Source organism: Mytilus trossulus, chromosome 12 (genome assembly GCF_036588685.1).
Source record: "Mytilus trossulus isolate FHL-02 chromosome 12, PNRI_Mtr1.1.1.hap1, whole genome shotgun sequence".
In the NCBI taxonomy this organism is placed as follows: Eukaryota; Metazoa; Mollusca; class Bivalvia; order Mytilida; family Mytilidae; genus Mytilus; species Mytilus trossulus.
In genome coordinates, this window is record NC_086384.1 from 24,076,232 (window position 1) to 24,148,320 (window position 72,089).

The 72,089-nt window shown below is 31.2% G+C and overlaps 1 protein-coding gene across 1 annotated transcript; it reads right to left on the reverse strand.

Annotated features, from left to right (window-relative positions):
• Window positions 1-5,943: 5,943 nt before the first annotated feature.
• On the reverse strand, window positions 5,944-20,525 carry LOC134692321 (ankyrin repeat domain-containing protein 34B-like). Its single transcript, XM_063552773.1, has 3 exons — window positions 20,279-20,525; window positions 10,238-10,384; window positions 5,944-6,170 (listed from the first exon to the last, which is right to left on the reverse strand). The coding sequence occupies exons 1-3, from the start codon at window positions 20,523-20,525 to the stop codon at window positions 5,944-5,946; spliced, it is 621 nt and encodes a 206-aa protein (XP_063408843.1).
• Window positions 20,526-72,089: the final 51,564 nt, after the last annotated feature.

Consider the following 72,089-nt stretch of genomic DNA (forward strand, 5'->3'; position numbering starts at 1 on the left):
TATAGAAGATTTTGGTTTACAGTTATTACAAATATATTATTTTGTTTTAGCATAGATGACTTATTAGACAAATGTATAAAATAAGTATTGCGTTTCGTGTGGAGCTAAAACTCATTTATAAAGAGTACCATTGTAGTCACAACAAACTTATTTTTGTCAGAAAGCTGATATTTGAATTGAGGTTGAAAATGAAAAAAAAGCGTTAATACAGCGGGACAAAAACAAATCAACAGGACAAGAATAAGTTATGAAAACAAGTCTGATACTCTCTTGCAATGCTTTATCAAATTGTAAAATTTGATTGTTTTGTTTCAAATGCGCTTGATTACATAAAAGTGTCCATTATTTATTTCTTGCAACTAAAGCTTATGCAAATATTGCCATTCTATTTTAAAATACATCTTTATAAAGCAGTGTTAATTTAAACACATATGACTGAAATAACATTGTTTTGTTAATATCTTCAAAATGTCAGATAGAATGTCGTATATGTGTTAATTGTCAAACCTTTCAGCCTTTCCTTGTTTTAGTTAAGCTTTTTCATTGTCTTTTTAGTGTATGAAAATCAATCGATTCTCCTCAGCAAGATGCATTGATCCTGCTTTTGGTCATGTTTGTCTGTGTATTCTGTAAATTATGGAATTTAAAATCCTTTTTGTATAATTTGTTTTTTTGTAATGAAAGACACTGTACCACCTAACACTATTGGGCCCTTTAACTATGTAAGTGTTCTTCCTATTTCACTGTTTTGTTTCAATCATTATTGTAACGCGCTTTTAGAATCTGTATAAATGTCATAAATGTTTGAAGTTTTGGAGTCATGATACTCTTTAATATTATAATTTAGTATGTCTAACAACTTTTTCTTTAGTTTGAGTTCCATTGATTAGCCTTGCGTAGACGAAAACAATTTAAAGTCAAACATCTTTTTTATCCTTTAAAAATCACTTGATCAGTATCACTGGTAGCAAGGAATACAACAAACATTTGATGATATGGAATATTATGCGGTCATTTTCTCCTTGGTTCATAAAATGTAAAAACCAACACAAAAAACTATCCCAATCGAACTAACATAACAATGAAATCTGTCATACATTAGGATTTAAATTGATTTTTTTCAAGCGCCCGTAAGAAGTTATTATTTGCATGCAACACGCCTCTTTTCTTAATTAAAAGATCTAAAGTGTTAGGAATCATAATTTATGGATGAGTCGTAATGTCAATGATATAGAGTCATAAAACATACAAAACAAAATAAGATTTTGGTTCCGAAACACATCACAGATAACAAACGTGAATATCCACAATTGATTGTATGCAAACAGCTTTGAATTCAAAACTAGTGATAAAAATGGAATTATTTGGTAAATTTATGTTGAAATCATTTTTACATCAAAATTAAACATAAACCAGCTTGTAAAAATATATTTTAAATATTTATTTATTTATAAAAATAAGTGCATTTTAAATCAGATACAAAATCAAAAGCAGTGGTACATACATTATAACAAAACTGAATCAACAATCAAACGATGTAAATGTTTATAACCTATTTACACACAACTGAAAGTTATGAGAGGATGACAGTACTAAATAGTGTGTTTAGCTCTACAGCAATATATTTTCATCCTTGCAGGAGAAAAAAACATTTCAATGTGTTCAGCATGTAACATAACTTGGTTTAAATGATTGCAATGCATTAGTGTCGATGAAACGATATGTGTAAAGAGATATATAAAATTGGTATGATTATGATTATTATGAGTGAAAAACAATGTCCAGGTAGAAGTCCAGTTGGATGCACACGATTTAATTCGGAATTTGCCTGAGGTCATTTAGACTTTCCATTCCATCAAAGTCATTTTTTGTCGAATGGATTATAAATAGTTGTTCTTTGGTTGTATAGGTTGATAATGGTTATGAGATTCATGAGTTTCTACAAGCTAGGAACCAACATATTTGTCTAAAAAATTAATCACTTCTGTAGACTTGGAATGAACAGCGTACACCATAGCATTCCTACCCGAACCGTCAGTTTCATACACATTGACATTGTTTTTCAGCAGACATTTTATAATTTGGATCTTTTTGTTAACATCCACGTTCATCAGGCAGGCAATCATAAGTGGTGTCTGTCCAGCTGGGTTTCTAATGTTGAGATCCACTCCACCTTCAATTAAAATTTTTGCAAGTTTTATATCACACGAAGTTAAAGCTTTAAGTAGCATTGCATTTTGTTCCATGATTATCATCTACACGAAGTAGATCCAAAATGTCTTTCTTTATCAATTTCTTAAAATTTTATCACTACTTATAGTGGTAGATTGGTAGTAACGCCCACTTTTCACACTCTTAAGCCAATGAAAATCACCAAAAGATCTTGCTAATCTCGAGATAGATTTTATCTTGACATTTGAATTTCTGCGAAGTGTGTGATTGATTGTATGTCGAACGGATTTTTAGTGCGGTTGTGTACAACTTTAATGTCAAAAAAGGACAGGTCAACTTTCAAAAAACATTTTTGGTCTGCCACTGCCCTTTCTCCAAAAAACAATGACTGCTTAGTAGAAAACCTGCAAATAGAAGTTTGGGTTTAACGTGTTATTAAGAGTTATAAACTTATTAAAAGGAAAAGAATGTCAACATTGAAAGTGAATCATGGGAAACCATATGATTGACTCATTCGATATGCAAAAACGTATTCGTATTCACAATGATAAAGACAATGATTAACGTATGTTTTTAACCTATATGATTAAATTGAACATCCCTAAAAGAGTCCAATTGTAAGAGTTTTCTTTCTTTTTCTATTTCTATTTATTTTTCTATTGAGTTATATAATGATCTACAGTCTTCGGAGGTCATTTTGATAGTTAATTAGACTAAAATACACAGGAAGTGTGAACAAAATTATCAAGCACATGCACTGTTAATTTTCATTTTAGAATTTTTAAATATTGATATACGTTTTAGTATATTAAAAATCAAACATAAGAAGTTTAGTCAAATACGTTAACATTTGACAGCTTGTGTCCCTTTAAGAAGGATCTTCCATCTATGATTGAAGTACATTATTTATTGGTAGGTAATATTAGTAAGCATACAAAATAAAAAAAAACGTATGAACTTTAATGGTCTCAATACACAAGAATTGTCCTATTCAATAAAAGAAAGCCGAACGATACCAAAAACGGAAATACAATCTATCAATGCCGTGGCAAAAAATTAAAAACTATCAAAAGCCAAACACAAGTTTACAAAACAGATCTTAAAAAAACAAAAAACAAAGAGAACCCCACCAATCAAAGGGTAAGCAGATCCTATGCCAAATGTAACACATTGAAAATAAATGATTGTAAACAGCAATTTTCAATAACACAATCTTCCAGAATCTTTGATTATGTTGTCCAGTATTATAAAAAAATCTTTTTTAATTATATCTGTCTGTATATACTTTTGCCTTTATTGATACAATTTCGTTACTGATTTTATATTAATAAAAATAGGACCTTTCAAACTGTCTTTTTCAAATAAATAAGAATGTAAATAGAAATTTTTTGAGAAAAGTTATGAAACACGAAACATCTTGCTTTCGAACATATCATTCAAAAATGAGATCACCGTAGTCGTATTGCGTTATTCGAAAAATAATGTAATAGAAAAACAAGTTTTGATACATTTACATCCTTCGAAGATAAACATGTCACGAATATGTCAGTTAAGAGAGATGCCTATAGGAAATTATTAACTGGTAAAGGTCAAATGAAAGACATACAAAGAAAGACTACTAATGATTATTTATTGCAATCAAAAGCATTTTGGAACGTCATTTGGTTAACGTGATGTCATGAAAGCAACGTATCTAGTCTCTAGTGATTATGTAAGCGAACGGTGTATGCGTACGATAATGCATAAAAGAGGATTTTATTCAGAATTGACAATTTTAAATAAACTTTTAATCTCAATTTTGAACCACGGAGAACTAAAAGTGACCTTTCAGAACGTTTATTTTTAAATATTGTTGTTACAAATATATATTATTTTGTTTTAGCATAGATGACTTATTAGACAAATGTATAAAATAAGTATTGCGTTTCGTGTGGAGCTAAAACTCATTTATAAAGAGTACCATTGTAGTCACAGCAAACTTATTTTTGTCAGAAAGCTGATATTTTAATTGAGGTTGAAAATGAAAAAAAGCGTTATTACAGCGGGACAAAAACAAATCAACAGGAAAAGGTTAAGTTATGAGAACAAGTCTGATACTCTCTTGCAATGCTTTATCAAATTGTAAAATTTGATTGTTTTGTTTCAAATGCACTTGATTATATAAAAGTCTCCATTATTTATTTCTTGCAACTAAAGCTTATGCAAATATTGCCATTCTATTTTAAAATACATCTTTATAAAGCAGTGTTAATTTAAACACATATGACTGAAATAACATTGTTTTGTTAATATCTTCAAAATGTCAGATAGAATGTCGTATATGTGTTAATTGTCAAACCTTTCAGCCTTTCCTTGTTTTAGTTAAGCTTTTTCATTGTCTTTTTAGTGTACGAAAATCAATCGATTCTCCTCAGCAAGATGCATTGATCCTGCTTTTGGTCATGTTTGTCTGTGTATTCTGTAAATTATGGAATTTAAAGTCCTTTTTGTATAATTCTTTCTTTTGTAATGAAAGACACTGTACACCTAACACCATTGGACCCTTTAACTATGTAAGTCTTCTCCCTATTTCACTGTTTTTTTTTCAATCATTATTGTAACGCGCTTTTAGAATCTGTATAAATGTCATAAATGTTTGAAGTTTTGGAGTCATGATACTCTTTAATGTTATAATTTAGTATGTCTAACAACTTTTTCTTTAGTTTGAGTTCCATTGATTAGCCTTGCGTAGACGAAAAACCAATTTAAAGCCAAACATCTTTTTATCCTTTAAAAATCTTGATCAGTATCACTGGTAGCAATGAATACAACAAACATTTGATGATATGGAATATTATTCGGTCATTTTCTCCTTGGTTCATAAAATGTTAAAAACCAACACAAAAAACTATCCCAATCGAACTAACATAACACAATCCCGCGAAATCTGTCATACAGGATTTAAAATTGTTTTTTTCAAGCGCCCGTAAGAAGTTATTATTTGCATGCAACACGCCTCTTTTCTTAATTAAAAGATCTAAAGTGTTAGGAATCATAATTTATGGATGAGTCGCAATGTCAATGATATAGAGACATAAAACATACAAAACAAAATAAGATTTTGGTTCCGAAACACAATACAGATAACAAACGTGAATATCCCCAATTGATTGTATGCAAACAGCTTTGAATTCAAAACTAGTGAAAAAAATGGAATTATTTGGAAAAGAATCATTTTTACATCAATATTAAACACAAACCAACTTGTAAAAATATATTTTAAATATATATTTATTTATAAAAATAAGTGCATTTTAAATCAGATACAAAATCAAAAGCAGTGGTACATACATATAACAAAACTGAATCAACAATCAAACGATGTCAATGTTTATAACCTATTTACACACAACTGAAAGTTATGAGAGGATGACAGTACTAAATAGTATGTTTAACTCTACAGCAATATATTTTCATCCTTGCAGGAGAAAAAAACCATTTCAACGTGTTCAGCATGTAACATAACTTGGTTTAAATGCTTGCAATGCATTAGTGTCGATGATACGATATGTGTAAAGAGATATATAAAATTGATATGATTATGATTATTATGAGTGAAAAACAATGTCCAGGTAAGGTCCAGTTGGAAGCACACGATTTAATCCGGAATTTGCCTGAGGTCATTTACACTTTCCATTGCATCAAAGTCATTTTTTGTCGGATGGATTATAAATAGTTGTTCTTTGGTTGTATAAGTTGATAATGGTTATGAGATTCATGAGTTTCTACAAGCTAGGAACCAACATATTTGTCTAAAAAATTAATCACTTCTTTAGACTTGGAATGAACAGCGTACACCATAGCATTCCTACCCGAACCATCAGTCTCATACACATTGACATTGTTTTCCAGCAGACATTTTATAATTCGGATCTTTTTATTTACATCCACATTCATCAGGCAGGCAATCATAAGTGGTGTCTGTCCAGCTGGGTTTCTAATGTTGAGATCTACTCCACCTTCAATTAGAATTTTAGCAAGTTTTATATCACACGAAGTTAAAGCTTTTAGAAGCATTGTATTTTGTTCCATGACTATCATATAGACAAAGTCGACTCCAAATGTATTACTGTCTTAATAACGTTTACATGTTGTCCGTTTTTATAGTGCTGGATTGTTAGGTAACGCCTTCTTTTGACATTTTCACAGAATGGCTATCATTAAAAGAACTTGCGTATCTCAATATAGTTTTTCCCTGACATTTAATTTTGCTAAATGTGTGTTCGCACCTTCAGCGGATTTTGTAATTTGTTTGTTAACAATGTGAAATTATCCAGAAAAGCATGTCATCCTCTAAGACATGTTCTATTTTATGTTTTCCAACAAATTTGTCATTTCTCGAGACTTTCATTAATTTTTTTAATGTTCAATACATTGCTATAACAAATATTTTAGACTGTGAAAAAAATTGGTTCTCTTTTGAGCTTGTAGGATGCGTACCATTTTAATCCCCTCTTAAAACCTGTCTGTGAAACAGCACTTTGGTTCTTTGAAATTAATTCTCTTTCCTACAATAATAAAAAGTTTTTGTTCTAGCAAATGGTCTTAAAAGATTATCAATAGTGTGTTTTAGTAATTTTGTTTCTCAATGCTCTTCAACTTCGTACTTTATTTGTCATTTTTAACTGTTTTGGATTCGAGCGTCACTGTTGAGTCTTTTGCAGACGAAACGCGCGTCTGGCGTGTATACATAATTTAGTCTGGTATCTATGATGAGTTTATTCGAATATTTGGTTGTCACTTCGCTTCAATATCGTAATCAATTATGCATATCAACTGTTCTATTTCAAATCTATAATGAATTGGCACATTTTAGTTTTAAATGATTTTCTACTATGCATTAAATCAAAGCCAACATGTTGATTTTGTCCTAGTCTACCCGGAAATTCTTGCGAAGACACACATATTGGCGCATTCATTATAATAAGCCTGTATCTTCGATTAATTGTTTTTGATTCTAAAGGATTTAATATTACACGTACTCGCTGTAAACGTATTTTGTGATAATAATATTTGATACGTTTATAATAATTTTATATTTTTTTGAATCAATAAATTCGTGAATAATCTGTACTGATTTACGACTAATGAAATTTATTCCGATATGGAAAAGAATCAATATTGCATCTAATTCGAAATCTGACGAAATTTGGCATAATTAAGAAAACAAAGTTATATATAAACATAATAGTATATTAGTTTTCGCTATGGAAAGTAAGTCCATTTTTCGAAGAAAGACATTACGCAAATATGACAGTTTCCGTTTAATACTGAAAACCGGTTAATTTTTGCAAATTTCGTGAGTAAATCGATAATGCAATTAAAATCGTCGTGAAAATGTTAAATTTGGTCTTTTGTTGTAACATCAAGTACATTTGAAAATCGCGACAGGACTAGAAAGACCAAAATAAGATATGAAGTAAACACGAAAATAACTTGTTTTAGAGTATGTATCGGTATCTCGTGTTAAGTTTTAATGATATAATTTGCGATTCCTTTTTCTTCAAATATGGGTAACACTATACCATATTTAAAGACATTGATTCGTTTGATGTTCTTTGTTATGATATTTAAGTTTCAAAGTCGCGTTTACTTTACATAACTTTGTCACACTTTTCAATTATTATTCAGGTTATTAAGCCATACTACTTTTGCAATGTCATAAATAATATAGACACGATTATAGAATCGTTGAGTCGAAGGTTCACTTGTAACACCATGTTTAGCACGTTTTAAGTGTTATTTATAAATGCCAGAAGTTTAAATAGTCTCTGCCTTCCAATTTCGAATACAAAGTCTATAATAAAAATGTCATTCTATTTATACCAAAATTTATATGTTATATATGGCTTGGGCCTTGGTGTCACTTTTAACACCAATGAAACAATTAACGTCTTTGTTGGTAATTTGTGTCATATTTCAAAAAGGCATTCAACGTCTGGGTTGTACATGTAACTGTGAAACTCTAAACTTTCAGCATTTTGTTAATGTTTAGTAGTACATTTCTACTATGATAAACGTAAATCGGTGCTTCTAGGCTGAAAGTCGCATTTTTTTCTCTAGTTTGTTTGTGTATTTTTCAAATATTAGAATTTTGAATTTGGTACACTATTTTCACATTCAAATGATAAATGTTTTTTTCGTTTTGCAAGACCTAATGAAGCCAAGCAGTCCTATGACATGCTTAATTATTGGCCTTGTATATTTATTGTCATTTATTTATAAACATTGGATCAATACTAATGCTTATGGACGTGTCCTCGTGTTGGGTATCAACATCCATGTAGTATCAACTCGAGTGTTGGCTCTACATATCCTTGACTGTTCGTAAAACACTAAAACTTTCCCATAAAAATATTATAAGTGTCAAACTCCAAGCATATTGAATTCCATTGATGAGTCTTGTGGAGACGAAATACATGCCTTACTTACAAAATTGAAATCCAAACATTATTCTTTATCCATTTAAACCACTTGATTTACTCCACTGCGAGGGAACGTTCTGTTTCTTAGGTCAATTAGCAATGTAGACAAAACAACATTTGATGATATGGAATATTATGCGGTCATCTTCTTTTCCTGTTCCATAAAAGTTAGACGAAAGACACAAGAGGGACAGTCAAACTGACAAATTGAAAACAAACTGACAACGCCATTGCCAAAAATAAAAAGACAAACAGACAAACAATAGTACAGAAGACACAACATAGAAAACCAAAGATTAAGGAACACGAGATCACCAAAAACTTGGGGTGATCCGGAATGGTAAGCACATCTGGCACCCTTACTGTTGCTTATGTTATTCCAAATTCGATAAATAGCCTCATTCGGTAGGTAACATTCGTGAAAAAGGTAAGGATTTTGTAGTTACGACATAATGAACATATCCGATATCATATGTGAAACACGGTTATTCCATAACGATCAACCAGCCGTACAAAAACAATCGAACTGACAACATTTTGTATTATTTGTGATTTATTCTCTTCAAATATGTTTGATTTGGCTTTTAAATTGTTTTGCTCAAGCGCCTGTGGCGCCTGTGATGAAAGACTATATACATGAAACGCACCTGTATTTATCTAAGGTATCTAAAAAATTAGGAATCATATGCCTGTAATTGATTTTTGGAGAAGGCATTACGATTTCCGATCGACGAATCGTACTAGACCTACTCCAAACGTTTACATATATTAAAAAAAAGAAAATCTCAAGCAATGGGTTTCGTCAAAATGTGAAGAAAAGCCTTAATGTCAATGTGATATAGAGATACAAAACACATACAAACAAATATATTTTCGGTTTGGAAACACATCATAGATAACATACTAGAGTATTCCCAATTATTTGTATGCAAGCACTTTTGAATTAAAAACTGCAATGCATTCAGTATATGTATGTTCAAATGCACCTTCACATCAAATCAGTATATTTAAAACATATTTTATTTATTTATAACAATGATTGCATGTAAACTCAGATACAAAATATAATACAGTGATACATAAATTTATTATAACTGAATAAATAATCGAATGAATTCTATCTTTGTAATCTTTTTACACACAATTGAAAGGTTTTTGTAAGATGGCTGTACTTAATTGTCCGTTTAAATCTACAGCAACAAACTTTCAAACTTGCATAAGAAAATATTCCAATGTCATATTTTGGTCATTATGTAACATAATTTGGTTTTCGATGCTGGCAATGTATCAGTGTCGATACGATATATGATATAAAAAATGAATATGGTTATGATTACAATGATGGAGATTAATAATGTCCAGTGGTGGCCCAGTTAGAAGCACAGTATTTAAGCCGGAAATTGTTTTAGCTTATTTACAGTTTCCATTCCATCAAAGTCATTTGCGCCGAATGGTTTATGGAAACTTGTTTGTTAGTTTTATAAGACGATAAGGTTGCTAATATCCATGCAGTTCTATATACTATGAAACAAAATATTCGTTCAAAATATTAATAACTTCTGTAGACTTAGAATGAGTAGCGTACATCATAGCATTCCTACCCGAACGATCTGTCTCGTTGATATCAACTCCATTTTCTAGCAGACAGTTTATAACTTGCATCTTTTTGTAAACATCAACATTCATCAGACAGGCAATCATAAGTGGTGTCTGTCCACTTGGATTTGTAATGTTGAGATCTACTCCACCTTCAATTAGAATTTTAGCAAGTTTTATATCACATGAAGTTAAAGCTTTGAGAAGCATTATATTCTGTTTCATGGCTATCATATACACGAAGTTGATTCCAAATATCTTTCTGTTTGGCTTTTGTAACATGTCATCAGTTCTTATAATGCTCGATTGTTAGGATACGCCTTCTTTTGGCATTTTCGCAGAATGAATATCATTAAAAGAAATTGCGTATCTCAATATAGCTTTTCCATGACATTTCAGTTTTGCTAAATAAAGGCGTGATCGCACCTTTAGCAGATTTTGTAATGTGCTTGTTCACAAGGTGAAATAACACAGAAAAGCAAATCATCTTACAATACATATCAGTTTTTAATGTGCTTGTTCACAAGGCGAAATTACACAGAAAAGCAAATGTTCTTTCAATACATATCAGTCTGATACGAATCGGTCAGCATTTATCCTTTTTCTTAAGTGATTGATGCTTCGGGAGAAAAGAAGCAACAGAGATATTTCCGTTTTAGACGGAATGGAACCCGCTACCTACCGCTTTCCAGGCAAGTACTCCACAATGAGTTTACCGTGGAGGATGTGTCCTACACACACAAGTAATATAAAAGAAACAGGTTTGATACTAGTACATGTTCCAAAGATAGTCATGTCACAAATATAACTGTGTTGTTAAAGATTTGACAAAAGTTATCACTCTTCATTCGACCGATGATCTTTGTGCTCTATACCAGTGAATATGTGAGTGCGCTTGAGTTTTCAACTATTCACCATTATATATTTTCCTTTTATTAAGATTTCAACACCTCATTACTCACTATTTGTCTTAATAAGTCTATGTTTCGCATAGGACACGAATTTCGACGCAACATAAGAGTTGTGGTAATGAATGTTAAATATTATTAAAAATATATGTTATTTCTAGTATTAACACTTCAAAAACATAATGCCTTACTTCTTTTTTTTAAATCCAATAAATGGCCCGAATCGAGTTGTCATATTTGAAAGAAACCAAATGATAAACACTTTTTATTAACTGTGCCTCACATGTCAAAAACATATGTTTTATTTTATGTTTTCCGATAAATGTGTGAATTGTTTAACCTATCATCCATTTTTTAGATATTAAATGCATAGCTATAACCATCAATTTAGACTGTTGAAACATAAAGTACACTTTTGAACTTGCAGCATTTGAATTTTTTTTATTTTCTCTTAAAAATCTCTCTGTGAGTATCGTAATTTTAGAGCTTAGAAATTATTACTTCTTTTTTCTACCATAATAAAAAGTTAATGTTCAACCAGATGGCTTAGAAAGATTTTTAATAACGTGTTTTGAATGTTTGGTTGTCAATGCTCTTCAATATTTATTTCAATATATTGAATTGGCACAGTAACTACCACATGGGTAAAACTCATCTTCTCAGAGACGTTTCGTCCACGAGGGTATCATTTTTTTAGAAGTAAAGAGCCCCCTATTGATAAGCTTAATTATTTATTGGGTCATTTTCTTTAAAGTTTCTTTTTCAATTAAAGAAAAGATGAAATAGTGAAAATACTAAGGCGTTCTTTTATAAGGCGTAAATGACAATGTCAAGGTTTGGTAAAATGAGTTTTGTAAGTTCAGTCTAAAATGATAAATTAATATTCTGTTGAAATGAGGAATGGAAAATATTTCCAGTACGTGAAATATTTTTGCAGAATTACAACTTATGTAGTACTTTGAAATATTGAGAAGATTCAATATTGCATCTGATTCGAAATTTGACGAAAATTGGCATACTCTAAAAAAACAAAGTAATATATATATAAAGAATAATATATCAGTTTTTGATGTTGAAAGTCCGTACATCTTTCGAAGAAGAAAACTGCACAAATATGGCATGTCGAAAATAAACTCATCATATATGGTTTGAATTTAACCAGGATTTTGTACTTGCGCCAGACGCACGTTTCGTCTACAAAAGACTCATCAGCTCTTATAAAAAAACATCAATAAAACCAAATAAAGTTCGAGTTCAAGAACATTGAGCATTCTTAAAATTTTGCCAAAAACAGCTAAGGTACAGATATTGAAAAGCCTTAAATATTAAACGTATTTAGAAAATAGGAAAAGGGATCAAATTGGAACATAATGTTTAAAAATGCATAGGGTCAAGAAATATAAATAAAAAACATGAAGATTTGAATTTGATGACATCATAATTACCACTTAATATGTACTGTTTTCACAAAAACGAGGGAAAATACAGAATTTATGTAGTTTTCTATCTTTTTTTCCATTGTGGAAACATTCTGCCCAGCCGAGAAACAATAAAATAATTTAACAGGAGCTTTATAATAACTGTTGGCTTTAGGAGTAGATTACCTTAGCCGTATTTGGCACAACTTTTTGGAATTTTGGGTCCTCAATGCTCTTCAACTTTGTATTTGTTTGGCTTTTTAACTATTTTGATCTGAGCGTCACTGATGAGTCTTATGTAGACGAAACGCGCGTCTGGCGTATAAAATTATAATCCTGGTACTTTTGATAACTATTTACACCACTGGGTCGATGCCACTGCTGGTGGACGTTTCGTCCCCGAGGGTATCACCAGCCCAGTAGTCAGCACTTCGGTGTTGACATGAATATCAATTATATGGTCATTTTTATAAATTTTCTGTTTACAAAACTTTAAATTATTCGAAAAACTAAGGATTTTCTTACCCCAGGAGTAGATTACCTTAGCCGTATTTGGCACAACTTTTTGGAATTTTGGGTCCTCAATGCTCTTCAACTTTGTATTTGTTTGGCTTTTTAACTATTTTGATCTGAGCGTCACTGATGAGTCTTATGTAGACGAAACGCGCGTCTGGCGTATAAAATTATAATCCTGGTACTTTTGATAACTATTGGCATAATATCACCAAATATAAAGTTGTTTCATGGGTGCGCACATACTTTTTCAAAAAGAAAAATCACAAATATGCACATTAAGTCATGATTTGCCATGGTTACTTGTTCGATGTCAAATGATTTGTTTTCCTAAGTACCTTACACCTTAGTCAAGTTTTCAGTAAATTAAGAATATGTATGATGACTTAAATTTGTAATAATTTATTGCTTTATTGCCCTACTTCTTAGAAGAAAATTAACAAACTTAAAAAAACAAAGTAATATATAAAAAGAATAGTATATTAGTTTTCGATATTGAAAGTCAGTACATCTTTCGAAGAAAAAAAATGCACAAATATGACATGTCGAAAATGCACTCATCAATGATGGTCTTAATTTTAGAAGAATTGGAATTATGTATTTGAGCTTATTCTCGTAACAAGGAACACAAGACATTAAAAAGTCATTAATTCGACATTATCAGAAATATACCACATATGTAGGTGTCTTTAGATATAATGTGTTGTTTAAGATGTAATTATAAACATTTGGTCTTGCAGGTCAATCAAAGCAGTTTCCGTCTTATACTTAAAATCAACTACTTTTCGCAAGCGATTTATTTTCACAACTTTTGTGAGAATTTTTTTTTATAATTCAATTATAAATCGTCGCAAATATATTAGAGTTGGTCTATTGTAATTATATCAAGTTCATTTAAAAATCAAGAAATGAACGAATCAAAAGGCAACTATAAAGACTAATAAGAAAAAAGTTTTCACGAAAATAAGTTGTTTTACAGTATATATTGACATCTTGATATACATACGTCACATACGTGTAAAACTGTGTTTTGAATGATATTAGAAAGGCATAATCAAAACTATTTATTTGTTTCGTGTTCTTTATTTTGATATTTTAGTTTCCATGGCTCGTTTACTTTACATAACTTTTTCCCACTTTTCTAGTATTAAAGGTTATTATGCCATACTATATATCCTTTTACAAAATCATCATTAATATAGACACGAGTCTAGATTCTTTGAGTCGAAGGGTCACTTCAAACACAATTGAAATGTTTAACCCGTTTCAAGTGTTATTTATAAATGCCAAGGGTTTAAATAGTCCCTGCATTCCAATTTACCAATGCCTATAATAAAAATGTCATTCTATTTATGCAAAAATGTCATATGTTATATATGGCTTGAGTTAAGGTGCCATTTTCAACACCAATGAGATGATTAACGTCTTTGGTTGTTGATTTTTTTTCATATTCAAAAATGCATCCAACATCATTGTTGTAACACATAATCGTGAAACTCTAATTTTTCAGCAATTTTTTTTTATGTTTAGTATATATCTAGTTTTAGCATTACTCTAATGCTTGAGGCACGAGTATAGTTTCACATTTTTCTATCCTGTTTGTCTGTGATTCCTCCAAATAATGGGATTTTTAATCATTTCGTTACACTATTGTCAGTGTCATTCATTGCAACTCTTTTTTTGGCAAGAACCTTATGAAAGCAAACGATCATATGGCATACTGCATTACTGGCCCTATAACATCATTGTCATTTATAGATATAGGAAGATGTGGTATGAGTGCCAATGAGAAAATTCTCCATCTAGTATGTAAAGAAGTTAGATCAATACTAATACTAGTGAACGTGCCATCGAGTTAAGTAACAGCCATTTAGTATCTACTCGCGTGTTAATATAAGAAATCATTAGTTATGTAGTTTTCAGTAAACTTACTGTTCGTATAACACGTAAACTATTCAAAAATATTGATGAGTTAAAACCCAAAGCATGTTGAACCCATTAAAAGTAACTTTAAAAACTTTGATATAAAGTTTTCAATGCCATTTAACTTGGTTACTGTCTTGGATTTCCATTTATTTTGTTCCAATGTGATTGAAGAGTCTGTTTAACTATTTTGATCTGAGCGTCACTGATGAGTCTTGTGTAGACGAAACGCGCGTCTGGCGTATAATCCTGGTACTTTTGATAACTATGTTAACGAAACGCATTATTAGTGTACAGATAGTTATTAACGGGCCGGACCATATGAGTATTTGGACCGAATAGATATTTTTTGTAATAATATATAAAAAATATCTTCATAAAAAACAATGAAGGCTTCAAGGAAATGTATTGTTTACAATTTTAAAGTTTTTATCGCTAATTGTACTTAAACGTAGGGTGAGATTTACTTCAACATAGCTTTTCTTGGGTCTTCCGATGTGCCTACGGTGTTTTTAAGAAGCTCTAGATATCAAATATTAATACATGATTGAATAACATCACATCACAGATAACACTTAATAAACTAGGGTCCATTTCGGTGACGTCAATCATTTTTAAAAGCAAAAACACGTATAAGTAAAGTATAAGTAACAAAATTCTGAACTGCTAATGGTAATTTTAAAGTTTCAAACGTGAGCAAATAATTAGACTCTTTATCTTGCACTTTTATGTCATTATGTTACAGATATTATTGGACGTTTTCTTTTCAAGTCGACATTTTGCCATTCACTCGTAATGACATATCAGTTATGACAAGCGGTATAACATGTGCTTCTAATAATTTTGACTAATGAATAAATTCACTGTGTGAAACTGCTTATTTCATTTTGTTGTTAATCTTGTTATCATTATCTTTTAATTGATCTATAATAAAATGACCTTTGGAAGTATCTTTTTAAAAAAATGACCTGACAATTATCCAGAAGGGTTATATAAAGAGTTAAGTATTTTAAAAACCTGTTAACTACCCCGACCATACGCGTACGGTCGAATCATACGCATATGGGCGAGCCATATGAGTATATACTCATATGTCATGACCATACGCGTATGGTTCAAATACTCATATGGTCCGGAGATTATTCATAGTTAAAAAGAAACAAAGGATAAAGAATCATTAAACGGCCAAAGACAAAATGAAAAGAATTGAAATAAAATGGAGTGATATTAATTGTCTTGTAACAAGAAATAAACATACTTAATAATGGTTATTTTTTCAACTACTAGTATATAAAAAATGTACCACCTCGGTAGTAGTCTTTGTTAAGATTTAATGTTGTATTGTTCAATTCAAGAGTTTGCTCTTGAAGGCAACCAATAGCAGTGTCATTAGAATATAGTGACAACTTGTCTTAATTATTAACATCGTGGTTTTCCTTCATTAACAGACTGTGTTTTCAGGAATAAATGCATCTTTGTACACAACAGTTTTTGAAGCTTAGTATTATCTAGTCGATTCCTTATAAGGAATATCTGTTATTAACTACAACAAAAAATACCCTCAAATGCTTTTAGAACTAGGTTGCATTAGATCTTAGAAAGGCATAGTAAGCAATTTTTACCCAACTCTATGTTTCGATATTTTTCAAATGACTTTAATGTAATTAGTAAATATAATGTAGGACGCCAGTCAAAGGATCACTTTAAACACCATTTAAATGTGTTTTGAATATCAAAACCTCAAATAGTCTCTGTTTGTCTATTTCTGGTATAATGGCTTTAAAAAGATGCCATTTTATATAAACTTTATTTATGGCATAAATAGAAATGTTACTTTAAGCACGTAGAAAGTGCTAAATTTTATTTCATTAATGTGTTTTATATGTCAAAATGCATTTTGCACCGCTAATGGTAGACATATGTTTGAATGTTTGACAGTTTCAGAATTATGTTGATTTTAGTGGAACATTTCTATAATATTTCTAGATTGTCAAACATCCATGTGTATTCATTAGCTAGAGTCATTCAGCTTGCTTCTTGTTTTCCATCCTGTTTATAAATTTGGGATTCTAAATCCTTCCGTTTTACAATATTCATAATAAATGAAAGACAAAGTTATCATACTTGAACTAGTTAAATATTCGACCTTATCATTGGAAGTTTGGTTTTGAATTGTCTTCGACCTTGTTTTGAATTATGCTTTTTAATGGGAACAGTACATTTTATGTGAATTTACTGCTCATAACATGATAACATTATTCAAGATACTAATATATTTATAATCCTATGCATATAAGACTATATATAAAAACATACTCCTTTTAGATATGAAGTTTACTCTTCATTTGTAAGATTTATTGTTTCTATCTATTTCTATTATATCGTGACACAATAGTCTTATGAGAACCTAAAGCACGTTTTATGTTATGAACTAGTAAAATTAGCCATAACTGAATATTATCCTTATTGTGCAATGCAATTAAACGTCATAAATGATTTATGTTTACCAGTTTTTCCGTTCGAGTTCAATTAACGAATCTTATTTGGTAAAATGAAAATTATGTGTTTTATTCAGAAAATACTCATCATACTCAACAGATCATAAGCCAAGCATATTTCTGTCATAAAAATATGGTTGATACTTAAGCTATTGGAAGTTTCGTCAATAAGAGTTTCACAAACAATGTCGTCAACACAAATGGGTTAATATACGATTTAATTGATGGATTCACAACGTAAAAGTTCACAAGAAGACGAATTATTCTACTCATACTTACTTTTCTGTTTCTCTAAGGATACAATGCAATTTTCTCTTTTACCTACATACGGGCCGTTTATGAGTAAATGCATGTTTTAACAAACTTGTTTGTTTTGTTTTCTGGATAAATGATACAATGATAAGTCTGTATCAAATTCGGTTTCTTATATGGAATTTTGATATAAGCAAAGTATATTTTTTGCATAATATATATAAAAAAAGAAGCAAATATCTATATATGATATAAGAATTAATCCTTGTGTGACTCTCAAAATGAATAAGCTGACCAGCACTTTTTTGTTGATGTCTTTTAGATGTCAAAATACATTCAATATCTTTTGTTGTTAAATTTACGTGTGAATTTCGAATCTTTCAGCCTTTATTAATTTTTAGAATAATCGAATATATTGCTAGAGTGTGAAATGTTATATTGATTGATATTCGTTGTCGCAATCGCTTGGTTTCAAAGGCTCTTAACTCTTTTAATAGTTTCTGGTATTTATTTATGCCATGTAAGGTTAAACAAATATATCATACTTCTTTTTTAGTACTGGACAACAGCTGAGGGGTAGAAATTACTAACAAATTTAAACATAGTGCATCAGAACTTTATGAGAAAAAAAAAGTTTTGTTCTATTTCTAGTATTTAGACTTATATAGAGAGGCTATTCTATGTGTACAAAAACCTATAGGCTATTTATGACTTGAATTGAAAGGACACTACCCAATTAACAGACTAACGCTTTATGCAAAGGTGTTTCATATCTCAGAAATGCTTTCATCATCTGATGTTGACAGCTAAATGTGTGAATCTGGAAATATGCAGCATGTTAATAAATTTCATTAGTACGTTTCTATTATACTTCCAGAGCGTACAAAAGTAATCGGTACTAATTGACGAGACACATTGACACTGATTCCATATTTGTTCGCCCTGTTTGTTTCTGTTTACTAATGGGGGTTTTGTCCTTCCGGTATAAACCTGCCATATATTAAATGACAAAGTATGTTTGCATAGAAGACCCTGTTGCTTTTCCCACTGTTGAATATCACCCCCAAAGTAGCCTCAACTAGGATGTTGAGCCTCTAATTCCATGTGGATTGAACATTTTAGAACTAGCCATAAACTTGTTTGATATCAAGTTTTAATTGCACTTCAACTTTGGAATTGGTTTTAGTTTCCGTCTGACTTTGTGTTGGTTTCACTGCGGCACCACTGATGTTTTTTCTGATGTTTTCACCAGTAATATTGTGACACAAAAATGACCCGAAATATTATATCATCTATTTTTTTTAGATAGAATTGTATAATACAATATCAAAATGTAAATTTTATCAAATAATAACAAGAATTGGTCTGTACTCCTCCTCCTACACAAAAACTGTGGTTTAGGACTGTTTTGGGGACTGAAAAAAATATATGGTACTACAAGTAACATTGAAACATTTGGTCGAGTTGTTGGCTCTTTGACACATTACCCTTTTCTATTCTCTGTCTTATTTATAATATCATATTCAAGTTAAAAATTACTCTTTTTCTTGATGCAAGTAAAACATTTGTTTTTACTGACATTCGCTTATAAAGTATTTACTAAAAAAAACGTTGACAAAATTAATCGAACAAAAACGAATAGTTGGTACTTGTTAAAATAGTTTTGATAAAAAGATAGATAACCAATTGTTAAGTGACATGTGGGTGAACACGTTATTTGCAATTCTGTCTAAAATTGCAGAATAAAGCAGACCGACTGAACCAAATCTTCCTATTTCTATGTGTATTGTTATTTTACGATCCAAGATGGCGATGTACAGTAAATCAATATTAACACAAAAGTCTAACACAAAACAGTGTATGAATCAGATATTTTAATTGCATATATCATAAAGTGCGTTCCCTGGAAAGACGGGATATTTGAATAACTGATTGAAAAATATGATGATGTTATTTTAACCGTTTTACACATAATTAAAAAGTCATTTGTAAGATGTAATAATTGACGAAAATCAGTTGTCCGTTTAACTCGTCAGAAATTTAACATCACATTTTTTTCAAGAGTCTTGTACAACACATATTTTCATTATTCAATATGGTTGGTCTTTCCATATAAGCAATGCCACAGCGTCGATTACTGTGAATTCGTTTATTTTCGTGAATTGAGAAAAATAGCATATCGGCGATATTTGATTTCGTGATTTTGCGAATCTATGCATAAAAAGCCTATAGTAAATTTGCATTTCGTTAAATATTTATAATAATGAATCCACAGTATAAGATCATTGTGAAGGTATATAAACGCAATATGATAGCAATAAAAGAAAGAGGATACACAAAAAAATGTCGAAGCACTTCATAAAATCCGAAACTATTCATTCACTATTTATTACATATATCACATTATTAGTCAATCGAAATTTAGTTTATAATAATAATTATCTCATCTACACGCTAGAAAAGAACATATTCGTCCATAGTATTGATAACTTTTGTACACTTGGAAAGAATAGCGTACATCAAAGCATTCTTACCAGAATTATCGGTCTCATAAATATTGACTTCGTTTTCCAGAAGACATCTTATAACTTGAACCTTTTTGTTAACATCCACGTTCATCAGGCAGGCAATCATAAGTGGTGTCTGTCCAGCTGGGTTTTTAATGTTGAGATCTACTCCACCTTCAATTAGAATTTTTGCAAGTTTTATATCACACGAAGTTAAAGCTTTAAGTAGCATTGTATTCTTGTCCATTACTATCCTGTTGCACGACGTCGACATCTTACGTCTTCTTTTATCACTTTTCTTCTATGTTATAATATTTTATAGTGTTTGATGGTCAAAACCCGCCTTATTTTCACACTTTCTGTGAGAATGACTATCGTTACACAAATCTGCGAAAGCTTAAACTTAAACTTTAAACCGTGTGTGATTGTATTGAACCGACATGATGAGTCGGAGATTAGATGAGCTAGTTCATAAGGTTAAATTCCATAGAAAGACACCCTATCCAGACACCATATTCTTTCGAAAATATGGACCCTGTCACTTTGTAAGCCCTTATCGAACATATACCAGAGTGACAGTCAAACTCATAGATTGAAAATTAACTGACAACAATCCGTAACACGACGGGTACCACAAGAGGAGAAGGATTAACTCCCCATTTTAGAGTACGCGAAACCCCCTGTAGTTTGTAGAGGGACTCGTTTTGTTTAGTCCTTATTGTTCTATATTGTTTTTTGTTAGTATATGATAGCAGTTTCTGTTGTACATATCGACATCTTGTCTCAAAAAAACATTTCTGGATTATGTTGAAAACTATTGATTAGCCTATACTAAAAAGTAAATAAACCAAAAAACTGAACTCCGAGGAAAATTCAAAACGGGAGTCCCTAATCAAATGGCAACATCAAATGATAAATAAAGGCAACAGCAGCATACCACATAAAACAGATCAAACGAATGGACAACAACAGTCTTTTTCCTGACTTGGTACAGGCATTTCGAAAAGTAGAAAATGGTGGATTAAAACTGGTCATCATTTCAAATTGTATTCTCATGGTATATAATAAGTTGCATAAAATATTAGAAAGTTATAGTTAGAAATTATACATTCTATTGATGCTGCTCTTGGTCTCCATATTTTGTTTCAAAGGCTCTTCAGTTTTTTTTATAGTCTCTGTTATATCTGTCTGGTGGCGCGGGTTGTTAAAAATACGCCATACAAATACTAGTAGCTATGTAACTTTAAACAGCATTGACATTTTTAACACGTTTGTAGCAATGAGTTTAAAATGTCAAACATTTTAACAGTTTTTGTTTTTACCTCTCCTATTTCTGTTCCTAAGGCTTAAATAGATTTCTTTTTTTTTGGTAAAAAAAAATCTATAACCTATTTTAACATGATTGGAAGTGTCACATTGAACAGCAATTAACGGAAAAATATTTATTTTTGTAATGTGCTGCATATGTTTAGACCACATCTTACATGATTAGTTGTTATATATAAGTGTGAATTCTCGATCTTTCAACATCCTCTATTTTTAGTAGTACAGTTCTGTTGTATTTCTAAAGTGTGAAACATTCATAAGTACTCATTAGCTAGATGCATTTTCCCGTCATTATTTTGAGTTTACTCTTACAAATGTGATTTTTCAGTAAACGTCTTCCATTATTAAAAATACTGTGCAAATTGATGACTTAGCTAAAAAAATTGGTTTGAAATGGTCTCCAATGTCGCTTTGAATTATATATTCCAAGTCTTTGTAGCGCAAATGTAGGTAGTTTAAGGCTTCAAATTATAGGCATACACATGTTTTGACGTTCTTATAACAATTGGATCAGTACTATGAATTATGGACGTAACCTCCAGTTGGATATTTCAACAGTCACGTGGTCTCAACTCAAGTGTTGATAGAAAATATGGTAGATTAGATTACTTTCTGTAAATGAACTGTTTAAAAAATTCAAGAATTATTCAAAATACTACTGAGTTTCTTATCCTTGGCATAATGAACACTATATAATTAACCATTACCGTTAATAATATTAAGATTTTAATGTTTTCAAGTGTTTAATTTTGTTTTGTTCCACTGGGACTGAAGAGTTTTATGTATTTGTAAAATTTTTAGGAATTGTTGGTCCTCAATGCTCTTCAAGACGAAAAGTGCATCTGGCGTAAATATAAAATTTAAATCCTGGTATCTATGATGAGTTTATTTATGTAAAAGAATTGTACTAAATACATAAGTTACTTTATGACTGTGTCTATTTGTTGGTTTCTAATGCCTTTGAACGCCGTATTTAAATGATGTTGACTAACTTTGTTCGTGCGGAATCCAACAGACGAGTCTTACGAACAAAAGGTTAACCCCTTCCCATTCAGGCATTTTAGACCTTTACTTATCGAAAAGACACTCTCGAAGTTTAAATGAATACTGCATTCGCATCAATGGTCATACACATGTCATGTTGGGCTCAAATGAAAGATAATTAGTAAAATATTTCAGAAAATTTAGTTTGGAGATAATTCGTCATTTTTTGGTCACGTGTTTTATTTCCAAAAGTCACGTGACTGTTGGCGAAAAAGTGAAAAAATACGAAATCCTTGGACAAAAAGTCATGCAGAGACATATTGGTGGGCTAATAGGGTCAGGTTTTGGTGGAAACACAATGCCTCGAGTCTGTTGAAGCCATACAAATTAGCATAGTGGAATAAGTAGACGCATAATGTGCTATAGGCCTTGAAATATAGATGTCCGTAGCATTCAAAATAACTGATTTTAGACACCATTATTGTCCGATTTCAAACTTGGACCCTAGTTCGTTTTCAATCAATCAGCAACTTAAACTTTGTTTTTACAAGTGATAATTCATTGAATTACCAATGCTAGCTTGATCTGGGACACCCTTGACCGAGCCCGATGGAGCCAAGGGGGTAAAAAATTGGGCAATTTGGCACACACATTCTTTGAAAAAAATTTCGTAGGTTTTCTTTTTGAAATTGAAAGTAAAGTTAAGTTAAGTTACATTTAATATAGGAAATTATTTTTCCAACTCCGGCAGTGAGATTCGAACCCTCAATCTTAGCGCCTTGGGATAGATCATCGTACCTCTGCGCCACTGGCATTGTAATGAATTTATTGAAATATAAGTACTTAAGTCTACTACTACGGAAGAAATTAAAAAAAAAATATAAATATTCTCACCCAGTTTGTTTTCCTTTTGGAATTATGTGTTCAGATGATAATTTTTTGTTGCTATATCTGGGAGGAATTCACTCTTTACAATGTCATTTCTTCATTGAAATATACATGTTCTTTTATTCAAACAAAAGTGTTTTCAACTTTATCATACCCCAACACTTACGAAACCATGTTTTGTTACATCTATTTCAACTTTGCAATTTTTTCTTAGAAGTTTTAAGTGTTTTTTGTCTCTTTTCTCATAATATCTCTAAGAAATGATTTTGGATTTTTAGCGCATTTCAAGTTTGTGGGTGCGCTTCTACTCTAAAAATTACATTTGCAACTAGTGTACAAGTTAGAACTATTAGTTTAATACTATTCTTTAAAAACTCACTGCACAGTTATTGAGAAAAGTCATAAATCCTCTTAAAAGAGCCGTTTTCTTTGCCCTTCTTTTTGAGAATTTTCCTCAAAACTCGAAGAAAAATAAATGGTTTTAACAGAAGAATTACACATCAGTAAGAGGCAACTTATTTATTAACTAATAACGATAGAGGTTTGCTGCACATTAAATCGCTTTGCTGTTTATCTGAGGATTAATTTGAGCCCTTGACCACATCTGTACGTCAGCAAATGGCTATGGAACCAGTCTTAATGCCCCCAAAAAATCTTGAAATTGGCTTCACCGGTAAGCTGTACCGGTGTGAATGGGAAGGGGTTAAGAAATAAACCCAACCGAATAATTACACTTATATTTAATTTCACCTTAACATACAAAATAACAAAAATACATTGTATAAGACATATATTTATGCATATCATTAGATACACAACCAAATTACGGATGTATCAAACAAGCATTAAATGATTATGTAAAACAAAAGCTGTGACTATGTTTTTAACATTTTCACACAAAAGGTATTCAAAGATATAACAATGAATTAAAATGAACGACAAAAGATGAAACTTAGATATCGCATAAACTCGCCAGAAATAACTTCATCCTAGTACCAATACCTCCATGGCCAGTGTTTCAAATTTGCAACAAAATTGTGTATTCGATCATTCAGAAAAGAGTATAACTTTTGTCGTAAGTTAAGTTTAACTCATCAAGTATATTATCTCAGTTTCTTAAGAACGTTCTGTTGAGTTTTTGAGATCCCAATCAGTAATAAATGTGTTCGTTATACACCACAGTTCATCTTTCAATTTAAAAACTGTCACAATGTCTTAATACGATCCGTGTGAAATTATACAAAAGCAATATTATATTATAAATTTAAAAGATGATAAACAAAGTCCAGTTTGGTGGAAGCACTAGATGAGGTCTGAAAATAGTTCTCAATTTTTTACACCATATCATCTCATCACAGCTTGTTTTTCTTCATTGGTAAAAGATTTTCGCTGGTTTTATAAGATATTAATTATAATAAAGTCTACACATTAGAAAAGAACATATTCGTTAAAAACATTAATAATTTCTGCAGAATTTGAATTAATAGCGTATACCATAGCATTTCTACCTGAATCGTCAGTGTCATTTATATCAACTTCGTTTTCCAGCAGACAGTTTATCACTTGAATCTTTTTGTTAACATCAACATTCATCAGGCAGGCAATCATAAGTGGCGTCTGTCCAGAAGAGTTTTTAATGTTGAGATTTACTCCTCCTTCAATTAAAATTTTAGCAAGTTTTATATCACACGAATTTAAAGCTTTGAGTAGCATTGTATTCTTCTCCATGTCTATCATCTACCCGAGCCGAGTCCTAATGTCTGTCATTATCACTTTCCGCGCTTGTAATCCGCTTATATAGTGCTTCGTGTATTAATAACGCCTTCTTTTCACACTCTCCTATATGATTGTAATCGTGTGCAAAATTTAGGCATATCTTAAAATAGCTTATGTTTTGACATTTGCAATGAAAAACCATTATTCAATGTTTTATTGTATTGTACCGACATGGTCATATGGATCTTAAATGATCTAGTTAATAAGTTTGAAAGACCTTAACAAGACAAATAATTCTGAGCAGGTCAATCACTAATCTTACTTCAAATTATGGCGAGATGATAGAAATAAGATGCAGTTTTTAAAAATTATTGTTGGACCTGACAATTTATTTTACCCACTACCTTTTGTACTTGAAGCAAGTATGCCGTAACAGGAGGTTGATGAAGTTGTGTTTCATCATATAAAATATATAGTCAAAAAATGAAATCACAAAAAAATACTGAATTCCGAGAAAAATTAAAATGGAAAGTCCCGAATCAAATGGCAAAATCAAAATGTAAATATAGTAAATGAAACAAAACTCATTTATCAGTTATGGCTTTAACATTTAAATTTTTCGAAATAAACCTACAAGATTTGTGCATGTCACTGGAATAAGATACATTTTATGGCTGTTAATGTTAGTAAGTTTGTTGTTTTGTTGATCATGAGAAATCATACAATATTTTTATATGAATGCTCAATCTCCCTTAAAAACGAGATGTAAAGAGATATAACGAAACAATTCTAAAATACTCCATGTCATCGAATAATATTATAACGCAAGCACAATAATAATCTAGTTTTTATTATTTTCATGTTAAACGGTTGTATTTGTGAAAAAATCGACGGTACTGCCTTTCAGCACCAGATGCGCTTTTTGATAACGATTATAAATGTTTCTTCATAGATGCACAAGGGTAAATATGTCAAAGACTTAAATGAAAATGAAGAGCAATAACATAATAAGACAATTTTACCCGATTCATGCGTCTTGTCTTTAACAGTTTTACATAATAGGTGTTATCTTTCATTAAAACTATTAGCTTAAACCATTTTTTTTTTATAGTGATCAATATCTCTACCAAATAACAGAATTCCATGTCGATTTGTCATTTTTAGGTTTATTTAATGAATATAATGAATTATACATCTGATAGATTCAATTCAAAAATATCGAGTTTAAATTTTGACAATATATTGACTAGTTTCACAAATTCATGTTTAGCCTAAATCAAAAAGCTAAATAAGTAGAAAATTCACACGTTTATTTTATTAACATGAGATGTTAAATGCAGCACTGACATTTGAAACACATTTAAAAAAAAAATTATTTAAAAAAAAAAAGTAAAATCGACCATATATGAAATACAGATAAAAATGAATTGGTTCAACATGTGTTTTAACATACGATACCAGAAATAGATAACATATTCTATTTTGACCAATGTATAGAAAACAAAAGAGAAAAGATATAGTGAATATATCAAACTAATCAATCAATTGTCACATCAAATGTAAAACAGTTTGATATTATTTCAGTTTTCTATTTGTGAACTTTCAATTCCCATTCAACGACATTACAACAACACATATATATGAAGGTTAATACATATTTCCATAACTTGCTTTTCGTATCATGATTTCTTTGAAAGATTAATGTTTTACCAGAAAGTTATTATATCTTCAAGAGGGACCAAAGATACCAAAGGGACAGTCAAACTCGTAAATCTAAAACAAACTGACAACGCCATGGCTTAAAATGAAAAAGACAAACAGAAAAACAATAGTACACATGACACAACATAGAAAACTAAAGAATAAACAACACGAACCCCACCAACAACTAGGGGTGATCTCAGGTGCTCCGGAAGGGTAAGCAGATCCTGCTCCACATGCGGCACCCGTCGTGTTGCTTATGTGATTACAAATCCGGTAAAAAGTCTAATTCGGTACGTAAAATTCATGAAAGGGAAAGGGATCGTAGTTACGACGTAAGGAACATATCCGATATCATTTGTGAAACGGTCATTCCATAACGGTCAACCAACTCGTGATGGCGTCCGTAAAATTTACGAAGGGATGATTTCAACTTCACCATTTGGAACTCTTGGTTTAATAGCTTCCTTGTGAGCAGTAACCCTCTATCAAGAAAATCATGATAGGAAATGCAAGCACGGGAATATCGTATCAATTGGGAGATATATACCCCGTATGCAGGTGCTGCTGGAATGTTGCTACTTAGAAATGGAAAGTTCACAATTGGAAAGCTAAAATCATCTCTTTTGTCGTTAAGTTTTGTCCTCAACCGACCCTCATTGTCAATTTCAAGTGATTCATTTGAAGACATCACGTTGACCCACGCCATTACCGTGATGTCAAATCTGTCTACCAAATAAGAAAAACAAATATTTTAATGAGCAACATGCCGAGCTCCACATGTTGAGCAGGATAAAAACGTAAACAATTGGAAAACATTCGTTTTACTTTTTTTTATAATATATTTGTATGTTATCATAAAAGAATGAATTCATTTCAGGTTAAACTTCACAGCTTACACATTCTTCTTTTTTTGTTCCAAGGGCGTACGGTTCAAGAAAGGTCACATACTGATTTTTTCTTTGCGTTATTTGATTGGTTTTCTTTTTATGACACATTATAGCAGTCTAATAATTAGCACGAACCCTTTTAGCCATTTTCAATTTGTAAAAAAAGAACTTCAAAGAAAATTTAAACGGAAAGTTCATTATCAAATTATAAAATAAAAAGCTGAAAGACGTCAAGCTATCGAGAAACAACTGTCATATTCCTGACTTGGTACTAGTATCATGGAATCATCACTGCTACAGCTTCTAGTATTAATAGAGCGTTTTTTTTAAATTTTCGACAATATGTATTTAGTGTTGTTGTCTCGTAAAACCGGCATTTTAAATACGATTAAATCTAAATACTAAATAGTTGTCTTTAATCTATTTTTAGGAAAGCGACCATGTTTCAACACAAACTACAAAAAAATACCCCTTGATGAACTACGCGTCTAGATACGTATGTCTAATTGCTTTCTTTTGTTGAGACAGACCTCATACTGAAGTTTCTCAACAAAAATTTGAAGAAACTGGCTTTATGCTTTAATAAACTTTCTACAACTATATAGATGATGTCCGTTCAATGAGTCATTTGTGACCTTGTTGACATTACCCATCCTATTTAAATTAGGGTTGTCAAATCGTGCACTTTTGCCTAAACGGTTACTCGTATAATCGTTCGACCGATTAACCGGTTAAACGGTAGTTTAATTTAATGTTTGATGGCCTTATCAATAGTAACCTACACATCGATATAAGAAGATGTGGTATGAGTGTCAATGTGACTACATTCCATCCATGTCATACATTTACGTTTTTATTATACGATGAATTGAAGTTTGGCCTTTGGTTTTATAAGGCTAGTCTGTGAAGATTCCTGGCGAAGTTTAACTTTTAATAATCAAATAATAATTAATAATTGATAATGAAAAAAACCCGTCTTAATCTGGTAGATTGAATATGTCTGAAACCAATGATTCTTCTTGTCTTGATGTCTCCGAAAATAATGTGAGGTGTTTCAATAACAATTGATTAATCCTGATATTCGTATCATCAATTATACATTGATAACATTCACATTGGTTTGCTTTTTACAGTTTTTGAGTTAGCATTTAGTTTAAAGTATGACAAAGACTTGCACGACGGAGATTGTACATTCAGATGTAGTTCTAAACAATATAAGATAAAAAAAGAAATAATGAAGTAAATCGTTAAATTTAACCGTGTCACTGACTAAAACGTACTGTTAAAACCGTTGACAACACTAATTTAAATGAAAATATTGATAACTAAGATACATTCAAAATCAGTTTTATATATATGTTCCGTACCATATGAGTATTTGGACCATACGCGTATGGTCATGACCATATGGGTATATACTCATATGGTCCGACTATACGCGTATGGTCCGACCGTACGCGTATGGTCCGACCGTACGCGTATGGTCGGGGTAATTAGCACTCTGTTACAGTTTACTTTTAATACTTCTAAACTCTTCATATAGTATGACCGTTCATTAAAATGTTGCTATCATACGGGTAATTTTATTATTACTGTATAAAAGGATAAGCTCAATAAAAATTTGAAGTTTCACATAGACTTTATTAGCTAATCGTTAACTTGTCAAAACTATAACAAACACATTTTATACCGATGGTTATTACCGATTTGTTATTACGCGTAAATGGCAATATGTCGACTAAAAAAATATTAATTCAAAAAATTTCTCTATGAACTTTTACACAAGAAGTCACTGGAAAGAAACATTGTTTATTTAAGTTGTCTTGTGAATATGGTGCATTGATGTCATGTTACGATATTTGAAATCTAGTGTTTCTTAAAAACACCGTAGACATATCGAAATGGCCCAATACAACGGTATCACTATAAACAGCTACAAAACGGCTAGATTTTCACTCGCAAACGAAAGGTGTAAATGATCGTGCACAACTATGATACCGTGAGGAAGTAAATGTCACCCCAAGCCTACTTGCAAGAATGTAATTCGCAATAAAAACTAACTTATGGCATCAATATTTAATTTTTACGTAGTATTTGAATTATAAAATAATACATTAACCATCATTGTTTTTTTTAGATAAAGTTTATGTATTATTGAAACTTTAAAATGTAATTTAAAAAAAAAATTACCTATATGGTCCAAATACTCGTACAGTCCGGCCCGTTAATAACCGAACGAGTATTATACTCATATGGTCCGACATATGAGTATACGCATATGATCATGACCATACGCGTATGGTCCAAATACTCATATGGTCCGGAACATATATACTTACCTGGGCCGTATATATTAAACTTACAGTAAGGTAAAAGATTCGTTTTGTTCTATGTTGAAGATGGTGTCGTGACTTTGAGACAAACAAGAGCAAAAAAAGCGCTTCTCCTTTGCTTTTTTTTAACATCAGAAAAATAACATTGAGGTTTAGATGAGAACAAAAGAGGGAAATTTGATCGTCCTTTTTTCTTTCTTTATGAAGCAAAATAATAGCCGAACGTCCATTCATAATATATGTCTTCTATGTAAAACTATATATCAGACTATCCTTCCCCTTTATGATTTCATAGATAAAGGTAACTGTTTACAGGAAAGATATTGCAACAAAGGGAACACATTCTAAAACTGAATTCGTCTCTTTACAGTTTTAACGGACGCCCTTATGCTTCGGCTGAACTATCTGTGTCACATATGGCAACGGATATGTTAATCTTGTCGTTACCACAATCCTGTCCCTATCCTGTGGCATTACACAAAGCCATGAAATGTCGGATATTTGCTTATTTGTTCGATTTTGCCATCATGTTAACTGCTGGAGGACGTTTCGTCCCCGGGGGTATCACCAGCCCAATAGTCAACACTTCGGTTTTGACATGAATAGCAATCATATGGTCATTTTAATAAATTTCCTATTTTTCAAAAAACTAAGGATGTTTTTATCCCAGGCATAGAATACCTTAGCCGTATTTGGCACATTTTTTTGGAATTTTGGATCCTCAATGCTCTTCAACTTTGTAATTGTTTAGCTTTAGAAAAAAATTGATCTGAGCGTCACTAATGAGTTATTTGTAGACGAAACGCGCGTCTGGCGTACTAAATTATAATCATTGAACCTTTAATAACTATTCAATGACTTTTAGTTATAACCAAGTTAGACATTTGAATACATTGTAGTGTGAAGAGATGTATATTCAAATGAAGGGATGCTTAGCCGTTCAACATACTTAAAAGGTATATCAAAAGTTTTGGTTATTTCGATTTGTTTCGTTTCATTTCTGTAAAACAGTTAGGAGAACAAAACCAAAAACGGAAAAAATAGAGTTAATGTAGATAAAGATCACTTTATTTACAAATGTGAACAAATTTAATAAGAAATCAAAGGCCGGATTTTTGCAGTAATATACACCAAACATGTTTAACAGATAGCACCCAACAACATGTTATTTGTGTACTTTAATTCGTAAGAGTTAAAATAGTATCAGTATTCTAACGTTGTATTTAATAACATAAAGCGGAACAAAAGATATCAGAGAAAAATCAAACTCATAGTTCGAAAAAAAACTGACAACGTAATGGCTAAAAAAAGAAAAAGGCAAACAGACAAATAATAGAACATAACAAACAACATAGAAAACTGAAGGCGAAGCACCACGGTGGTGATCTCAGGTGCTCTAAAATAAAAGGTCTCATATAGAACAATTGAAAATAAATGATAGATAAGTGTTTTATGTCTAGTCTGCTATTATGATAGGTGTGAAAGTCATTACACAGCAACAACTAATATTAAACAAAATGAACAGATGTTAAACTGTTGAAAACAAAAACAACAGATGACCTTTAGAGTACTGTTTTGAAAAGAAAAAAGTAAAACTGTCTATGTTTGTCATCAATTTAGACCTCTACAACCTTTATCTATATGTCTGATAAAAAAGATAAATAAACTATACAATAAACAAAACAACTGAAATGATCGTTTAAAGAAGCTTTTGATCTGTTTTAAGGTACTTATATAATATGTTATATCTCTTGATGGTTTAATTAAACAAGGTTACAGTAGTTTACAGATATTCAAATCTCGCACATCGTTCAGGAAAAAACAAATTAAGTTACCTTGTGGATTCGTTATACATATTATACTTCGTGGACTATCAACTGTTTTTAGATTTTGTGTTTGAAGTGAACCATTAATTGAAATGATCAACGAAGAACACATTTTAAAAAAACGTGTATGCAGACTTTGGAAAAACCACATAATCAAATATAACTATGATTCAAACAAGAGGTTGTGATCTACTCATTGTTTAAGTTGAAATAGTAAAATTTTAACCATCCCGTCGTAATATTTACGGACGCAATCACTAGTTGATTGACAGAATATCCTTTTTACAAATGATATCGGATACATTCCTCATGTTGTAGCTATTAAAGCCCGTCCCCTATTCACGCATGCTACTTACTGAATTGGACTTGTTACCGGGTGTGAAGTATCATGATCAACACAATGGTTGATCATTATCTGCCTACACTTCCGGAGCACATGCAATCACCCCTTATTTTTGGTGGTTTTACGGTTGCTCAGTTATTAATGTTATGGTTTGTTTACTATTTTGAGTGTGTTGGCCCTTTTTTGTTATTTTTGGCCACGGTGTTGTTAGTTTTAATGTCCGTCTGGTATCTTTCGTCTCTCTTTTAAGGAAGATGGCCGTTGTTATATCATCATAATTGTTCGTTTATGTGTGTGTTGCATTTTAACGTCGAGTAGTAAGTGTTTTCTCTTATTTTTGAGATATTGAGATAAGACGTGGCACGGTACTTGTCTATCCCAAATTCATGTATTTGGTTTTCATGTTATATTTGTTATTCTCGTAGTGTTTTGTCTGATGCTTGGTCCGTTTCTGTGTGTGTTACGTTTCGGTGTTGTGTCATTGTTCTCTTATATTTAATGCGTTTCCCTCGGTTTTAGTTTGTAACCCCGATTTTGTTTTTTTGTCCATGGATTTATGAGTTTTGAACAGCGGTATACTACTGTTGCCTTTATTTAATTGAAGAAAATTATCCAATCTTCTATCACTGTCTATGATACTTACATAACTTATTTTGATAAAATATTTCAGATCTTGCTTATTATTTGATGGTTTGCTTAAATAACAGGCGTACTCAAAACAAATAAGTTATCACGCAATGTTATACACAAGGACGAATACTAATATATTTGTTTGAAAACCCCACTGATATCGTTCGCCACTTTTTGTTAACAAATTGCTAGTCTTAAAGAATGAATCGATTGTTTATTCAAGTGACTCAATTTGCACAATCGAATTTTAACAATCTAATAAGCTTTCTATTGACCAAACAGAAAGTTCTGTATAGTTTTTTTTTCATATTGGAGGTCGCACTGTGCCGTCATATCTTATATCGAGCTTTTAAACTCTGATTGATAGTTATTACATTGGCACTCATAGTACATCTCTTAATGGTTATATATCAGGAACAGATTAATTATAGTCCATTGTACATAAAAAGGAGCAAATAAAACCAGAGGGGCATTCAAACTCATAGATCGAAATTAACTGACAACGCCACGACAAACAGACAATTAATAGTGCACAATACACAACATAGAAAGAAAAGTGTTAGCAACAAGAACCCCACCAAAAACTGGGGGTGACCTCATGCGCTCTCTAATGGTAACCAGTTCCTACTCCACATGTGGCACCCGTTGTGTTGCTTATGTTATTAAAAACCTGGTGATCAAGGAACAGAACTCTGCGTCCGTAAAGTTTACGACGGACTGGTTTCAATTTCACTATTTCAACTTTAACAATGAGTAGATCACACATAGTGGATAGTTATCAAAGGTACTAGGATTATAATTTAGTACGCCAGACGTGCGTTTGGTCCAAACAAGACTTATCAGTGACGCTCATTTCAAAATATGTATAAAGCTAATCAAGTACAAAGTTGAAGAGCATTCAGGATCCAAAATTCCTAGTTTATGAATATATTCATCAAAGATACCAGGATTACATTTTTGTACGCCAAGCGCACTACACGTTCAATCTTCATAAGACTCATCATTGAATAAATAAAAAGTAGAAAGGCCGAATAAAGAAGGAAAGTTGTACAACACTAAGGAAACAATATTCCGCAAGATTTAATCAAATACAGCTAAGGAGATATAATCTAAAAGAGCCATGTATTACAAACAATTAAAAAGAGAAAAACATAGACCTGTTTTTATAACAAAAACAGAAAAAAAAAAATATACAGCAAAATTAACATTTTGGTATTTTTATTTTAATTCGTAATCTATAAGTAAACATCGGTAAACTATATTTCAACCCTTATGACAAGACACAGCCAAAGGTCACAACAATATACCATGTATATAAATATCATGGTTATTGATCATTATTTGATTATTATATAAAATATATAAAGCCACACAGACGTCATATTATAACTCAAAAATAGAATACAAGCAAAACAAATAATAATAAAACATCGAAAAACAGAAAACAACGCATGACCTTTTATGTACTGCTCTTGAACATAACAAAATTGTAAAATCTCTTTCAGTCATGAGTTTTTACCTAAATATAAATTTCTATTGATATGATTGTTGAAAACAGATTGAATATACTATAAACAAGCGGAACAACTAAATAGATGTGTTTTTTTCTCTCACAAAAAGCGTCTTAACGTTAACCGTCGGGTAGTTTTTAGGTCAGAAAAAATAGTTTTTGTAGGTTTTATTTTGTGGTTTTGTGTTCCTATTATAATTCATGAGGAGAAATAAATTAATATTTTTTTCACCAAAAAGCGTCTTAACGTTAACAGTCGAGTTAGTTTAAGGTGCTAGTTAAAAATGTTGTACTTCAGAAAAAATAGTTTTTGTAGGTTTAATTATAATTTATGAGGATGACTTTACGTGGGTTTTATTGTGTGAATGTAACATCCTTTGTATGAGGAGTTCCATTTGTAATTAGACCGAATCGTTCAATGATTTTCCACTCTGTCTTAATAATCATTCTAGTTGAGTAAAAGCATGATAACTTAAAATAAGCACCGTTACTTCGAACAATGTTAAATACAGATGAATGTATCTAACTAAATATTGTTTGTGTGATTGGTATATGAGTCGTTAATTACAATATAACCGTGCACAATATAGAACAACCAAGGCCCATGACTCTTGAATAGCCGTCATCAGATATCTTTTGATACCCTTACGATTAAACTTTTGGAAAGACTTTAAAATAAAACGCTTGTGAGCATGAAAAGACACAATAAAAAGGGACGAAAGATACCAGAGGAACAGTCAAACTCATAGATTGAAAACCAACTGATAACGCCATTGCTTAAAAAAGGACAAAAAGACAATCAATAGTACAGAAGACACAACTGATATCAACTGAAGACTAAGTAACACGAACCTCACCAAAACAGGGGGTGAGTTCAGGTGCTCCGGAAGGTTAAGCAGATCCTTCTCCACATGTGACATTCGTCGTGTTGCTTATGTAACTACAAATCCGGAAAAAAGTCTAATTCGGTAGGTCACTTTTGTGAAAAGGGAAGAGTATTGTAGTTACGACACAAGGGACATATCCGATATCATCTTTGAAATGGTTATTCCTTAATGGTCAACCAACTCGTGATGTCGTCCGTAAAATTTAAGAAGGGATGATTTCAACTTAACCATTTGTAACTCTTGGTTTTAAAGCTTTCTTGTGAGCAACAATCATCTATTTATTAAAGCAATCATCTTACACAGTTAAACATAATTCTCTCAATTGAAATAGCAACTAAGAAATAAGAGTTATGTGTATATCTACTGCAATCGCTTTGCTCATATTTGTGTTACTCAAGAAATCTGCTATAACATACGACACTTAAAAACATGCAACTTTGGTGGCATCTATGCAGTCGTTAGTATTCTATGTTGTGTTTTGTATACTGTCAAGTGTCTTTTGATCGTATTTTTTTTGCCATGACATTGTGAGTTTGTTTTTGACACTAATGAGCTTGAATGTCTCTACGGTATTTTCCGCCTCTCTTTTTTTAAATGTATGTACGCATTGAAACATATGACGATTGGAGTATACTCCAAACACAGCTGTTCTCATTTTGAGTAAAAATTCAGATTTTCCTCCCTCAAATGATGAATGTTCTATATAAAAAAACATTCGTTTACTGTCAAAAACAGTTGAATCGCTAACAGAAAGGTAGATAACAATATAAAATAGATAAATATATAAAATTAGAATATTTTTCATTTTAGAATAATGAAATTGACATAAATGTCAAAGACGTCATTATATTTATATTAAGTCTATTTCCAACAGGATAAAGATCAAACAAAGAAAATCAAATGCAACAAATGATCTTGTACATATTTTAAACAGTTCTATTTTAACAGGCACATTGTATTGTCATTTCTTTTGTCCCGAACTCTGTCGTTAACCCATCGCCCTTATCCATATAATATATGACAACAACAAAAAAAAGCATTCAAAAAATTTAGAACTGAGAAAAATATTTTTCCATTTATTGGGTTGTTTCATATAATAAGTTTTTTTAATCAAGCTTGAATTATTCTTGGAGTTCGCTATTTTTGAAAAGGTTATTAAGCGCATATATTTTTGTTTCTATACTTTTGTTGTGAATCTGAATTTATTGTAGAAATTGTTTTGAATCGGTGTTTAAGTACTTTCTTTGGGTTGGGTTTTCTTTAACCATTAAAGAGTATTTTATATTTAATGGATGTATTTTTCCTTTGATAAAAAATAAAAAAAAAAAGATATATTATGAGTCATAGTAATGTTAATATTCCTACATAATTAAAATACATATAGCCATGTGCTATTCCGTTAACTTAAACTCGTAAACTAGGGATCTTCTTTATACTGGACATTTTATAACTGAACGTTAAACACTAACGCTTTTAAAAACCACTAACTCATCTTTCCAACAGTAATGTATCTAGTATTACTAGTACTGAGTGTTAACAATCAGGATGCTTATTTGCTGTTTGTGTTGATTTGTTTGTTGAAGAACACAAATTACGTAAGGGCGTATTTAGTTGTTCATTTGGTTATTGTACTGTTGTGAAAGTCTTTTGTAACTTCGTATATATCTTGCTCATAATAATAGAAATAAAATATGGCAACTTAAATCCGTTTCCTTTTTTTTTTTGTTTTGTTATCACGTTCTTATTTAAGATTAATTGACTATTTACGGAACTGTCAAGAACAAATCTATTTCAAGATTTGACAGAAATGTTAAACGCCGCCATTCTTATTAAACATGTGGAAAGTGGGCGTTTCATTTACACCAAACACTATAAAATGACAACATTTGATGAAACTTATACATAAAGACATTTGAAATCGACTTCGTGTATATTGGATTTATAGTAATGGCAACAATGCTACTCAAAGCTTTGATTTCTCGAGACATCAAACTTGCCAAAATTTTAATTGAAGGAGGAGTAAATCTGAGTATTAAAAACTCGGCTGGACAAACGCCACTTATGATGGCTTGTCTGATGAACGTTGATGTTAACAAAAAGATCCAAATCATAAAATGTTTGTTGGGAAACCACGTTGATGTTAATGAGACTGATGGTTCAGGTAGGAATGCTATGATGTATGCTATTCATTCTAAGTCTACAGAAGTTATTAATTTATTGAACAACTACGGTCTTTCATAGCCTATGAAACCTGTTGGATATATGCAGTTTTATCAAATAAACCAAAGATGAATTTTACAATACCAAAAAGATTCCTTTAACCGAATAGACTGATACAGTGGTAAAATGTGACAAATATCGGATCTTATCTACTGAACTACTAGTTGGACAATGTTCTTCTAAACCAATCACCTAGAAGAGAATCGTAATAAACAATATTGTGATACTGCTGACGTCAAAACTTTTGCAGTATGAAAATATTTATTATTGGTTAAAAGGTTTTGAGAATGTTAATTGACAATTGACGGTTCCTTAGCCTAACAGTCTGAATTGTGTCATCAATGCATTTTCTGTAACAGCGAAATAAACTGGTTTTTGAGAGGATAAATAAATAGTTTGGTTGAAAAAGTATGGCACTTAGTTTATTCAGCCGTTAAAAAGTACATATTTATAAAACATAGATGTTTCAACCATTGTAATAGAATAAATTATAACTTGATTTATGTATTGTTTAATTTTTTGTGGAAAAAACTTTATTTAAAACAAATTTGTTTCTATTGTTTTATTCTGTTATTAGAAGATTATATATATTTCTTTGTTTATTTTGTATATCATGTTAAAGAATATGTTTTGATATACCAGTCTCACAATTTTGTAATTTTTGTTGAATATAATTTATAAAAAACATCAATAAATTATTGAAAACATATACTGTTAAGTGTTTACTTTGCTGCTGTATAGAACTCAAGTCAACATATTTAGACTTCACTAAAATTTTACAAGGAACTCACGACAGTCTGAAAATCGAAATATATTTTTACCTCTGATTTATTCAGAAATGACGAACAATTTTTGAGTATTTTATTCGTTTTGTTTGATCGTTCGTTGTCGTTTTAATGTTTACCCATATTCTGCGTTTTTTCTTCTTAACATCTTGGCGAAACCCATTTTTTTTAAATTCTAGGTTTGAAGTCATTTAAGTCTTTGGTTGAAGGAATAAAAAAGATATGTGCTGCTGTTTTTAAATCAATATACAGATACATTTGTTTACAAATTCTTCATCAGAGATCTAAATCATATTTCTGAGTAAGGTTTGGAAAAAAGTAAATCTCGAAAATCAAAACGAAAGTCCTAAAACAAATGGCAAACTCAAAAGCCCAAACACATCAAACAAATGGACAACAACTATGTTATTCCTGACTTGGAACAGGTATTTTCTTAAGTTGAAAATGGTGGATTAAACCTGGTTTGGAAGCTACCATTCAAACTCATAATTGATTGCGGAAAAGTATATCTGTTATATGACACATAGTTATATGTAAACAATAGAAAATAATCTACACGGACGAAATATATATCGTTTAACTAGAAAAAAAACCCAAGATTTTAATTGCACTTAATTGCAAAACAGCGTACAAAGTAAATTAATGTTAAATGTTAATAATTTGTTTGTTTGGAAAAAATGTTACATATATCAATGCAGAAGAAGCTTAAACTAAATTTCTAAAAAATCTATGAATTCAAAGAGAAAAAGTAGTATTATGTGGTGTGTTTTGTGTACTGTTGTATTTGTATTTTGCTCTTTCTGTTTTGGACATGGCGTTGTCAGCTGATTGTCAACTCATGAGTTTCAATGTCCCTCTGGTATCTTTCGCCTGGTTTTTGTACTGTTACTTGAATAAGCTCAAAAGTTCACTCTATTAGTTCAACATATGGGAGGTAGTTGACGTTAGTTACTTTTCATTTTATTTAAAGAAAATACTTTTTTTCAAGGATTTTGCCTTTTTTCTGAAAATTATGAATTAACAAGTCCTTTAGTACCTGTTGCCTCTTTTGTTTCGAACCAACCTTTATCTTCAATTGTGTTGATATTTTATAGAAAAATTTAACTCAAATTATAATCGATACTTTTGAGACCAGTCGTTTTATGTGGCGAATGAGTAATTATGTAAAACTATGATTTGAAAGCTTGTTTTGATTTTGGTCTAGTCCAGTAAGCATACAAAAAATATAGCTACTAATTAAAGGTCTACGAAAAACTATAAAAATGAATGAACTATTTAAATAGAATAATGCCAATTTACAGATTATAAAATCAATGAATGGGATTAAGGACATAAACATGGTCAGTAGGTGTTGTATGGGATAAATAGGGAACTTTCTTTTTTGAATTTATACATTATTTATAAATACGAAATTTAAAAAACGTCCCATGCCGCTTTTACTATTCTTAGTTAACCATCTGTTGGTATCATTTCCTGCGACAGGATGTGTTCAATTAGGAAATAAATCGTTGGTTCAGAGTGTAAATGATTACAAGAAAGTGACACTTGAGCTGCAAAAGGGATTAGATAAGGTTGGATGTTCATAAGAACATCTTTATGATATATAAAAGAGGACAATTCAATATGCCGTTCTTTGTCGGTAGAATGGGGCATTGCCAAAATACCCTTTTCATGATGGCGTCCAAAATACCTATGCAATTTACCTTCCTTAAACTTTGTTTTTTTATATTAAATTATTACTCTCTTTAATTTGTTTGTAAAATATGCAAGTTCAAATTTGGAGATGAAGCTTTTTTTCGAGTGGATGTCAGTCAGAGTTATTCAGGTGGATATTTTTGACGTGAAACATCTTTGATACGGAAACGAGGAAGACATGATAAGAGAGACAGAGGCAATGAACACATCGATACTACTTAATGATGATAAAAACTTATATAATTACTTTCATCATAGAACTTGGTTTTGTGCACAGCATATTCAGCAGTGTTAGTTGCAAGATACAAATCTCAATGTAAGGTTTATTGCAACAATATATATATAAACATGATAAAGTGATCTGATCGAAATTTGAAGTACATAGTCACTGTCTTGAAGTTTGTGTAGAAAAATTTAATAGAGATTTGTTAAGTGATTCCATTTATAATGCAAAAAAATATAATTTCCCGATTACAATATTCATACATGTACAAATATATGTTGTTAACAATCTTGATTGGCTATACCGCCCTTGCACGGTCGGTAAACATAGGTTACAATATTCATACATGCATATAAACCTATATTATTTGTTTTATTTGTATGCATATTGATTTTGTTCTCAGTAACCATGAAACAAAACAAAACTGAATATAATGTTTTATATACACATACACTTTCATGGATCTACAATCTGACTTAACCTGTTTCTTGGCATTGTACAAAGTCATGTTTTTTTTCTGACTGTTAATGTAGTTTTCACAATAAATCCACTCAATGTTAAATATGTACTGATTGTTATCATAGTCTTAAACGCATTAGTATTAAATTGGATGTTTTTGACTCTGAATGAGCTGTCAGTAACGTCTAGAACTCTTAGATCTGTACTTAGCGTGGGGATGCATAAATAGACTGACACGTTCAGTCTGTGTTTTTGTTTGTTATTTTTCTGCTTTGCATCGATATGAAATACCCTTTCAACATATTTTAATAGAAATTGTCGTTTGTTATACTGTTACTCCACTGTCTCAGGTTAGGGTCACCATCAAACTAGTTAACTCTGAAACTTTCAGTTCCAAGTTTAGAACCTGTTATTCAGTAGTTGTCGTTTGTTTCGGTATATCATATTTTTTTCCTTAAATATTTTGTTCGCATATCAGACTTAGTTTTTTCATTTAAATTTGTTCAACATTCATAATTTCGGTTGCCTTCATATCTCCTATGTCATTTGCAGTTGGTCTCTGATGGATAGTTGTCTCATTGGTGTCATACCACATCTTCTTATTTCATTGTTTTATTTCTTATATGTATATCATAAACACCAACATATTTTTTAAAGCACCCAATTATTCTTTTCAACATTATTGTACGTAACATGACATTTACTAATATGTCGTAAACTTGCATTTAGTGTTAAACTAAGTTTAATTGTTTATGTTTCTTTGTTTCTTTGCCTATTTGTTATTTGAAAATTTGTTTGTTGTCATATCTTTAATTTTGTGAATTATCATTACTCTGATTGTTCATCTAAAAAAAAACTGCAACCAAACTTTCATTGTTTGGTATCACACTTTTCAAGACATTTTTCATTTAAATGTCAAGAACTTTAATGGTTCATCTGAGAAAAAAAGGTGAGCAATCAACCCCAGTTTCAATGTTTGCATTGGTATCACACCTTTCAAGGAATGTGTCGAACAAATGTCAAGAACAAATCTATTTCTCATTTACTTTGGTGGTTCATCTGAATCTAATTAGAGCAATCGACCCAGTTTAAGTGTAAAATATCACACTATCAAGGAAATATTTGTAGAACAATCAAGAGTAAATCTATTTTGTGACACACTAGTATTAGTTATTATTCACACTATCATTGCTCATGAACGTGTAAAAGAAGACCTTTTGAATACTTCAGGGACTATGACCTGTGACAACGCTTGAAGGAAGTAACGAGGAACAGCTTTCTTATCGACCGCTTGGGATATAAATCCTGCCGAAATTTTAATTTGAAAAGTGTTAAATCTAAACATTAAAAACCCAGCTGGATAAAGGTGAATTATTGAAAGATTACCTTAAATGGATTTTGGTACTTTTTCAGTGCTCCTTGATCATAAGCTCTTCCACTGATATATATTTTTTTTATACATCATTGGAATTCAAATATTTGGCTTTGAGCCTTTAAGGTAGAGGTTAATGCTGATAAAGCCCCTCAGTCCCACCACATTGTATAAGTGTTGTTTTAATTTGTTACAGCACTGGATCAATAACGCAGCTGGTGGCGTCGATGTCCCCAATGGTATCATCAGCGCGATGTACTGACTTATAATTCATAAATAACCTTTAAATACCTTACTTTTCAAGAATTGTCAGTATAAGTTAAAAGAAACTAAGGTTTCAACTGTCTCTAGCAAAGATAAATAAACATGGATTTGATTTTTATTTTAGGTACGTTTGGTCACTTAACTGTTTATTTTTATTGATTCGTATACATCCTTGACATATAAATATTTTGCTTTGAGTGTTCTTGATGAAAATAAATCTAGAAAAGCGCTTCGGAAGCATGAACAATATACAGTGATTTGATCTTATATGCTCAATGTCCATGCTAACAAAACGATTTTAGAAATAAAAAACAGAGTAGACATTTTTGCGGAGAAATGTTACCGAAAGGAATGATGCACGCTGTTAATTCAAGTTCATAGTAGTAATAAAATTACGTAACAAACATGGTCTTTCAAAGATGATCAAAACACCTTGGATATAATTAGGTCTTTCCACTTTTTTGTGGAAAGACCTATTGTTTTTCTTGTGATTATTTTTTTTTTTTTTTTTTTCTTCCGCCTAATTTTGTTCTTCCGATAAACATTTGTTTCGCAATATGTCGCTTAGATATTTGGTATATGATATCGAACAGTTTATGCGCTTTTGAAATTTACCCTGCGTAAACGAATACTTTTCTTTGTAGGAGTTATCTCCCCAAACACTGTTTTCCTTGTTAGCGCATCTCCTTCGCAACTGTAAAAGATTATGACAAATTTATTTTACAAAATTGCTCGTTATATCCTTCGCATGATTTGTCCTATTTTGACCGAAGCGATATGACCGCTCCATATGAGAGTTATTTCCCCTTATGCATCTGATATAAGTGATATGAATTTCTATCTTATAAATCATAAGTGATAGAGACCTAGGATCTTTTGATTTGAGGTCTTTGGTCCCAAAAAATGAAAATTAGGTCAAGGTCAAAGGTCAAGGTCATATTCTAATATTTGAATTTGGCTTATTTTCACTTATATCCAAAGACTGTATAAGATATCAACAAATTATTTTTACTAAATTGTTAGTTGCGACATGTCGTAAGATGTAAATTTTGATTGCAAGCGTACATTGAATGTAAAAGGAAGTTTTCTCCCCTCTTGTATTTAAAAATACGCGTTTGGTGATATAACTCATTAACTAAATATAATAAAGACCTATGGTCTTTTGATTTGAGGTCTTTGGTTTATGACCTTGAAATTGATCTCAAGGTCATAGCTTAATTTGACGTTCTAGATTTTGACCTTTGCTTTTATTCTATATGTATACATGATAAAGATATACAACTTTTAGAAAAAGATATCAAACCATTTAACCTTGTAAAAAACAACCGGAAGTGACCTTTTGTAAACCGGAAATAGCTATTTTTTGTACTTTATATTAATATAAAAGTATATAGAACCAGATATTTTTGGAATCAGTGTCAAGTAAATATTCAAATATAATCGGAAGTAACATTTTTCAAACCGGAAGTAACAAATTATCTCCCTTATTTAAAAAAAATGTATGGAAACAATATATTTTTGGAATCAGCTTACTAGGAGCTATCATTTGACGATTGAAATGACATTTTAAACTTAGTTTCACAACTTTTCATGTCAAAATACATTGTTTTGATGGAAAGACCTTCAATTGTTCTCTGAACAATTGGTTTTTAATTTGATTTATTATTGTTAATGATAAAACCAGAGCAAACTATCAGATGGACAGATTCATTTATCCTTTTAAATACAATTCTGACCGGACGTTGCTGCGTGATTGTTTATGCCACACGCAGAACGAATGTCTCACTTTGGTTAGGGTTTTAGTGCTTCTTGTGATCCTTTAAATTAGAAAGAAATGCCAGTTTGTTAGCTTCTTACTGTTTTTTTCTTTTACAAATTTGTATCTATAACTTTCCGTTTGATTTTAAGAACAGTGATAACATGTGTTGATGTTAATATGTAATCTGTAAATATAATTTCTAACTGATACAAATATCTTTTGGCAAAGGTAAAGGTAAAAAACAATGTAGAAAAAAAGAATCTAATAATATATCAATACGAAAGTAGATGAATGATATATTGAATGTGGCAATTAACATATACTGAAAACAGTTATATGATAAAAGGACAACGACATTGTCGTATGGTGTTAAACGCGATAACATTATAATTACGTAGTCGAACATTCATTGCTCTCATTATAGTGACCGATTTTGTTCAATAAGTAGAATATCGTGGGTGAAGAGTTATAATGAGTTTATAAGTGGATGAAGACCTGTTGGTGACCTTCTGCTGTTGTATTTTTCTTTGGTCGGGTTGTTGTCTCTTTGACACATTCCCCATTTCTATTCTCAATTTTAATTAATTGCATATTAATACTTTAAGTATTGTAATAGATCTTTACATGATATAACTGCTCCTGCAATTGTAAGAGAAGAATCGCCATTTGAAGACGGCTCTTTAATTTGGAATGAAGAAGAGGAATATACAGAATAGAAATAGTAGAGAGAATAATGTAAATATATTATACATCAAAATTGTATCGTTTAACACTTGTCGTGTTAATGAACCTCATTGGTCCAGTCAATCTAGCATAAATTTGGCCCTTACCTTGAAGTAATTGCAACAGAAGATTTTTAAGTTTTAATCGTTAGAATTCTACCCCAAATGTACACCGAAAAAGTCCCCAAAAAAACTTATTTGAGGAAAAACTAAATAATCATGATTTTAAAAATCCTATGGAGATTTGCATTGATATGGGAGTTAACTCTGCAAAAAAGGCAGGAATATCAATCAAATTTGATACAAAATTATAGCTTTACTGCCTCTAATCAACAGAATGTATTGATTCTTGATATTTTAGCCTTTAGAGTATAACAAACAACTGTAAAGGTGATTTTATATCTTTCATCAAGGTACAACTTAGATTTCATAATTCATTAGTTGACCATTTATTGTCTAGGTAAAGAATCTCAAATTGAATAAAACTGATTAAGCATTCACATTATTTTTTCGAAATGGTCACAAATACATAAATTGGCAATTTGCCGAATTGTTTTTACCCCAAACACTGTTTAACATGGTTTTGTACATTTTATGAGCAGAAGATTATTTAATGTAGTCAAATACAAACTTATACAAACTTATAACCCCATCAAAGTATCATATTTACATAAATTTTAAGAAAAAAACGGACAAAAAAGACTTATTTTTGGGGGAGCTATCTCCCTTTTTAATGTTAATTTCCATAAGAAATGAAAAATGCAAAATTTGAGTTTTTCCTCAAGTTAGATTTATGGGACTTTTTTCTGTGTATATTTGGGGCATAATGCTATAGATTAGAACTAACACATTTTCTGTTGAAATTAGTTTGAGGTTCAAACTAAGTTTGACAGGACAATATCTAGAAATAGAAACATCAGAAAAATTAGATAAATTTGTATGCTTTAAAACATAACTTTTTTTAGAGCAAACTAGAAACAATTTTGACGTTATTTCAAATTAAGTGAAGTCTTTCGTTTAGAACTTTTCAGATTTTAGATAAGTCTACTAACATTTAAGATTAAAGGTCCAAGGGAAGCCTAAAACTGATAGTATTGCTACAAAGTGACATTTCAAACTGTCAACGTATATATGCTCAGATACAGTTTCTCTTTGACTGACATTTTACTAACTTAAATTGTAAAATTTCTATTTAAAAAAAAGGTTTTCAGATCCATCTTTAAAGTACATAGCTGCAAATGACACATTTATTAGCTATCGATCTTATAGGGCTAAAAGTACAACATTGTCAGTAGGTGTGAAAAGGAATAAACATGTCTTATACAGGTCCTTTAGATTTTGCACATTATTTGTAACCATTTATAATAAAATCATCACATTGTGATTTCAATATTATTAGAATAACATCAATTAGCCTGTTTACTACGATCGGGTTTGTTAATTGAGAAGTTGAATCATGAGTTTAGAGAGTAAACAATTACAAGATAATGACATGTGAGACGGAATCGTGTGGTATATGATTTCCGATGACCATGAGCGAATCGAGTGAGAATTGGTTAAATGTATTCATGTCATCTTTATGTGCCGTAAAAAGTATCCAGAGATAAATGACATTGAATGACCATCTCTAATGTAATATGAAGACGGAAGCAAGTCATTTCGTACCTTGACCATTTCGTACAACTATTTTAAACTACGGGGTCTTTTAGATTACTCATAGTTGGTGTATAACTAGCTTTCATGATTAAAGTTTCCCTCTTTGACAGCAAAAACGGGCTCTTTCTTTTGGTAAAGAAATATTACTCAAGTTTATAAACATGAATGATTCAAAATAATAAAGTATATTTCGCTACAGTAAGAAGGACATTTTTTTCAGCCATTGTTATATAATACTTATACATTAACTTTAATTTATTTATTTTCGTGTTGAATAAACATTTTTCATAACTATCTGATTATTTTAAGATTACTTATAATTCATTTAATTTGTATTTTAGAGATTATCAACAACTCGTTATGTTTAACGATAATAGATTTTAAAATTATTGACAAGAAACTATGTTTTTACATTTAAATCAGGTGAACTCAGATCAAGTAGTAAAGAATTAACTGAATTGATTTGATCAGGAATACTCGAAAGTCGTCTTAATATTTAAGATGAATTCATACATCTTTAAGCTTGCATTGTAAACTTCAAACAATAGTTGCAGTCGCCTCGTGGGTGGAGGGTGAAAATATTTGCAATATATGGACATTTTAGCCGGTAAAGCATTTATATTATGTTAGATGGTCTTAAGTGAACAACCTTAATTCATTCTATAATTCTATAATCAAAAGTTAGTTTGAAAATTGGGACATTGACAATTTAATCCTGGCGATCAAAGGACCTATGAAGTCTTATTTCCAAGAATTTTGATGGAGTATATTTAAAATTATTAGCTCTGTATCTTAATGTATTCGATGTCTTACGAAGTGAAAATACTGCATATCTTAAAAACACATCGTGGGAAGTTGTCTCATTGGAAATCATACCACATCTTCTTAATTTGATATCAGATACGTAAGAATATTCAGTTGGGTATATTAATTGACGTACCGACATTCATAATAATTTGCATACTGATACTTTAAAATATCAACATTGTTATAGTCTTTTACACGGTAGATCTGCACTTGCAATAGTATAAGAAAAATAGCTGTGTAAAGACTGCACTTGAGTTTGGAATGAGCAAAAAGGAATGTAAAATGCGTCAAGATTTCAGGTTTTAATATATTCTTAAATAACAGAAAGAATAAGATAAATATATTATACAAACACAATTGTCTCGTTTAAAACGAGTCAATTTGATAAACCTTCTGTTGAAATGAAACAATAGAATAACACCGAATTAAACGTCATTACCATAAACGCAGTAATGTTTTCTAAAATAAAACCTGAAAAATTGTGATGTAATTTCAAGTAAAATGAAGTTTTTCGTTTAGAACTTTTCGGATTTCAGATAAATCTACTGATATTTCAGATTATAAGTCAAAGAGAAGCCTGAAACTATGTTTTACTACAGAATTACAGTTCAAACTGTCAACTACTATATTCTTTTAAGTACAGTTCGTCTATGACTGACATTACTAAAAAAGGTTGTCCTAATTCATTTTGAAAAACAAGAATTCCGATCTCTTTGAAGTACATAGCGACAAATAGAACATAAGTTATCGATTCGTATAGGGCTATGTGACAAAAACATAGTCAGTGGGTGTTTAAAGGAACAGGTAGTCATGTACAGATCGCTTTGATTTCTCACATTATTTGTGAATATTCATATTAAAAATCGTCACATGGTGCTTTCAATCTTCTACGATTTATTAGACTATTTACTACGACCAAATTTGTTAAATAAGAAAATGAATCGTTAAGAGAGTAAATATTTACACTATAGTGACATTTGAGCCAGAACCGTATAGTATAATTATACTTTCAGAGGCACATAATTGAGCATGTTTTATCTATTATATATAGATAGATATAAGAAGATGTGACATGAGTGCCAATTAAACAACTCTCCATCAAAGTTACATTATATTAAAGTAAACATTTTAGGTCAAAGTAGGTCTTCGACACGGAGTCTTGAGTCACACCGAACAGCAAGCTATAATAAAGCCCCCCCCCCCCCCAAGAAAAAGACTAGTTCAAATTCATTCGAACAGGAAAACCAGCAGTTCAACCTTTATAAAAAACGGTAACACTTTCGGACAGGTGCAAACAAATGCAGCGGGCTTACATGTTTTAACAGGTACCAATCTTTACTCATATCTGAAACAATTGTGTAATATCACATCTAGAGAGATTACATTTAACATTTTAGCCGGGAACGCAATCATATAATGTTGGATGGTCATAAATAAACATGCATAATCTATACTACAATTATGTAATCAGAAGTAAGCGGGAAAATTTGGACATTGAAGTAATAACGAATTAAATGATGGCGGAATTCTTACCTCTTAAATTTTAATTAAGTAGATTAAAAACATTTAGCCGTGAAATCGTTGTATTAAGAAGGGAGAAAACCCATATTAAAAACTTATCCTTTGGATAGTTGTCTCATTGGCAACCATATCACAGCTTATGTTTACTTCATATACGTTAATACCATATTCAGGCGTGTATAATTATTGACAATAGTGTAATAGATCTTTACAAATTATAACTGCACTTATTTAATTCTTAAAGAAGACCGCCCTTGAGTTTGGACTTTTGAAAAGGAATGTGTAGTGTGGAAAGATTCCACGATTGAATATATTAAAAAATAACAGAGAGAATAATGTAAATACATTAAATAAAAAATGCATCCTTTAAACTAGTCATTTTGATAAACCTTCTGTTGAAATGAAACAATAGAATAACACCGAATTAAACGTCATTACCATAAACGCAGTAATGTTTTCTAAAATAAAACCTGAAAAATTGTGATGTAATTTCAAGTAAAATGAAGTTTTTCGTTTAGAACTTTTCGGATTTCAGATAAATCTACTGATATTTCAGATTATAAGTCAAAGAGAAGCCTGAAACTATGTTTTACTACAGAATTACAGTTCAAACTGTCAACTACTATATTCTTTTAAGTACAGTTCGTCTATGACTGACATTACTAAAAAAGGTTGTCCTAATTCATTTTGAAAAACAAGAATTCCGATCTCTTTGAAGTACATAGCGACAAATAGAACATAAGTTATCGATTCGTATAGGGCTATGTGACAAAAACATAGTCAGTGGGTGTTTAAAGGAACAGGTAGTCATGTACAGATCGCTTTGATTTCTCACATTATTTGTGAATATTCATATTAAAAATCGTCACATGGTGCTTTCAATCTTCTACGATTTATTAGACTATTTACTACGACCAAATTTGTTAAATAAGAAAATGAATCGTTAAGAGAGTAAATATTTACACTATAGTGACATTTGAGCCAGAACCGTATAGTATAATTATACTTTCAGAGGCACATAATTGAGCATGTTTTATCTATTATATATAGATAGATATAAGAAGATGTGACATGAGTGCCAATTAAACAACTCTCCATCAAAGTTACATTATATTAAAGTAAACATTTTAGGTCAAAGTAGGTCTTCGACACGGAGTCTTGAGTCACACCGAACAGCAAGCTATAATAAAGCCCCCCCCCCCCCAAGAAAAAGACTAGTTCAAATTCATTCGAACAGGAAAACCAGCAGTTCAACCTTTATAAAAAACGGTAACACTTTCGGACAGGTGCAAACAAATGCAGCGGGCTTACATGTTTTAACAGGTACCAATCTTTACTCATATCTGAAACAATTGTGTAATATCACATCTAGAGAGATTACATTTAACATTTTAGCCGGGAACGCAATCATATAATGTTGGATGGTCATAAATAAACATGCATAATCTATACTACAATTATGTAATCAGAAGTAAGCGGGAAAATTTGGACATTGAAGTAATAACGAATTAAATGATGGCGGAATTCTTACCTCTTAAATTTTAATTAAGTAGATTAAAAACATTTAGCCGTGAAATCGTTGTATTAAGAAGGGAGAAAACCCATATTAAAAACTTATCCTTTGGATAGTTGTCTCATTGGCAACCATATCACAGCTTATGTTTACTTCATATACGTTAATACCATATTCAGGCGTGTATAATTATTGACAATAGTGTAATAGATCTTTACAAATTATAACTGCACTTATTTAATTCTTAAAGAAGACCGCCCTTGAGTTTGGACTTTTGAAAAGGAATGTGTAGTGTGGAAAGATTCCACGATTGAATATATTAAAAAATAACAGAGAGAATAATGTAAATACATTAAATAAAAAATGCATCCTTTAAACTAGTCATTTTGATAAACCTTCTAATTAAAGTGCGAGGTTTGGCATGCCATAAAACCAGGTTCAACCCACCACTTTTATTCCCCTTTCAAAGTGTCCTGTACCAAGTCAGGAAGATGGTCATTGTTATATTATTGTTCGTTTCTCTGTGTGTTGCATTTTAAAGTTGAGTCGTTTGTGTTTCCTCTTATTTTTGAGATATTGTGATAAGACGTGGCACGGTACTTGTCTATCCCAAATTCATGTATTTGGTTTTCATGTTATATTTGTTATTCTCGTGGTGTTTTGTCTGATGCTTGCTCTGTTTCTGTGTGTGTTGCGTTTCGGTGTTGTGTCGTTGTTCTCCTCTTATATTTAATGCGTTTCGCTCGGTTTTGGTTTGTTACCCCGATTTTGTTTTTTGTCCATGGATTTATGAGTTTTGAACAGCGGTATACTACTGTTGCCTTTATTCTATTGAAATAAAAAAATAGATCAAACAAAATAAAACGTCATTTCATAAACACGTTATCTATCATGTCTATAGCAAAACAGGAAAAATAGTGATGAGATTTCTAGTGAAATGAAGTCTTTTGTCTAGAACTTTTCACATTTAAGATAAGTCTACTGATATTTCAGATAATAGGTCCAGGAGAAGCCTAAGACTGAAGTTTTACAACAAAGCGACATAATATAATCTTTTAAATACAGTTTGTCTTTGACTGACATTAACTAAAATTGTTTCAATTCTGTATTTGAAAAAAAAGAATTCAGATCCCTTTTAAAAGTACATAGCTACAAATGACACATTAGCTATCGATTTTTATAGGTAAAAGTACAACAAAGTCAGTGGGTGTTTAAAGGAATAGACATGTCAGGTCCAGGTAGTTTATATCTCACACGTGATTTGTAAATATTTATATTATGATTGTCAAATGGTGCTTTCATATTTCTTAGATAAACTTATTTTGGCCTGTTTACTACGATCGGGTTTGTTTAATAAGAAAATAAGCCGTGGGTTAAGATAGTAAATAATTATAAAAGAGTGACATGTGAGCCGGAATCGAGTGGTAAACAATGTCAAGAACGCATAAGGTTACATGTTAAATCGATGATAAATTGACATATGAATATGTGGTATGAGTGCCCACGAGATAACTCTCAATTCAAGTCACAATTTGTATAAGCAAACCATTATGGTTCAAAGTAAAGAAAAAACCAACGGTCTAAACGTTGGAAAAGAAAGTTAACTTTGAAAATCAATCTGTTGAAATACAGATATCCATACTCAAAATAGTTTACAGCAGTTGGTAAATTTTATTTAGACGTCATTAACTCATGTAAAGTGTATAATAAGTTCGAAATGTCCTTACGATTAATCAACCTTTCTGATTGCATTTTAGGCTGGAATGAGGAAAAGTGTTGTACCGCGTGGGAAAGTTCCACGATTTGTTTCTATACTCTAAAATAACGAGGTTAACTTTGTTTGCCGACATGACATAAAAAAAAGATTTGATCTCTGTAAGTAACCAATGCAGGACAATGATGAAGAATAAGAATAACACCATTCCAGCCACTTTTTTTCCACAAAATTAGTAAAACCGAGATCCAGGTCGAATCTGATAAAATAACCAATAGTATTTGTCACTTGTTGTTTATTTTTGTATGTATGTACTTTATCTTCATTTTTAAATAGATCAGTACAATGAGGTATGGTGTACAGGAAAACATGGAACACACTATATCTTTACAGATTTAATGTGAACATTTGTCTAACCATTTTTCGAACCTCAGAATATATAACTTCAAAATACATTGTTATTATAAAATTATTATAAAAATAAATATGCCTTATAATGATCAAGATTATAACGTAACACAATGATGACCACTGTACCTCTATTTGTTTACACTCCCCCCTGTTCTATTTTATTCACACATTCTTTTCAATAAAAGGAAATATTACGCGACTGCGATACAAATTAAGCTAACTATAAAAACAGGTGAAATCCACCATTTTCTACTGTACACAGTCAGGAATATAACAGTTGTAAAGCTTTTTTTGGTGTGATTGACCTTTTGATTTAGCTTTAGAGAAGGTACCTTAATTTCCCTATGAGTTCAGTATTTCTTTTTAAACTACCAATTACTTTACTTTTTAAACTCCAATTGGTCTTTCTTTGAAAGGTTATTGATTAAAATAGTCCTATTTTTATTTTGAAAAAAGGTACTAATATCCTGTGTACGTAAGTGGTATAGATACCTATGTATAATTACGGACAATAATCGTTTCACAATAGATATAGGAAGATGTGGTGTGAGTGATTCTCGCAAATGGTGGTGTCAAGACAGTCCTTTGAATTTTCTCCCCGGAACGGGGATCTAACCAGACTCTTTTGTGTTTGTAGTTTGATGCGATAACCTCAACACCATGGCTCTCTTAGCTATATTGTATAAAATGCACAAAAATCGAGTTCTATATATTAGATCTAACCCTTCGCATTAATTGATTCAATGAGAAACACCAGCCCTCAAGTCGCTACCAATACTTGTTACTAAAACAATTGACCTTTGGCCCTAATTTGGGTATTTCCAAAATCCTAAGCCATTAAAATATAGAAACTGTATGAAAAAAAAACCCAAATGAGTCTAAATGTAGATAGGCTTTATACTTTCCTGTGTGCAGAAGTGATCACATTTATGGCATGGCATACCTAAACTATATTTATAGTGCTTCATGTTGTAGTTTCTAACCTTAATGTTTTATAAAAAAGATAGTCGCCTTTCTTTCGATAGTCCTTTATATCCATGTGGATTGCACTTAGCTTACAACACTTCTGTATCATATAAAGCTTACGAGGATAAATGATAGATATCGGGGCATTTTATAGCTGACTGTGCGGTATGGGCTTTGCTCATTGTTGAAGGCCATACGGTGACCAATAGTTGTTAATAACTGTGTCATTTTGGTCACTTGTGGACAGTTGGACAATCATACCACATCTTCTTTTTCATAATTATAAATATTTCAAATACAAGTGATTTTGAATACATGTAAAATATCAGATTTTACCACAAAAGTTCATAATGAAGAAATATCACCTTATATGATTCAGTGTCCGTTTGCATACTGTTCTTCGTTAATGTTGATGGAGCTATAATCAACAACAAAGACTGCAATACTTTTATGTTCTATGTTAAAAATTCCTTGTACAATACGGCATTTGTTGGTTCTCTTTTACAACACAAAATTTAGAAAATCCTAACAGTGGGAACTTACGACGAAAACAATGATTGTAAAATGTAATGATGTTTCCATGATTTGCCAAGAAATAAAGCCATGTGTTATAGCGTTAACTAAAACCCAAACGTTAACTAGCGGTCTTTTACTGATATTTTATTACTGAACGTTAAACATCAACGATTTTTAAAACCACTGTCTCACCTTTCCTATAGTAATGCATCTAGTATAACTAGTACTGCGTGTTAACACTCAGGATGCTTATTTGCTGTTTGTGTTGATTTGTTTATTAAAGAAAACGGATTACGTAAGGGCGTATTTATATGTTCCTTTGTTTGGTTTAATCTTGATATAGATTGTACTTTCTAATTTAACTAGTTGCTAACTAAAGAAATCAAATTTGGCACTAGAATTAATTTCTTTGTTTCATTATCACTGTCTTACCGAATCTGAACTGGCTATTTAAGGAACTGTCAAGAGCAAAGCTATTCTAAGATATGACTGATATCTTTAAGGCTGTCATTCTTTTAAAACGTGTGGAAAGTGGGAGTTTTCTTATACATGAAACACTATAAAATGCCAAACTTGATAACATTTATACATAAAAACATTTTGAATTGACGTGTGTATTTTGGATTTACGGAAATGACAACAATGCTACTCAAAGCTTTAGTTTCTCGTGACATTAAACTTGCCAAAATTTTAATTGAAGGAGGAGTAAATCTCAGTATTAAAAACTCAGATGGACAGACACCGCTTATGATTGCCTGTCTGATGAATGTTGATGTTAACAAGAAGATCCAAGTTATAAAATGTTTGCTAGGAAACCACGTTGATATTAACGAGACTGATGGTTCGGGTAGGAATGCTATGGTGTATGCTGTTCATTCTAAATCTACAGAAGTGATTAATTTATTGAACAACTATGATCTTTCATAGCCTTAAGAAACCGTTGGATTTTGCAGTTTCATCTGATAAAACCAAAGACGAATTTTGCATTACCAAATTAATCACCACTAACTAGTTAGCTATAAATCGATTCAGTGTAAAAATGTGACCTATGTCGGACTTTATCTACTGGACAATTTTGGACAATGTTTTTCCAAAATCAAGTACCAAGATAAGGAACGTAAAAACACCACCGTGATACTGATGACGTTAAAATATCAAACCTATTGCAATATGAAGACATTTATTATTGGTTTAAATGTTCTTGAGATAGATACTTGACAATTGATGTACAGTAAAGCTTATAGTTTGAATTGTTCTATCAACCAGTTATTCTGAACCAGCAAAGCAGATTCGTTTTTGAGAGGATAGATAAGTACTTTGAATGAAAATATGTGGCACCAATTCAGACGAATCAAAGTATTTATTTATAAAACTTAGATGTTTGAACCATTGTTATATAATATAAATATATCTGATTTTTTAAAAATTCTGTGTGAAAATATATTTTAAAAAACATCATGATGATTGTTTTTTTTTGTGTTATATAAACATTATATATATATTTCTTGGTTTATTTTATATCATTATTTGTGTCAAAAAATTGGTTTAAATATACCAGTATTACAATTTTGTACATTTTGTTAAATAAACTTTATAATAAACGTAAATAAATTATTGGAAACATATACTGTTAAGTGTTTACTTTGCTGCTCTAGAGAACTGAAGTCAACATATTTAGACTTTACTATATTTGTTTTACAAGGAACGACCAACAGTCTGAATATTAAACAATGTTTTCATACAGTTCCACACTGATATTTTGCGAAATGCATTTTTTATGTTACAAAAATCCTGTTATTTTCTTTGTATCTAGGCGAAACCCATTGTGACAGTGTTTTTTTTCTAGTTTTTAAATCATTAAAGCCTTTGGTTGAAGGAACAACAACGATATGTGTTGCTGTATTAAATCAATATGATGATACCTTATTTAACAAATTCTTTATCAGAGAATTTAAATCCTTTTACGAATTAAGGTTTTGAAAAAAGGAAATCTCAGACTTACTGAACGCTGAAGAAAATTCAAAACGGAAAGTCTCTAATCAAATTGCAAAATCCAAAGCTAACATAACAACAAAAAACTGTCATATTCCAGATTTGGACATGTTGGAACAGGCATTTTATGTTAAAAATGGTTGATTATACCTGGTTTGGAAGCCACCATTCAAACTCATAATTGGTTGAGGAAACGTTTATCTGTTATATGTCATATACATAAATGTAAATAATGGGAATTGGTCCACATAGACGAACTATTTACCGTTTAAGAAGGAAAACAACAAGATTTAAGGGGTTAGACCTTGGTTCATGTAGATAACTCTTTAAATCAGTTATGCGTTTTTAAAAGTCAAGTATCATCAATGTATTTTAAGCATTTACCTGAAACAGATTGCAAATAATCTATGTAACCTAGAAGCTTAGAATATATTTATGAAAATGGTTAACACAAACGTACTGATGATTTTAAGAGTTACTTCCCTTAACCTAGGTCAACCTCCTTAAACTTGACTTGATTACAAAACAACGAACAAAAGTCAATTATTGTCTATGATAAAAACTTGTTGCTTGTTTGGAAAACATTACACATATATAATTAAAGCAGAAGCTTAAACTATATGTAAGAAAAATCTACAAAGTATTATTCTATGTTGTGTTTGGTGTACTGTTGCTGGTGTAGTTATCTTTTTCTGTTTTGGATACGGTGTTGTCCGCTTATTTTCGACTTACTGGTTTTTATGTCCCTCTGGTATCTTTTGCCTGTCTTTGGTACTGTAACTCGGAAATAAATGCATAAGTTCACTCTATAAGTTCAACATATGGGAGGAATTTGACCTTTCATTTTACTTTTGAAATTACTTCTCTTCAAGGAATATGCATTTTTTTTCTAAAATTATGAATTTACAAGTCCCTCTAGTACATGTTGCCTTTTTTTCTCAGCAATCTTAGATCTCAATTGTGTTACTGTAACATATAAGTCTAAATGATAACAATACTTTTGAGACCTGTGGTTTTATGAGGCGAATGTGTTATGTAAAACTAAGAACTAAAGCTTTATTTGGTTTCCCGTCTAGTTCAGAAGGCATACACAAAAAAAGCTTCTTATTAAAGCTGATTAAAAAACGACGGAAATGAATAACATATCAAATGGAATATTATCAATTAACAAACATTTAAATATGTCAATGGGACAAAGGACAACGACATTGTCAGTAGGTGTTGAATGGGATGAATATGAAACATTCATGTCGAATTTTCTCATTATGAATAAATACTTAATTTAAAATTCGTCCCATGGCGCTTTTTCTATTCTTAGATAAACATCTAATTTACAGATTTAAATGTATCTTACATTGCGTCCATTGACAATTCCATTTATGCTATAAAAAATAAATAAATTGCAAATTACTATCATCTTTATCGAATGTTTTTGAAGAATACAAAATATATAACTTTTGACGTTCTAAAAGATGGCTGAAAGACATTCAAACTCATAGATCCAATAGAAGCTGACAAAGCTATGGCTAAAAAAGGGAAAAGACAAATAGACATATGAAAGAACACAGGACAAAATATAGAAATATGAAGATTAACAACACGAACCCCACCAAAAACCGGGGGTGGCCTCAAGTGTTAAAACCTGATTTAATATGGAGACACGATGAAGACTTCTATAACGAGATATTTGATAAGATAATGATCCAGATGAACAATTAAAATTTGAAAACAAAGAAGTTTGCCTTTTTTTTATAATAATGAAAATTCTGTTTAACATTGTTAAAAGGTGTCAATTTTCAAAATATCCAATTTCAAAATCTATGAAGTCACATGACCTTATTTACTTATTACGAAACTTTGAAATTTTGGAAATACTAAAAATTTTCTATCACAGGAATAAATTACCTGATCTAAATTGGATTAAATCCTATTTTTTGTTGGCCTTTTTTACTTTTTGTATCAGTAGTCACTAATGAGTGTTTTGTCTACGAAAAGCACGTTTGGTGTATACAATTTGGAGCCTGGTATCTCTCTACCACTCGACCACGAAGGCTACAAATATACCTTCCTTTTAGTTGAGGAGGAAGGGAGTTTTCGCTAGACGGATAAAGGTATTCATATCTTTATATTTGTAGATTCCAGAACAAAAGTAAAGGAACAGCATTAGAGAAGATTCGTATTGCTGTTGTTTTAATGTGTCTTGTTAATATTGTTGTGTTGGCTATTGTTGCTGCAATCAGGAAAAAGGATACACATTCGGTAATTATTTGAATTCAGTTGGTTCTTCTATTTGTGAGTTAGTGGCAGATCCCGTGAGTGAGCACAGAAATCGCCATAAGGAATAATTGCTTCTCGCGATTTGATGTAAAAACTGAAAACATTGGGCAACATTAGTGACACCGATTTGTTTTTGTGTCATTTTTCATACATAGGTACATCTTTTTATTGATATTGATACATACATTATTATAAAGTAACCTTAATACTATGCTTCAGTTTTGGTCATGAGACAAATATCCTATCTTTAAGAACATGACAAAATGAAAATTAAGGTTCGCACCTAAATTATATTCTACAATTTGAAATAAATTTTAAATATCATATTGATAGATATACTCAGACAGTCTTCGAAAATAAAATGTTATTGAACTTTTTGGCATCTCCCCTATTCCAAGATTGGATCTGAATGTACCAATTGAATCACTATGCTTTATCTTTATCATCGAAAACTATCTTTGTTGTTTTATAAGTTCTATCGTAAAATAAAGTCTATAGATTACAGTGATAACACTTTGTCTTTTCATAATCAATTGGTGTGTGTACGTCAACAGAATTCACAGTAACAGTTGAGTGTCGGGGCTAATTGACTGTTTTTTTTTTTAATAAATAACAACAAAACAATAAATAATTAGTTTATACATCTGAAAGTCACGTTAAGTATGTCGTTCAAGAAAAAACAAAGTACATAAACAAACAAGCTGATTTTGCACAGAACAATGTTGCAACATTTACTGTAATGCCGCTGGAAACAATAACTAAATACTTGTTTTATATGTGTAGTCGTGCATTGTTTTGATTTCAAGTTGAATAGCATTTTCAGAAATTGTAAATTTTGTAGACCATTCCTTTGCCTAATTATAATGCGGTATATGTCTTTTGATTTTAATTTTTATAATTTTTATCAAAGGAATCATAACAAAAAGGGTGCTCCCCTGGTTTGTACATTTCATAAAGAGGTATTAAAAATTAAGAATCACACACAAATGCTCTTGTGTGATAATTCATGACTCGAACGGTGTGGATACAAATGTCTTTTCTTCATTATTTAAAGTCACAGTTCCTAATGTGCACTCATTATCAAAATTAAATCTATTTAACAAAAATCACAGCGACAATCTTAAAAGTTTTCTTCTGGACTTAACAATTTGTATTTTTGTATTATTTTTTATTATTTCAGATTATGCAATTACATTTGAACCTCGCGGTTATGATACTAGTGAGGACATCTACTCCACCAGCAGAGGTATTGATCCAGTGCTGTAAATAACTCTTTTACAATTTCATGCGACTGAGGTGCTTCATCTGGATTTACCTGTACAAGAAAGGCTCAAAGCCGAATACTTGAATGCCAATGATGTATAAGAACTATACAAGTGGTCAGGGCTCAGGATCAACGAGTACTGACAAACGTACCCAAATCCATCTCATGTCAAATTTGCAAAAGTTCCTCATTACTTCCTGCAAGCGTTGTCACAGGTCATAGTCCATGAAGCATTAAACAGGTCTCTTTTTACACGTTCAAGGACAATATTAGTGCGAATAATAACTGATAACTAATATATTACAAATAAGATTTGGTTTTGACTTTTCTACAAATAGATCTGGGAAAGTGTGATATCTTACACCTAAACTATGTCGATCACTCTCATTTATTTCAGATGAACCACCGAAGTAAATGAGAAATATGTTGGTTCTTGACATTTGTTTTACTCATTCCTTGAAATGTGTGATACCAATGCAAACATCAAAACTGGGTTTGGTTGCTATTCTTTTTTTTCCAGGTGAACCCTCAAAGTTTTTCACATTTTAACTAAATGTCTTGAAAAGTGTGAAGCCAAACAATGAAACTAGGTTAGATGAAAAATTACAAAACTAACGAAATGACAACAAACAATTAACAAGCAAGCAAACAAGAAACATAAAAAAATAAATTAAACTTGTTGGTGATTTCATCACAAGTTAAACACTAAGTTCAAGTAAACGGCATTTTATTACTTATTAGTATTATTACATACGAGGGTATCACCAGCCCTGTAGCCAACACTTCGGTGTTGACATGAATATCAATAATGTGGTCATTTTTATAAATTTCCTGTTAACAAAACATTGAATTTTTCGAAAACTAAGAATTTTCTTATCCCAGGCATAGATTACCTTAGTCGTATTTGGCAAAACTTTTGGGAATTTCGGATCCTGAATGCTTTTCAACTTTGTACTTATTTGGCTTTATAAATATTTTGATATGAGCGTCACTGATGAGTCTTATGTAGACGAAACGCGCGTCTGGTATACTAAATTATAATCCTGGTACCTTTGATAACTATTGTCATACTACGTTCATTATTGTTCAAAATTTTAATAAGTTGTTTTTAAAAAAATGTTGGTGTTTATAATATACATATCAGAAGTATAATAATATAATAAGTAGATGTGGTATGACACCAATGAGACAACCATTCATCAGAGACCAATTGCAAATGTCATAGGAGTTAAGCAGGTGATGATAAATGTTAAACAAATTTAAACCAAAAAATAAACAGCCTGATATGCGCACAAAATAGATAACGAAAACCAAATATGATAAACAGAAACAAACGGTAACCATTGAATAACAGGTTACTGACTTGGGACAGAATGTTGCATTAATAAACTAGTCTATTAATGCCCTCAACCTAAGACAGAGGCGTATTAGTACAACAAACGAACACAAAATGATTTTATACCCACAAAAGATGGCATATTGAATTATCCTATTTCATAGATTATACAGATTTACCTCTGAATACCCGATATTATATAAAATCCCATTTCCAGCTCAAATATCACTATCTTGTATTCATTTACACTCCAAACCCACGATTTTTTTCCTAAATTGAATAAACTCTGTCGCTTTAAATGAAACCAGCAGATGTTAAACCAAGAATAGTAAAAGCGCCATGGGACGTATATGATTTTTATTATTTATTCATAATATGTAAATTCGAATTGTTCATATTTATCCCATTCAACCTACTGACAATGTCGTTGTCCTTTATCCAATTGATACATTTAATTATCTGCTAATTGATAATATTCAATTTGATATTTCACTCATTTTCGTCGTATTTCGAACAGCTATAAATAGTACCTTTATTTTGTATGACTCCTGAACTAGACGGGAAACCAAATAAAGCCTTTATTCCTGGTTTTAAATAACATATTCGCCTTATAAATAAACTCATCATAGATACCAGGACTAAATTTTGTATATAAAACCACAGGTCTCAAAAGTATTTTTATAATATAGACTTATATGTTAAAGCAACACAATTAAAGATAAAGATTGCTTAGAAAAATAAATTAGCAGATTCTAGAAGGACTTCTAAATTCATAATTTTCAGAAATAAAAATTGAAATTCCTTCAAAAGAAAAAATACCAGAGGGACATTAAAACTCATATAAGTCGAAAATCCGCTGACAGCTTCATGTTCAAAACAGAAAAAGATAAATACACATACAACAGTACACAAAACACAGAATACTATATTTTCATTTTGAATTCGTAGATTTTTTTTAAATTCAGTTTAAGCATCTTCTATTCTTCAATTTTGTCTGTGAAATATTTTCCTAACTGACAATAAGTTCTTGTTAGACATTAATTGAGTTTTGTAAGTTGTTTGGAACTTTATTTATAGTAAAACGGTACATATGTCGTCTGTGCGGATTAGTTCCCATTTTTCACATATCACTGGTGGTAAGCAGATGGTCGTAACACAAAGTTACGACCATCCGAATATGGGAAACAACTTAAGGAATAAAAAGTAAAAACACAAAAATACTGAACTCCGATGAACATTCAATAAAGGAAAGTCCCAAATCAAATGGCAAAATCAATAATTCAAACACATCAAACGAATGGATAACAACTGTCATATTCCTGACTAGGTACAGGCAATTTCTTATGTAGATAATGGTGGATTGAACCTGGTTTTGAAGCTAGCTAAACCTCACACTTGAATGCCAGTCGCATATAATTCCCTTATATTGACAACGATGTGTGAACAAAACAAACAAAAACAATAGGTAAAAATGTCACAAATAGGCGTAAATAGTCTAAATCGGTATGTCACATTCGTGAAAAGGGAACGGGATAGTAGTTACGACATATGAACGTTTGTAAAACGGATATTACATAACGGTCAACCAACTCGTGATGGCGTCCGTAAAATTGATCAAGTGGTGATTTTATCTTCACCATTTGGAACTCTTGGTTTAAAAATGTAATTCATAATTGGGAAGCTGAAATCCTCTCTTTTGTCCTAAAGTTTTGTTTTCAACCGTCCTTCATAGTCAATTTCTAGATATAAGTAATTATCAAATGGCAAAATCAAAAGCTCAAACACATCAAACGAATGGATTTCAACTGTCATATTCCTGACATGATATTTTTTATCTTCAATTCTCTTCAATTTTGTACTTGTTTGGGTTTATAAATATCTTGATATGAGCGTCACTGATGAGTCTTATGTAGACGAAACACGCGTCTGGCGTACTAAATTATAATCATGGTACCTTTGATAACTTTTTGGTACAAACATTTTCTTGTGTAGAAAATAGTGGATTGAACTTGGTTTTATAGCTAGCTAAATCTTTCACTTGTATGACAGTCGCATCAAATTCCATTACATTTTCAACGATGTGTGAACAAAACATACAGACACAATGAGTAAAACTGTCAAAATTAGGGGTACAACAGTCAACATTGTGTTATCATCTTAATCACTATAAAACAACAAATGTAACGAAGTAGCACAAAAAGACATACATCAAATTAAATATCCTGATTTTGCTAATATTATACGGTTTTATTTATCTATGTAAAATCTACCCATAAAGGATGTAAGGTTTTCAGTACTGGTGTCAAAGTGCGCGTTTGAAATTTGCACAGGTAGACATAAAATAATTGTGTCGTTCAAAGTATGACGACATACATAACTGCAGAGACACGTAAAGTAGATATAACAATTGATAATTGATTGCTTGATGGTTGCTTAACGTCCAGTGGCAAATATTTCATGCATATTCAAGACGAGAACAAGTTCACAATAAATACAATAGGTAGGTTGATACGATAGAGGCTATCTGGGATGATGGTCGGGGAAATTTGGACTGCCACTGGAAAATGAGGGTATCTTGGATAGGGACAGAAATTGTGCCTTGCAAGAGGCCACCTACGGAACCCTCAAAAGAGTTGTTGCAAGAGTTCTTAACGTGAAAAGAGCGTGGCACTCTCTTTACACGAGGCATCGTATTTAACGTCCCCCTTCTGACCGGATGTGACTGCGAACTTGATAAATCCCGCACAGCCAAATGGACGCCCCCACTTCGGCAAGCGTTTTCCTGCCGGGCGGTAAAAGACTAAGTGCCCATATTTCTATACCCCAGTCACCCTTGGGGTGGTTGATATATATAAAAAAAAAGACTTAACAGTAAATTTTTAATGATTAATAAAATAATTGTGTGGTTCAAAGTATGACGGGATACATAAGTACAGATTCACGTCAAATGTATATCATAAAAAACCAGACTTAACAGAAAAAGTAGTATTAATAAATAAAATAGTTTTGTCATTCAAAGTATGACAAGATACATAAGTAAAAGTAATCATAATAAATAAAATAAATTTGTCGTTCAAATATGATGGTATACATAAGCACAGAGTCATGTCAAATGAATATCTAAAAAACTGACTAAACAGTAAAAGTCATATTAATAAAGACAAAAAAAAAGAAGACTATAACACGTTATTAAGATGATAACCGACGTCAGTACGCAAAATCTATACTTCAAGACCATCTTGTATAATTTGTAAAGTTGATACGGAATATTTATCAACTAGTTCTTGGTACCTTCCAATGAACATATTTTTAGAAAAAGGACGAGACGTTCTTTGACATACCCCTGGTTCATCAACTATCTGCTGAGACACTGGTGAAGTTCTACAAATTCTGAGTACGAGCTGCAAACTCTTGAAAACAGAATAAGTTGGGAAATGTATAGTCCATATGCAGGTGAAGTTGGTATATTGCTACTAAGGTGGCGGAAATTGATTATTTCAAAATTAAAGTCGTCTCGTTAGTCATTGATTTTGGTACTGAGATGACTGTGTATGTCAAATTTGAGGTATAAGTCTAACAATGAGGCGGAGAAAGCCGTGTTTATTGTCTCTTTAATTTTTAGTTTTGTTGGATATATTGACGGAACCCAATCAGGAAAGTTCTGATTGTTACATATAGTTTTTTTCCCGATTTAATTGCAGTAAAAGGTTCATTTCAGTCAAACCGCTTGTCTCATATGCACTTATCGTGAGTGCGTTGTTTTGACACATACAATCATCTTCGTGAGGGTAATCATTAATTCGAGGTTAGAATATATGACTCAAAAGAATAAAAGTATATTTCTATTAAGTAAGACCGACAGTTTAATTCTAACCTTCGTTTATTATACACATACATCTTCAACTAAAATGTATTTATTGCCGTGTGGAAAGTGTTATTAAAGACAGATGAAGATAAAAAAAGAATACCTAACAACAAAATTATTTACATTCGACGGGGTATAATACTTTTGCCAAAAAGCGAATTGTTTCATGGTTGATGTCTTTTTTTAAACTGTTTAACATTTCACAGCTGTGAAATACTTTTTCTTTTATTATTCATCCTGTATTTTTATCAATTTTGTATTGGCCGCCACGAAATAGTCTAAATGCGGTGCTTAAAAGTGGCGTAAAAACACCAAAAATAAAAAATAAAATATCAAATTTATTCAGGCAGTGTATATTCATTTGTCTTAATACGTCTATTGATTGGGTTAACAACACTGTTGTTTCCGATGCGGGTGAAAGTTTGACACCACTTAAACATTTAAGGTAGATACATGGCATACCGCCATCTTTAATTGTACAATCACAGTAAATAATCGGTCTAGTTATTTGCCCAAATCAGCAAATTTGGAAACAGATTTGCAATTTAAGGGTTAGACTGTTTATTTGTATAAGGAAAACTTGTTAATTTATTATAATATTCAAAACATTTAAACAAATATCATTTTTGTTTGTTTTTAAAAGCATTTGTTTAACTAATACAGGACAATGATGTAGACTAAGAATAACATCTTTTCAGCCACCAGTTTCCACATACTTAATATAACCAAGATTCAGGTCGAATCCGATACAATAACCAGTATATGTCACATGTCGCTTACTGTTGTAGGCATGTTCTGTATCTTCATTTTGTATTAGGATCAACAACATCAGGTATGGTGTAAAGAAGCACATGGAACACACTATACTGGTGCAGTTTTAATATGAGCCTTTTTTAGCCAGTTTTCAAACCTCAGAATATAAAAAAATACAAAATATAAAAAATAATATAAAAAAAAAATTGCCTCGTGATAAGGTTGTAGTGAGAGAACCAGCAGGGATTCACAAAGTCAGTCAGAATTTGAAACCAGAAACAACTGTGCACATTATAATATAATCAACATGAATTTATCAGATGAAAATAGAAATAGAAATAATAAAAATCAAGGCTTAACATAAATGTATGTTCATTCAATGTGACCTGCGATTTGTAGCAAGTATGCTCTATTATATTGTATTGTATTCGTTTGATGTGTTGGAGCATTGACATTGTCATTTAATTAGGGACTTTAATTTATGAATTTTTCTCGGAGCTCAGTATTATCGTGATTTTAGTTTTGGTTATATCAATTTGACTTGGCTTAGTACAATGTTATTGTACTATGTTAAACTCTTGTATTCTTGTCTTTTTTTTTGGCCAATGTGCTTTGTCTATTTACCTTTTGGATTTTTCTGACATATGTGTTAACTGTATAGTGACCGAGATTACACAATGTTGACCACTGTACCTCTATTTGTTAACATTTTTACCTGTTTTATCTTTTTATTTTGTTCACAACTTGTTGTCCACATAATGGAATTTTTCACGACTGTGATACAAATTGACTATAAAAACACGTTTAATCCACCATATTTTACTGTATCAAGTCAGGAATATGACAGTTGCTAACCCTTCTTTTATGTGATTGAGCTCTTGATTCTGAGGAGGTTCTTTTCCGTTTTGAATTTTCCTTTGAGTTAGTATTTTGGTATTAAACTTTTTATTTTTAACTACCAATTACTTTACTCTTTTAACTACACTCTATTTGTATATCAAAATTAGATCAAATTCATTTAAATGCTCAAAGGTTAAAATGTCAAATTTATGATAGAATATGATTCTATAATTTTCAAAATGGTGACGGACTATTTAAATATTAAATTTTCGCAACTCATAGATTGAAAAAAACAACTGACAACGCCATGACTAACAACCCAAACACAAACAGACAAATAATTGTATAGAAAACAAAACATAAAAAATATAAAGACTTATAAGCCACTCGAATATCATCAAAACCTGGGGGTGAACTCAGGAGCTCCGGAAAGGTAAACAGATCCATTTCCGAATGAAGCACCCGTCGTGTTGCATATGTTATTACAAATCCGGTAAAAAGTCTTATTCAGTAGATCACATTCGTGGAAAGGAAAGGGTATTTCATTACGACACGAGGAACATATTCGATATAATCTGTGAAACAGCTATTCCATAACGGTCGACCAACTCGTGATGATTTCAACTTCACCATTTGGAACTCTTGGTTTAATAGCGTCCTTGTGAGCAGAAATCCTCTATCAATGAAATCATGATAGGAAATACAAGCCCGGGAATGTCGTATCAATTGGGAGATATATACTCTGTATTTTGGTGTTGCTGGAATGTTGCTACACAGACATGGAAAGTTCACAATTGGGAAGCTGACATCATCTCATTAAGGTCAAATTGTGAAACATAATCTCACATTATTGGCCTTGTGCTGGTTTCTGTTCTTTACACGGGTAGTAGTCTCTTTGACACATTCTTACATACATAGATATAGGAAGATGTGGTGTGATACATACTTACTAGTATAATATTTGTACGTTAAACGATGTAGATGAACGAACTATTTAATGTGATATTAACAATTAACAGATACTGAAAACAATTATATATCAACTGCCAGTAGATGTCAAAACATGTCATGTAGAGAGCGTGAATTATGAATGAAGTGTGTAAATAATTTCAAGATAGTGACATTTGAGCTGGAATATCGAAAATGCTCAGTTCACTTCTCAAAGATTAACATATCAACTGATGATACAGTCTGATTCTATAATTTCTCAATGAAGATTTACTCCCTACAAGTTGTCTAGTATTTTCAGTTAAGGTTGTCGAAATACGAATCCTGTCCTATACAATTTGAACCGTTTATGATATGACAACATCATCCCAGATATAAATTGTAATATTGTCTGGGTTTACAATACGATAATTGTTTGGTTGCATATTTTAGTATTATTCATTCTACTTGTTACGATATTACACACATTTCAAATTTGTGTATGTGGTGTTACTGTTGCTCTTGACAAAGGTTAACTTTGAAATCAGAAAAAGGTAGGCTGGTAATTTTGTCGTTCTGATACGCATATTAAAATTGCCACTGGCTATCAACTGTTATTAAAACTACCATTTCGTCTTTTCCACATTACTTACGTATGAATATCAGTACTGAATGTCTACACTAAGAATATAAGTTCTTTGGAATTGTTTTCAACTGTGTTGAAGTTACAACAATTTGTTGTGTTAGCGTGTTGATTCTTTTGTAATTTTAAGCTACACTATTGCTTGTTATATTTAAAAAAAAAATGTCATTCATAACCTTTGTTTGTGTTTGATTATCATGTCTTTATTTTAACCGAACGAGTTATTTAAGGAAATGTCAAGATTAATCTATTTCGAAAGATGAGTTATTTTTAATGCTGCCATTTTCATTTATCGTGCCAAAAGAAGGCGTGATTGTCTTCTTCAAACACTATAAAAAGACAGAACGTGAGGAAAATAATACAGAAAGACTTTTGAAAACGACTTCATGTTTATTGCATCCATGGAAAAGTCTACAATGCTACTCAAAGCTTTAACTTCTCGTGATATCAAACTTGCCAAAATTTTAATTGAAGGCGGAGTAAATCTATGTACCAAAAACTGCGCCGGTCAAACGCCACTAATGATTGCCTGCCTGATGAATGTTGATGTAAACAAGAAGATCCTAATTATAAACTGTTTGCTCGGAAATGGAGTTGATATCAATGCGACTGATTGTTCGGGTAGAAATGCTATGATGTACGCTATTCACTCTAAGTCTAAAGGAGTTATCGATTTACTGAACAAAAATGGGCTTTCGTAGCTTATGAATACCTTTGAATATCATTTTCGTTATTATCTTATAATATCAAAGACGAAATTTCACAATACCAAACAAAAAAGGGGCGAAAGATACCAGAGGGACCGTCATTGCCCTTTATCAGGGATATATTGATACAGCTCGAACAAGTGAAAAACATCGAACTAAATATGATGCTTCCTATACTTGACAACTTGTTGGACCAATTTCATCCTTAGTCATGTATTTCCGAAAGGATCGTAGAAACGACACTGTGAAGTTACTGACATTGATATACCTAAATATTGCAATAAGAAGACATGAATTATTGATAAAGAAGAAATTAATTATTGATAAAGAAGAAAGATAAAGAAGAAATTAATTATTGATAAAGAAGAAATTAATTATTGATAAAGAAGAAATTAATTATTGATAAAGAAGAAATTAATTATTGATAAAGAAGTTGTAAAGGATAAAAAAAAAATGACAGTTTCATTATATAAATCTGTATTAATAACGTATTTGTCTTTGTTAAAAAAAATGCAAACATCTCTTTTGTGTAACAGATATTTAAAAAAAAAACATTTAGCCTTACTCGGTTATTTATAAAATACTTATTATATATCATTCCATTTTGTATTCTGCTATTTAGATGTACACGCCAATAAAATGTTTGATTAATATATTGTTTTGTGTTCAATTTTCTGTTGAAGAGAATTCAGGCGAAATTATGTAGAATTGATTGAATTTATTAAACGTTCAACAGTATGGAAGCTCGAAGGTGAATACATTCACGTCCATATCGAAAAAAGGAATTTTCATCATCGACAATTCCCCCCAAAAAAGACATTTTTTGTTGTTTCACGTTTCACAGAAAACATTTTTGTCGTTTTTTAAGTTTGTATTAGACCTGTCTCAATCACGTTTACCCCTTCCTTTTTCACAGCTGCCATTGTGTCAGTGTTATCTTTAGTTTTGGAAAACAGGAATGATTTTATAAGTGAGTTTTAAGGTTTTTTCCGCATGCCATTTTATTTTTCCTTGTTGACATATTTGTTTGTTTTATAGTGATCAAGATTATACAATTTGACTGCTGTACCCTAATGTTTGACTTTATTTTGTAATGTATTATGCCTTCTTGGTTTGTTCTCACATTCTTTAGTCCTGGTATCTATGATAAGTTAATTAATATTCAATATAATGAAATAGTATGCAAGTTTTATACAAGTGAGAGATGTAGCTAGCTATAAAACCAGGTGTGAAAAGTGTTTTCTATTCGTTTGATGTGTTTGAGCTTCTGATTAGACATTTGATCAGGGACATTCCGTTTAGAATTTTCTTTGGAGTCGGTATTTTTGTTATTTTACTTTTCAGCACATGTGTGATGACGTTTTCAGCTTCTCTTTAATGTCAATGTTTTATAATTTCTCTTGGTATCTTCTCTTCCGTCCTCAGCAAATCTGCTACCTTAATTTTCTGAACAGTTCTTCTAAGCGTTAAAAAAAGATAAAATTTACGAAACTGAATTCCAACATTCACTGTTAATTTGATTTTACACATTATATGTGAATATTATTAGTTTAACGTCTATTGAACCCTTTTAAAATGGCTGTATTCAATGAATAAGTAAAAAGTAGCAGGTTTGGTGTGTAAACGATTACAAGATAATGACATTTTAATGCAAGCTGTTATACTAAAGGTTTTAATAAATAAAATCAAATATAAGTGATTTTTCATACATGCAAAATATCAGATTTCACCATATAAGGTCATAATGCATAAATATCATCTTTTACGGTTAAGTGTCTCATAACAAATTGTTCTTCATTAAAACAAAAATTTAGTCTCTAGGTTGAGCACGAAGAATACTGTAAACCATTACCTTTGTAGTCACGTTTTTCGTGGAATAAAAAAAACCTTTAATAGTCGGGGTTATTATGGGTGTCCGAGTAAATGTGTATGACAAGTATAATTAAGCCATATTACAGTATTTGAATATTGAAAGAATGGTATAAAGGAATATTATTTGGTCTGCCGATTATACTATTGTCTAAAATATGAGATTAACTGTGTTCAATGCAAAAAAACTTATATAAGACAACAGTATCGAAGCCACGTTTCGTTTTCCTATAAAAAACAGTTGCCACTTGAAAATCTTTTAATGAATATAAAATCGGTAGGCATCTACCTTCTTTAACATATAACTCGATACGCATGGATAAAGTTACTGTCTACATAAGGCATGAGATTAGCTATCACGATTGATTGATTGGTATTTTCTTAACGTCAAGTTTTCCAGTATTGTGCCTCAAAAAAATATTTTATGATGTTTTTAGATTCACCACACATGCTTGTATCCTTTCGACAACAAAGTCAACGTCTCCCTTCGAGAATAGATATTTGTAAGTCGCAAATGATGACATAATTTTAACATTGCAGTCGTTTTCCAAATATATACCTTCTTTAGAGGGATAAAATTATCCCTCTATAGAAGGGTGTTTGTGTTTGCACTGGATTTAAAGCAAATTAGGGCAGAATGGCATTTTCTAATTATATTGGCTATAATCTCTAGCAGTAGGTGCATCAACATATGCACTTTACTAAAAATAGGGATAACCCGTTTTCTGCTAAAGTGACAAAACTTGAAATCTATTGTATACCTATCTGAACACCTGATCAACATCAAAAGGAATAGTTGACCTTTAAATTTCATGTTAAATCTAACAATAGAAATTCTGTTCAGTGAGGCATAAGTGAGTAGAATTTACCTGATCATCACAGCTTTCAATCATGGTGAACAATAGATTTTATATTTAGTCAGATAAGCAGCAAACTGGGCATGTGCATATTAAACTAAGTACATCAATTGGTGCATCAACTGTTGCAGGTTACTGCCATAATAAGTAGAGAATGCCATTCTGCCCTGTTTTGATATAAATTCAGTCTAAACAAAAATACCCCTCTATAGAGGGATAATTTTATCCCTCTATAGAAGGTTTATCCCTCTATACAGGTATAATCACCATAGAGAGGGTTTGTTCCCAACCTGATGAAGGCAACAGTTTCAAACTGAAAAACAGACAATGGGGACCTTTTGTTCCCCATAATTTTCTGTGAATCAGGGGGTTTTAAAGACAATAAAGTTTCACTAAAGTCAAAAGTTTGGAGCCAGTGATATTGTTGGCTTTTTTCAAAACTACCTCTACCCTTTTTTATTGGGAAAATATGTGTCATTTTCATCAAATTGGGAAATTTAAAATTAACCATGAATTTGACTGAAACTTCAATTTACAGAGCCATTTTCAAGAGTCTAACCCTGCTTTAAAATAAGACCTTATTTTTGTCAGTGATGATAGATAAATAGACCCTCAAATCTGCGAATATAGTCATTTTAGGCGTGAAAATGTTTAAATGAGTGTTTTTCAGTTTATAATCATGCACAATTTCTACTGAGACAGCACTGTTTGGGAAAAAAATTGTCTTTTTGGGAATAATTTTAAGCCACTTTTTTTTCAAATTGGGATTGTTCTCCAGGGGAAAAAACCTTTATTCTCCACTAATTAAAGGCAAACAATATCACTGGGAGCAAACCATAATCTGTTATGTCATATATTATACCTCAAAATA

Bases quoted from the DNA above. Each gene is read 5' to 3' on its own strand.
- LOC134692321 (XM_063552773.1), bottom strand. From the start codon at position 20,525: ATGTCGACGTCGTGCAACAGGATAGTAATGGACAAGAATACAATGCTA. The intron at 10,385-20,278 runs GTAAGAATGCTT...TTCTAATTGAAG, and splicing joins TTATGAGACCGATAATTCTG to GTGGAGTAGATCTCAACATT. The intron at 6,171-10,237 runs GTAGGAATGCTA...TTCTAATTGAAG, and splicing joins CAACGAGACAGATCGTTCGG to GTGGAGTAGATCTCAACATT.